This window comes from Papaver somniferum, chromosome 10 (assembly GCF_003573695.1).
Source record: "Papaver somniferum cultivar HN1 chromosome 10, ASM357369v1, whole genome shotgun sequence".
NCBI lineage: Eukaryota > Viridiplantae > Streptophyta > Magnoliopsida > Ranunculales > Papaveraceae > Papaver > Papaver somniferum.
Genome location: NC_039367.1, coordinates 54306121 through 54378209, shown reverse-complemented (window position 1 = coordinate 54378209; position 72089 = coordinate 54306121).

Here is a 72089-nt window from a genome sequence, read left to right as displayed (position 1 = left end):
TTCAGTTTTTTTCACGCCCACTCCATCCCATCTATTAGCATTTCAGTTAACATCCAGATTAGAATTACCATGTAGTGATGCCCTAATGTTGAGTTGAAGGTTTGAGATTGTTTCTGAAGAAGAATAAGGAGAACCTTGAGAACCATATTGGAATCCACTACGTTGGGATTGACTACCATGTTGGGATCCACCGGTCTTGTAAGGGTATTCCTTTGATACAACATATCCATCCAACATATCAGGGTTATATCGGTTTAGCTTTTTGAAGATGTGGAAGCATGCTTCGTGCTTGAAATTCGAACTTATGATTTTTTGCCATTCCTCTCTTGTTTTTCGTTGCTGCAGTTTTAACAATTATATCAATTAGCAATTGCAAAAAATTGTTTAAACATTTTAAAATCAATCAAACATTATGAAAATTCGACTTACCACGTCGAGATCAGTATCTTCGCTTCCTCTTTGTCGGTTCATCTGCATCATCAAAGCTACCCAATTGTTCAGGTCTTTACTGATTTTACCAAAATGTTTTGATAACCCGGAAGCATCACGACTTTTTGGATTCCCAGTTTCCTGACAAAATTGTGTAAATACTACATAAAATTGTAAATACTACAAAATTGACAAAATATTTTCCCAAAGCGTATGATATGGCTGTTGGACACCATTAATTGGATCAAGTGTAAATACTACATAAGCTCTGCAGATAGTTGTATCTTCCTCCAAACTAAACTTTGGACCGCAAACTCTTTATGATGTAGTATTTTGTGTTTCTGGTTGGTTTGTCATTTTCTCTGAGAAGGTATAGAAGGTGGGACTGAAGATAAATTATATGTCTTTGTGGGTGTAGAGGGGGGTGTTTGAAGTGAAATTATATGAATTTTGTGGGTATAGGAGGTGTCATTCTGGAGTTGAAATAAACTGAACGTATAGGGAGGGAATTAATAGTCGTTAGATTAGACTAGTCGTTACCGACTCAGTTAAGACCGTCCGGCTCAATAAGAGACGAGAGTCGTCTGTGCTTGAACCGAGTCTCGCCTCAGCTAAAGCCAGTCGTCTCAGATCGACTCAACCTAAAACGCGATGGACAAACCCTCATTATTGTGGGTTTTGTCGATCCATCTTACTGTCTTGACAATCCCACTATGGGTGCAGAATGGACAAATGTGCTTTTTTTCCCATCCTATTGGAGTTTCTCTTATGTCCTCTAAACTGGTTTGTTAATAAACAAGAAGGCACAATTGGGGGACACCTCCACAAATTAGGGGATACTCGAAGTTAAATGGGGTTGTATTTTGGTTAAGGGGTCCTTTTTTTTAGTATCCCCCCTTCACTTTTCTTCTCCATCAAAAAAATCACACAAAATCATGATGAATGATTTTTGATTTAGGTTACCAAAAAGATCGTTTTGAGTAGCAACGAGAGATGCAAATTATGATAATTAAAATGATTTGAATTAAAACCATCTAGGTTATCAAAAAAAAAAAATCTAAACTGTATTTAAATAAAAAAAAATCGAATTTAAATTTCAGTAGCAGGTTAACTTTCGGTATTGTTTTGTGGGATGAACACAATACTGAAAGTACTTTCGGTATTGTTTTGTCGGATGAATACAATACCGAAAGTACTTTCGGTATTGTTTTTTCAGATGAATACAATATCGAAAGTGGCTCTGTAAATGCAAAATTTGATTGACTTAGTGTTTGAGTTGGGCTTTGGTTTGGGGTTTTTCATAGATGAAAGTTTCATTGTCTAAAAATGGTTGCAATTAGGAGTGATTAAAATCAATTTAAGCACCTTCTCATATCACACAAATCTTCCAAAATCCTTCTTCTTTTTCATCTAACCAAAATATATTATTTGAAGTAACCCCAAACACACTTGGATAAGGGGTACTTCAATTACTCCATAATATTTTATTTTCTATTATTTTTTTGGGTATCCCCGATTTATGGAGGTATCCCCGATTGAGCCTTCATAGACAATCAGAATAGTCGTCGGATTATGTCTCGAATATGCATTCATCTGCTTTGAGAATCTAGAGATTTGATGACTACGTACATGCTCCTCCTATACAGCGTTAAGATGACCCTAATTAAGACTAATTAATGTCTCATCACTTTACCAGCAAGATAAATAAATAAATAAATAACTTAGCCAGCTTGAAAAGCTCAAAACTATCTCGAAGTTTAACATTTATGTACTCCTACACATGTGATTCTAATGGACCGTGTTTTGCTTTTCTATTCAACACTTTCTTTCTGTAGTTCCTTTTTCATTAAACATCAGAACTTATACCTGCGACTGAGGGATAGCCAGGTGAAGCACCGGGTCAGATACTCCATGCCCAATGGTCTAAAGTAAAATAGAACCAAATTAACAATGTCAAATTAGGATCATCTACTAACTCCATGGTCTGCAATCTGCATTACTCAAAACTTCTTTATATATAATAATAATTTAAAACCCATTTCTGCACAGCTCAAGCTGACGTGCTAACCTGTAGCGGTGGCCGGTATATAGTATATTGTGTTTGTTCCGTAGTAGGTGGACTACTACGACCAGAGTCAACCTACGTGATGCGGTATTTCTGTCAACATTTTTGTTTGTTTATCCGTAAAGGACTCTCAGACGGGGACACATTCCACTGCTTACTTTAATTAAGGGCTTTTTCAAACGTAGGCATCACCGACATTTGGGAATCTCAGTTCTGTGCAGGTCCCATATATCCCATTATTGATTAATTAATTAATTTCTCATTACGTTCGTCAATACCTAATCCCATGGCCCTCTCCAACGGACCAACCTCCATATAAATCGCGAGTCCTTTTAAAAAGGAGCAGCAGTGTGCTGTGCCGGATCCACAAATCGACAATGTGGGGAACAATAGAAATTTCTTCCGACCATGCTAGGGTTCATCCTATGGCACCTACTAAGATGAATAGGCGGGGGTACCCGTCCGTGTATTTTCATTTCTCCCGAGTCCCGACTTCCAACTTCAATATATGTAGGGAACTATGAATGAATGCCATTATCCTATACCATGAACACTGACCCCTCTTTCCCCTTTAGAGTTTAATTTTCTTTTGTCACAAATTAGGGTATGTTTGATTAATTGGCTCTGCTCCGCCTAATCTGGATTCTACAAATGATACAAGAAGGTGGTCGGTCACTTAGTTTCTCAGTCAAGTCCTTTTATGGAAAACCAGCCTACCAAGTAGCAACCCTAGGTCGATTCCTTGTTCATAGAAGACTCAGAACTGCAAATATGCTGGCCAGAAAAAGATCTTCCGAGAAAAGTTATGTTTTATGTGGAGATCATATTCTCCTTTATTGTAAAGTGGCTCACAGGGTTTTTAGGTTTGGTCATTTCCTAGAACTGTTTATGACTTAGCTCATAGTTGGCACTTGGCACCCTAATTACTTATCAAGTCTTAGTAAGGAATTCTGTCTTCTCATCCCGGTTGTTCTCACCTGGGTTCTATGGAAGAAAAGAATTGCTCGTTTTTTTCTTTTTTTTTTTCTTTTATGATAAACACTCTTTTGACAAATCTTGACTTAGGGATTGAAGCACAGTGTTGGGATTTTATACGAATCTTGGTTATTATTAACTATCAATGCTATCATGCAAATGAGTACAGTAATCCGAAAATGTTTCAACTGCAATGATAGTTCTCCATAGTAAAAACACAAATATTTTGCGTGCAGAATAACTGTAATAAGGTTTTGGTTCTATCTCATCAAGTATTTCACAAAAATTATGACTAATTAGTGTTAAACAATCTAGTTAGTAAAACACAATAACAATGATCGCATATACCCTTTTGTTCAAATAAGACGAAGTCACAATCACGTCGTATATAAAGCCAATTCAACACTAAACCTTACCAGAACAAGAATAAAGAATTAAGAAAAAAAAAATGCACCTTAATAACGAAAATCAATAAACAAATTATCGTTTGGTTTTATTGAGGCGAGTAATCTCTTTACTTAAGACATGTGATGCCCTATATATAATAATGTATGTCTCTAGCATTGAACAATACATTGATGTTCTTTGCGGCATTTCAAACAGCAAACACAAAATTTAAAGCACAAAACTTTCTTACAGACTCACAAAAACTTTAAGTTTTTTCCTTCATCTTTCTTTGTTGAGGAAGAAAATATCTATATAAATGGGTTTATTTGGTCGCGACAATTTATGCTAACGGTTGCGACTCAATTTGACGGGACACAACTCTTGGACCAAATTTACAATTTTTATTCACCAGGAGAAAATGGATATGGGGGCCCTCCAAATCCTTATTTCTTACAATCTCCCACATGAATGATAAATGTCTTCACAAAAAATTTGAAAAGTGCTTAAGTCTAAATCTATACTATAATGCAGACACTAGAGAGTTGTGCGCGGAACGTCACTACATCATGAGAGATAGCTTTTGGCTTTGAATATTCCTTAGTGAACATCTACAGGATTTACTAGTTGCTCAGTGAACGCGATGTCTTGAACTAGTAAACTTTATAATGTATACCGACGCAATATATATCACATAGTTTATTTCCTTACAAATTTTGATTCTCGATTGTGTTCTTTTCGGCCCTGAACGATACTGGTTTTTCATGAGTGCTCTAGAGTAACTTAGCCTTATAGTTATCATGGAAGCGGCCAAACTTCTCACTCATATATGTGATCTCCTATTGGAAAGCATCTTGACATACTTTTCTTAGTCAAAATAAGCCATAGGAATCATTAAGAGAAATTTCAACCTCTCACTTGACAAAAAACATTGTTTTCATTATAGCAGCGTGAAAGAGAGTAGACTCTTACAGTGTTTTCGACGAGTATAAATTTACAACTTGGTTATCCCTTTTGAACCTAGATAATCATGGGATCTCGAATCGCTAGGTTGGGTTTCCGCTGTAAATATCACTCTATATTTGTAGGCAATAATCCCATTCCCCTTGATGATGCAATTACTATCTCTATACGCAATGTTTTTGTTAACTGATCCGCTAGGTTATCCTTGGACCTTATATACCCCACATACATGATTCCGCGGTAGATCAATCGCTTAATGGATTCATATATTCGATTTACATCTTACTATGTGCCTTTGCAATAGTTGTTCTATCATCACAGTTAATGGTTACTGCATGCACTGGTTTGGGCCAAACTGGTATGCCCTCTATGGATTTTCGAAGCCATGATGCTTTATCTAAAGCGATGAACTCATCCTCAGTAATTGATATCGATAGCAACGTTTGTCTGAATGATTTTCATTATATCGCATCCCACCCATAGTAAATACATTTCCACTTGTTGCTTTAGTATCATCGAGTCCTGAAATCCAGTTAGCATCAACATATCAATCTAAAATCGGATAAGTTTTATAATGCAACCTATAATCCTTTGTATTTCTCAAGTACCTCAAGACTCTGACTATGGCTTGCCAATGAGTTTTATTAGGACTACTTGTTAATCTACTCAATCTACTCAGTGGACATGTTATATATGGTCTAGTACAACTCATTAGATACATTAGACTACCAGTTATTTGTGAGTACTCTAATTGATTAACAATATATCCTTCATTTTTGAAGAGACGGGAAGTCATGTTTAAGGATGTATTAGTTGTAGTTGCAGGAAATCCTACACTACACCCCTCATATGATTTCATTATTAATCAACTCATTTTTAGGTTTACACTCTTAATTTTATTGATCAATCTTTGAATATTCTTACAAGAAAAGATAAAGAAATCAAGAATGATCTCTGCTCTAGACTTTCTCTCTCCTATTTACTTGTTTCTTACTCAAAAAAGATCTCTCCCTTTCTTTACAACTTGAACGACTATTTATAGGGAAATACATAGTGGATGACAACTAATTTGTCCTTTATTTTCGGGTATGATCTGCGACATTCTCGCAACCTTACAAATATTAATTTCGCAAGCTCTCTAATTTTCGCAGGACTATCACATCTTTCTCGTGATCTTAGCTGGCGTCATTTATTATATTCTTCCTGAAATTGTTCTGCGACGCTGTTGTATTGTTTTGTTGATAATTTCGCTGAAATATTGTCGTTGCGAGATTCTGATCCTACATCTTGCCTCTTCTCATAACTTTTTTGCGAAGTAGAGAATGATGTGAGAAATGCCGCAGCTGTTCTCCTCTTCATATTCTGCATTTATCACACGTATTCTTTCTTCCATCTATTTCTCGACACGTCTTTTGTAACCGTTGCTTTTTAACCGCTTATACCTTTCCGTATTAATCGTGTTTATTTTCTCGAGGAGAAATTCCTTCTATATATATTCCTTCTCACTCTATTTTTCTTTCTTTTTATTTTCTCTGCAACTTCATCGTTCTTCTGCAAATTCCATTATTGCAACTTTTCTTCTTTCTTCTTCAATCTTTTTAAGTTCTTCTTCATCTTCATACTATTTCTTCTGCAGATCTTCATAGTTCGTAATTTTCTTCGAAACAATCTCCCTGCTATTGTTTTCCATGGATTCATCAAGGTTAGTTTTCTTTTTTCTTTTTTATGAGTTTTGCTGAAATTGATCTTGTTTATTGCCTTATTTGATGTTGTTTATGTGATTCCCATACTCTTGTTATTTCAGCAAAAGCGCCTCCAACACTAGATTTACAGTTCAGAACCCTAACATTCCCAAATCGCAGCATAAGGTTGTTGCGCACAAAAGAAAGTCTGCGAATGAGAAGGTAGTAAGAAACACTATCCTTTTCTAATAAAAATATTGTTGCCTCTGTTTCTTATCTGGATTGTAATTTGCAGGGTGATAAAGATGTTAATAAACCTCTCAAGAAATCTCGCCACCTTAAAACTGTTCCAACTTCTGTTCCCTTCCACTTACTCATCTCTTCTAAATCTCCTGCGACATCTTCGCAAGATAAACCTTTATCTCCAATTCGCGAAAAAACTGCCTCAGACTTCATTTCTTCAGCTGGCCTTTCAATGATTGAAACCCCCCTTGTTAATCCTTCTGTAAATGAAACCTCTTCTCTTCCCATTGAGAATGTTTCTCAACCTTCTATCTCTACCAGTTCTCTACATAAGTCTCTTCCCCTTTCGAAAGAAACTGTGGAAGGGATAGATATTGCCTTCACAGTTTTATATGAAGTTCTGGATGATGTCAAGAAGTCTTCTATTGATCCTATCAAGTATAATGTTTGCGAAATTCTGAGCAAGCATTTGGGTTCTGACAGAGCTGCTTCGCAGACAACTTTGGAAAAAGAATGTAATGCTCTTCATCTCGAAAATCAGAAGCTTCAGAATGTTTTGCTGGATCGTGACAATCTTCGCAAGAAGAATGATGAATTGAGAGGTATGATTTTCTTATTTGTGTCTTTAATTTGCCTTTTTAATGGTTTTATCCTTCCCATATTTAATTATCCTTGAAATCTCTCTTTCGCATGTTAAGCTTTAAACCAGAAACGAATAATGGAGAGATATCAATTTGAATCTGCTGTTGAAGAAGCCCGTGTTGATAAAGAAATCTTGATGGATCAATATAACCAATTAGATAACCTCTATTCATATTCTCTTGATCATATAAATAATCTTACCAATGAAAATACCCAATTAGTTCAAAGACAAGATTTATTAAGTAATGAAGTATCTCGTCTTTCTTATTCTTTTAACTACAGCTAACTTAGGGAAGGAAACTTTATCAGATGAAAATAAAACCTTATCTCAAGAGAAGCGAACTTATTTAAACAAGATGGCGATATCTTCACAACACCTTAGTATTCTTCAAAAAGTATGTGATGACCAAGAGCAATCTCTTCGCTCTTTGAGAAATGAACTTAAAGAAGTAACAGAGTCATCTATCGCTGAAAGAGATACACTCATTCAAGGTAGAGTAGCTTTAAGTGTAAAGGCGAATCAGCTTAAAGAACAATATTCCAAATTAGAGGAATCTTATTCTTCTCTTGCGAAGAAAAATGCCTTTCTTATTTCTAAAGAGAAAAATCTTCAGTCTCGACTTAAAGGTTTAGTTGGAGATAAATTTGATGACGCAATGGACCGTTGGGTGAATAGTTGTCTGTCCTTGATTCAAGACCTTATTTCGCAAAAGGAAGGTAGTCATAATAGTTTGACTGCCTTAATTATCTTTTCTTTGTCATATCTTTCTGAATTCTTCATTTTAATAAAATTTTGTATTCTATCTTTCGCAGAGTCTGAGAAGAATCTTCACTCTTCCATTTATGTTTTGGAGGCTAAATATGCCAAAATTCGCATAGAAAAAGCATTGCTCGTCTCTGCCCTTACTGGTTCTCGCGACCGAGCAGAAAGAAGACTTGATTATCTTGCTTATTTTAAGGATATTCAAGATAGGAATCATCAGAGAGCACTTCTTCGTCAAGTTCATCTCCGGGATAAAGTCCTTGTAAATGACATTTTATCGTCCAAATCTTTTCCTCCTACATCAATTGATCCTTTAGAAGTAGATGATGATGAAGTTCCTCGTCCTGCTGATAGTGATTATGATTACGAAAGCGGTGCAAAGGATAATTTCTTGGAAGATGAAGAAGAGATTCCTTCTAAAGAAGCATCTGCTGGTGTTAATCAATATGAGAAAGAAATTTCTCCTAAAGAAGTAATTGCTGGCGATAATCAAGATGCTAGTCAAGGCGAAGATCAAAACCGAAATGAAGGAGAGGCTTGCAAGAATATTGGCGAAGAATTTATGTTATCTCCTGCTACTGAAATTAATATTGAAGCTTGAGCTTCTTATCTAGCTTTGTCTTCTTGAACTGTCTTATTTTTATCACTTTTGCGAGTTACATTTTTCAACCAACTTTGGAATCAACTTTTCCTTTTAATATTTTGTTGATGAGAAAGATAATGCTTCTTGTGTATTAATTCCCATACTTGCCTCTCATTATCTTTCTTGCAAAAAATATTCTGTTACGAATACTTATAAATATCTTGTTTTATCATGTGGTCGTATTTTTCCTTCCTAATTAAAGGTCTTATTATGCCACCTCTTGTCATTGCGACAAAATCGCAGGACGTCCTTGCACTTTCATGCAAAAAACCCATTGATCTTGCCTTAACTTTTTCTTTTGTATTATGGCCTCTTCAGGAATGTTGCGACAATATGACAGGCCTAAATATTCTTGCGAAAATAAAGCCCCATGACATTGCCGTCTTGCGACGAAATCGCAGGACGTCTTCGCACTTTCATGCGAAAACCCATTGATCTCGTCTTATCCTTTTCTTTTGTATTATTGCCTCTTCAGGATTGTTGCACAAATATGACAAGCCTTAATATCCTTGCGAATAAAAAGTCTCATGACATTTGCGTCTTAAGACACTTATCATCTCCCTAATGGAGGGTGCCGCCCTTATCTCCCCCTGGTTGCCCCTTCAAGGAGGCGTACTTCTACCATACAAGGTTATCTCCTCTCATCCAGTCTTAACAACAACCAGTTGTTTTCGCAGCCTCTTATCCCTTTTACCTATAGGGATTATGGTTACGAGACTGCACCCTAAGTGGGGTTTTCTTCAGGCCGAGTGCAGTATAAGCCAAGACTGGTCAAGAATGGCAAGGTACGCTTCAAACGTCCCTGGCACTCTTGACTCAACCGTGTACCTCGGCGCCTTGATCAGATCTGCACTCCTTGGGAGAGTCCTTATTACCTTAGTTTCCCAACCCAAGCCATATGCTTAAGCTGAGAATCCAAGGTGCCTCTCCCGGATGGGTTTTATTGACCCCAAATCTCCATGACTCAGGTTCCGGTGGCGGTGTAGCCTTTCCCTGAGCCATGCAACAGGTACCCCCTAATATGACGTACTTTAAGTCATACATTTGCCTCTTGCGAAATTTTATTCGCGTACGCCATAAAGGTTCGTCCCTTTCTTTTATGTCATTGTTCTGTGATTATCTCTGCGAAAATTTCGCACATCATGATCTTGTTTTGATATGAGTAATCTTGCAATTATTATTTCAGAATCCATAACTTCTCAAAGCTTCTTACGGATAATATCTTCTTAAGTACAATCTGTTCCATGGTATGTCTAATCTATGACTGATGGTATTTTTACAATGGTTGTAGAAGTGGTAAGAAAGTGGTTCGTTAAGACTTGTGAAGGTTGTGATTTTAGATGTAAATTTTAAGAATAAAGAAAATAAAGCAAGTAAAAGTTGATGTAAAGATTATATTAGAGAAACCGGGGTTCAGGATTTCACCATTCACCAATATTCATGTGATTCAATGTTAATTTTTATCATCCAATTCTAGACAATATTACTCCAATTTAAAAGAACTTGTGATTCTAATCATTGCCTTAACTAGATTTTCAAAACATTAATTGTTAATCGCAATCATGAAGTATCAAAAGTCCTAAACTAAGCATACTTCATCAAGAGAAAACACAACTAATTAATAAAAATCATTTACTCAATTTTCATTCGATGCAAATAATCATAAAAGAATTGCGTAAATAATTTTATATAAATTTTACCACATAATTATTGGAAGAATGGCTTCCTCCATTGCCCCGAAGGTTGGGTTTAGCTCCTCATATTATTCACTCGCTCAAAATATTGGTTCATAGCTCAAAAGTGTATAAAAATAGGTGAAAAGAGCTAATACAGAGATTCGCAACAGTTATAAGTGTTGCAATTACACTGTTACAGAGAACGATAAAGATGAACTGTCGTTTTTACTGTAGAAAATAAGTCTGCCTACAAAGTGTCTCTGTTATTGTAGCATGAACGACAGTTTTTGGTGGGTCGTTGTTCTTCGTGTTCTTCACAGCACCATCAAAAAACTCGTCTCTGCAACTCTGATTTCACGCATCTGTGATGCTCTAAACTCCGCCCATACTCTCCATAACCCCTCTATGCTACCCCAGAGCCTTATTTATACTCAACATGTCTAAGAATAACTCCTCATTACTCCACGAAATCTCCCATTATACGACAGTGAAGAAAAATGTTCTCGGGAATATTTTCTTCCCTGATTTTTCTTCTCATGCGTCTGTTTTATCTCAGCACACTCCTTACACGCTAAATACAACTCCAGGACGGAGTAAAACTCGTGCACGCATGGAATATTCACGTAATCTTTTTAACAGAACCCCATGAAACTCTCATGCTCTGTTTTCTCCAATCCACGTAACCATCCCACTTTTCTCGTTTCCAACTCATATACCAGCCCTGTTTAGTCGAAACAGGGTATATTCAATCCACATATCCCATTGAATCCGGCCAAAGCTTATTGAAATTTAATGCTGAAAATCTGACCAAATATCCCGTGAATATCACACTCCCTGTCTTGCTTCGAATGGATTATCCAACCAATTTTATTTGTATCCAAAGCCCATACCATGCTTGTTTCACTCATAGGAAAAAACCCAATTAATCTGAGCCATTGAGTCTCACTCTTTCAGGCCCAAAAATCCGATCAAAAATCTGCCCTTGTTGCTGCCATTTTTCCTGCCAAAAATCAGTTTTGAAAGGTAGAAGATGGTTAGCCCTTATCCAAAATATGGGCGCCTTTAACAGCTGGGGCGCCTGGGGGTGTCCTTATCCAAAATGAGGGTGCCTTTAACACTTTTTCTGGTGTGCCTTTAGTAATTTTCTCCGGGGGTCCAAATAGCACTTTTCGAGCAACATTTTCCGCACAAATGTATTTCTCCAAAAACACCTATTCAAACACAAAAACACCATAATTAGTACAAAATCGAGCACTAACAATACAGAACATTGAGGACAATTCAGACACAAAAATGTGTTTATCAAATACCCCAAACTTATTATTTGCTAGTCCTCGAGCAAATCTAGAAAATAAAAAGACCGAGTTGTAAACTCGAGAGGGTTTACCAGAGGTGTACCCACAAAACCATGACTTCTAATTGGTCACAAGTATCTAAAGAGCTATGAGGACATACATATTCTCAACCTATCTCCAAGAAACTAGAATGCCAGAGAAATTAAAGGTGTCATCTCTAAAGTTGACTGAAGAAAAGGGGAGACACATCCGCAACACTGCTAGATAAAGAGATATCCGCTACACAACTAGATAAACATTGTAAGATGCGTCCGCTGCTTTACAGATGGATAAGATTAGGAGAGAGATAAAGATGAGAGGGACATCTGCTACACAGCTGGACTGATTACGTGTGATGAGTTAAACCAGTGCTAGAAAGATCTTGTGCCAAATTGAAAGCGGACTAACAAAGCAACCAAAATGCATCTTTCTTCGACTCTCTCATAGTACGCAGTAAAAACAACGTCTTCTTCGGTCTTCAACTGTTGATGATAAACTCTCGAACCTCGTAGAACCTTGACAATTTAACTTTTCTCCTTAATTTCTTGCTTGAAACTTCCTTATAAAATTCTACTTCCCTATGGCCTTATTGAACAAAACGTAACGATGATTTTTTCATTTTTCATTTTTCATTTTTCATTTTTCAATTTTTCATTTTTCATTTTTTTTTTTGACACAAAAATTACAAGACAAAATTTATATGGCCATGAGAGAAGGACTTTAAAACTTGGGTCTTCGCAACTTATGATGTCTTGGTATCATGAACTTCAACAACTTATATCATTTGCCCTTATAACTTCTTGTAACTAAGTTTTCAACTTTGATTTTTTAATTATTCTTTTCTATTGTTGCTTCTAAACCTTAAACGTCTTCAACTTTCTTCATAGATTTTGATGTCGCTCCATCTGTTGATAAGTTTCTACTGAGAGAGAGTCGTAATCCAGTAACTAAGACTACATGATAGGTTGCTTTGTCTTTCTGGCATTTCCTTATGACCTACTTTCCTTTCCATCATGGATGGTTAGGTCCATCACGGTTACCCTCTAAAAGGAACAAGTTCTCTCCTGAATTTCAAGGATCTCAATGTCTTTTTCTCTAATGTCTCAATGGGTTATTATCCCTAGCATTCTAGTTTCTATCTTTTCAGTGAGAACCTGAATGTAAACTTAGCTAACCGGATACCATGTGACGCTAGAAGTTTCTCCCTTACCCCCAAACTTAAATCTAACATTGTCCTCAATGTTCTAAAGATGAAATTAAAAACATGAACAAGGAGAAACTGTTACCACTTGAGGGAAAAGAAATAAGGAAGGATATTACCGTAAGCATGAGCGTAGGTGCCTCCCAGAAAATGCTAAATTTAAAGTCTTTAGCTAGACATCAAATACCTCAAAATGAATTGTCACCTTCCAAAGTCGTATACCAATAGTCGAAATAATTGTGGGTGCATAAGACTGATAGACACATTTTTGTGTCTACTTTGTCCTCAATGTATGTATTGTTGGAACTCTATTTTTGTACTAATATTGTGTTTTTATGTATTTTTAGGAAATAAACATTTTTGAAAAATTCGGCTCGAAAAGTTGATTTTGGCACCCGGAGGACAAGTGTTATTCGGACTCTCACTTTTGGATAAGGGGTAACCTAATTACTAAGGGGCACTTCCAGGTCACCCCCAAGGAATCTTCTATTCGCACCCCGGTTCAGGATAGGGGGCATATCATCTTCAACCTTTTTGAATTTCGAATTTTGGAGGGAAAAATGAGCTGGTATGGGTGTTGGTTTCGATCAAAATTGGCTGGATAATTACCAGTTGATGAAAACATCAAGAACAGTTTTGGCGGAAAAAATTGTTCTTGAACTGCTGTGATATGGCATGAGGAACACATTATGGGCAGTGGGTTCGATCAGAAGTGGCTGGAAAACGCGTGATGATCCTTGAGCCCAAAACAGAGCACGTGCACTGTAACACGAGCAAAAATGGAGTTCTTGTGTGCATGGAAGAGTCCTACTAGCGTTGGAAGAGTGTTGAGGCGTGGAGAAGACATTTGGGAGCGTGCAGGATCAAAGTTAACGCGTGCATGGGATTAAAAATGGAAATTTTCGTTATTATTGACAGCCGAGAATATTTGGATTAAATGGAGAATATATGCAATCAATGGTCGGATATTTGGCTCCAATTCACTATAAATACAAGGCAAAACAGTTTGGGAAAGGTGAGAAGTGATTGGGAGAGAGTTAGAGCCGAGAGAATTGAAGGAAAGGGTCGACAACAAGAAGAGTTCTGCTGCTGCTCAGCTAAGAACACGAAGAACAAGGACCACCCAGGAAAGTCGTAGAGAAGTGTCGCTTAACTGCGACAATTCCCTATTCCTTTCCCGCGATTTCACAACAGCGTCAACTGCACTTCTCATGTGCCGTTCTTTTCAGACGTTTTCTGTGTGTTGCAAAGGACGGTCATAAATTGATTTTCTTGTTATTTCATCATTTGTAATCAAGTTGTGAGCATCAATAAAGTCTTTTGAGTATTTTTCCAACATGATGAGAGGCTAAATTCTTGGTGATTGAGGAAATGGAGGATCTATTCACTCATGTTTGATTGGTAATATTTTTATTTATAATTTCGTTAATTATTTATTTTATTTAATTCACTTGGATAAAAATATAAAAAAAGGATAAAATGGTTTTCTTAATTATTTGTGAATCAGTTTGATGTTTTATGCTTAGAATATATTCTTTGATAAATCATGCTTAAGGATTACAACTTAATTTTTGGACACCTTTTAAATTAAAAAGTGATTTAATAAGAAAAAGAGCTTAATAATAATTTCTGAAATATTATTTATAACCAATCAACTTGAAGTAATAGTGAATCCTGAGCCTCAATCTTTCTAAAATCTTTACATTACTATTAATTTCCTTCATTTATTTATTTGTTTAAATCTTAAAAAAAAAAAGAGTTACCTTCACAAGTTCGAAAAGAACCTAGTTTTCACCACTATCTACAACAACATTTGAGTTACATCAAATTTTTGGCGTCGCCGACGCGGATTTGTGTTTAGGTAGCATTTTTAGATTTTTTTTTTTATTATTATTTTCATTTGTTCCTTTTTACGTTTCTTTGGGTGTGTCTTTGATTTGCAGGTTTGAAGTTGGATACTAAGGACTTGGAACAAAGCTTAAAGCTAAAAGAAAAGAAAAAAGAAGACAAATAATATATTTTTTTTTTAGGATTTAGTTTTATTATAATTTTTAATTTTTTTTTTTTAGAATTGTATTAGGAAGTTTTTGTAATATTTTTGCACTTTACTTTGGACTTGGACTGTGACGTTCGACATTTTTAAGTTATTTTTACCCTACGGAAGGGTACCTTAAATACAAACTGTGTGCAGGGAAGGACGACGATTACGATACCGTCTCGGCCCCTCGGGTTCGTACATGACATAGGAGTCGTGGCCCGAGTCGACTTCAACGGTTCATCCCCCATCTGGTACGGGAGGTAAGTCCATCGAAACACTCGCGAATCTCCTGTAAGCGAGTTACTGTATTCCTTAAGGTGATTCATTGATTGAGGACGAATTTGGACTGTTTTTAAATTCCTAGTAAAGGGCAAGGCCTGGCCAATACAAGATAAGGGTTCGGATTTCATCACCGTTCCCTTCTTTCCCGCCTTAGGAAAACGAAACCTAACGCGAACCTAAGCCTAAAATTTTGACTAGAACAAGACCTATAGGGTAACGAGCTTAATAGGACAGTCATTCGAAAAATATTGGTTATTCTTTTGAGCATACTTCGAAGATGGTTTCCGTGAGTTGAATGCGTGACTGCGCCGCCTTGAATACCAGTGAGGCCTTGGGTATCAAAGCTCCACTGAGCTTCCCTCGTCTCTATTAAACTCACTTTGACTCGTACTGATTCCAGAGAATTTGCTCAGATTGTAACGAATTCCTTTTCGAAGGATTAGAATCTGGTCTAGAAACAATCTAAGTGGATCCATCATGCTTTTTGTTTGCTAGAAATTTTTAGGTTTGATTTGGTGGAGTCGGCCTGCTGTGTGTTTGCTTAGAACCTCCCTTCCTTAGGATTTTTGTTTGTGTATGCCAAAAGCGCTCGAGTCCTTTACAGAGCGTGCTTGGAAAAGATATAATTTTGGCCGTTTTATTAGTGACGAGCCTAAAAGATCTTCTTGTGGAAGCGGGGAGATCGAAGACTCTTCTTTTGAGAGCCCCATTTTTGGAAACTTCAGTTTTAAGAATTTGTCTCTTCGTGAGGAAAGTACCCCTAGTATTTCTGCTGCGCCACCGATGGCAACTTTGAAAGATTACATGTTCCCAACTAGGTCCAACCGAGCTTCGTGCATTAAATTGCCAGCGACTACGGCTAATTTCGAGATAAAACCTAGTATTCTTCAGATGATCCCTATATTCTTAGGAAAAGATGATGAGAACCCTTATTTCCATATTAGGGACTTTGAGGAAATTTGTGGGACAATTAGAATAAAAGACCTTACTGATGAAGTCTTGAAACTTAAGATGTTTACCTTTTCCTTGAGAGATAAAGCCAAGACCTGACTGAACAACCTACCATCTGAATCCATAGAAACATGGCAGGAACTTATCGCTGCCTTCTATATGAAGTTCTACCCTAAGCATAAAACTGCAGCTGTTAGGCAGAACATTAGTACTAGTGTGCAACAAGAGGGAGAGTCTCTTTATAGGTTTTTAGAGAGATTCAATGATCTCCTATCCCAGTGTCCTCACCATGGATTTGATAAGATGAAACTTGTAGAGATTATTTATAATGGTTTAGACTATTCGACCTAAGCCATGGTCGAGTCTATGTGCGCTGGTGAGTTCACTAGTAAAAATGTTGATGATGCTTTTACCTTCTTAGGAGCTATCACTGAGAAATCCCAACAGTGGGAGTCTTGTGTGGAACCCCCTAAAAGACTCTTGGTCAATAGAAGTAGCACCAATATGGTAGATACAAGTTTTGCGTCAGATGCCAAGTTTGCTGCTTTATATAGAAGGTTAGAAACGTTAGAAATGGGTCAACCTAAAAATAAGTCCCTTGTTGAACCTAATAGAGCCTCTCAAATCTCTAGTTGTGGAATAGAGCCCGATAACTCATTTTGGGAAGGTCAGGTTAGTGAAGAGCAAGCTCATGCTGTCTATAACAATGCTAGATTTGAGAACCGTCAGAAGTTTAACCCCTACTCAGAGACCTACAACCCTGGTTGGAGAAACCATCCTAATTTCTCTTGGTCTAAGGGCCAGAATCAAGGCCAGTCTAGTAATTCTCAACCTCCCCCAGGTTTTGGTTATACTAAGAACCCTTCAGGACAGACCCAGAACCCATTTTAGAATAGAATAACTAGCTTAGAGGAAACCCTTAGTATATTAAGGAAGAGGCAGGAAATGCTATCACAAAGCCAGGAAATGTTAGTAAAAAGCCAGGGTAATTTTCAAGAGGAAACCAAACAGAATTTTAAGAATAGTGCCCAGTCTTTTGCTAAATTAGAACTTCAAGTCGGCCAAATAGCTAAGTATATTAATGAGAGAGAGGAAGGAAGGTTCCCTAGTCATACTGATCGTAACCCTAGAGGAGAGAAATCGTACAGTCATGTTAACTCTGTTACGACCCTTAGGAGTGGAAGGAAAGTTGATAATAAGGTCGACATACCTGAAAGTGAACATGCTTTAGTTCACCCTTATGAGCCAGAAAATGAGGAGACTGATAGTCTCCAAAGAGACCAATGAGGGTCTTGATGAGCCCGGCTTTGTTCCCAGAGCCCCGTTCTCCCAGCTGCTAGTTCCGACTAAGAGGGAGTCCAATTTTAATAATATATTGGAGGTTTTTAAGCAGGTTAATATCAACCTTCCATTATTAGATGCAATTAGGCAGATTCCCTCTTATGCCAAGTTCCTTAAGGACTTGTGTACGCGAAAGCGTAAGCTCAGTGTCCAGAAGAAAGCCTTCATAGCTAGTCATGTGAGTTCTATTATTCAAAATATCACTACTCCTAAGTATAAAGACCCATGGTCCCCTACCATTGCTTGTACAATAGGTAAGTACCGTGTTGAGAAAGCGTTGCTTGACTTAGGAGCCAGTGTGAACTTACTGCCATACCATGTGTACCTTAAGCTAGGACTTGGTGAGATGAAACCTACACAGATGACACTTCAGTTAGCTGATAGGTCCGTTAAAATTCCTCATGGTGTGATCGAGTATGTTCTCATAGAGGTCGACAAGTTTATATATCCGGTGGATTTTGTTATCCTAGATACCCAACCTGTCCCTGACCCAGAGAACCAAATACCAGTGATTTTAGGTCGCCCGTTTTTAGCTACTTCCAATGCGATCATTAACTGTCGAAATGGTATTATGAGTTTGTCTTTTGGTAATATGACTATTGAGCTGAACATTTTTAATATTAGTAAGCTACCCTCTGAACTAGATGACTCGAGCATAGAAGAGGTGAACATGATAGGAATATTAGTCGAGGAGTCATTACCAAACACTTTGTTAGAAGATCCATTAGAGAAATGCCTAGCTCACTTTGGGATTGATTTTGATGATAATAATGTGATTAATGAGGTGAATGCTTTGCTAGATTCAACCCCTTTGTTAGATACTAGTAATGGATGGAAACCTAAGTTCGAACCACTACCAGTTTCTAAGTCTACCCTAGTTCCTTCTTTAGAAGAGCCTCCTAAGTTGGACCTAAAACCATTGCCAGATACCCTGAAGTATGTGTTTTTAGGCCCGTCTGAGACTTTACCTGTGATTGTTTCTTCCGACTTGGATAGAGATCAGGAAAGTAGGCTAGTAACCGTCCTTCAAAACAACAAGGAAGCTTTAGGTGGACCATAACAGACATTAAGGGTATAAGTCCTACTGTTTGTATGCATCAGATCTATTTAGAGGAAGACACCAAACCTTCTAGGGAGATGCAACGTCGACTAAACCCCAATATGAAAGAAGTAGTTCGAACTGAGGTTCTTAAGCTATTAGATGCACACATTATCTACCCTATTTCAGACAGTAAGTGGGTCAGCCCTGTTCAGGTTGTTCCCATGAAATCTGGTATTACTGTAGTCCAGAATGATAACAATGAGTTAATCCCGACCCGAGTGACCACGGGTTGGCGTGTTTGTATTGACCATAGGAAATGAAACAAGGTCACTAGGAAGGACCACTTTCCCCTTCCCTTCATCGACCAGATGCTAAAGAGATTAGCTGGACATAGTCACTACTGCTTTTTAGATGGCTACTCTGGATATAATCAGATCGTTATTGCCCCAGAAGACCAGGAGAAAACCACTTTTACCTGTCCCTTTGGTACCTTTGCGTATAAACGCATGCCTTTCGGGCTATGTAATGCCCCTGCAACTTTTCAGCGTTGCATGATGAGCATATTTTCTGACATGGTAGAAAGGTTCTTAGAGGTCTTTATGGATGATTTTTCAGTGTTTGGTTTGTCTTTCGATGAGTGCTTGCATCATTTGTCATTAGTTTTGACTAGGTGTAAGGAAAAGAATTTAGTGCTTAATTGGGAGAAATGTCACTTTATGGTTCGTTCAGGAATTGTTCTAGGGCATATTGTATCTTCAAAGGGTATAGAGGTAGATATAGCCAAAGTTGACCTTATTAAAACTTTACCGGTCCCAAAAACCGTAAGAGATATTAGGTTATTCTTAGGGCATGCTGGTTTTTATCGTCGTTTCATTAAGGATTTTAGCTTGATGTCTAGACCTCTTTGCAATTTGCTTGCAAAAGATGTTAAGTTTGTCTTTGATGATGCTTGTTTAGAGGCTTTCGAGAAGATTAAGTCATTACTCACTACCGCCCCCATAGTCCAGGCACCCAACTGGAACCTACCCTTTGAGATCATGTGTGATGCTTCAGATTATGCTATTGGTGTTGTGCTAGGTCAGCGAGAAAATAAGTTACTTCATGTGATTTACTATGCTAGCAAAACTCTGAATGATGCCCAGTTGAACTATACCACTACCGAGAAGGAACTATTAGCCATTGTGTTTGCCTTAGACAAGTTTAGACCCTATCTCTTAGGTTCTAAGATCATCATATATACTGATCATGCTGCTTTAAAATATCTTTTGTCTAAGAAGTATACTAAACCTAGATTGATTAGGTGGATTCTGTTGTTGCAAGAGTTTTCTCCAGACATTAGAGACAAAAAGGGTGCCGAAAATGTTGTAGCAGATCACTTGTCTAGGCTAGTTGTTAGTTCCCCAGATGATTCCCTTCCTATAAGGGATAGCTTTCCTGATGAACAATTGTTCTTTGTTACCCAATTACCTTGGTATGCGAATACAGTGAACTATCTTGTTACTGGTCGAATGCCCCAACATTGGGGTAAACAAGATCGTTCTAGATTTTTAGCTGAGGTTAAGCACTTCTTTTGGGATGATCCTTATTTGTTTAAGTATTGTCCAGACCAGATTATTAGGAGATGTATACCTGAGAGTGACCAGTCCAGTATTATTTCCTTTTCTCATGATCATGATTGTGGGGGTCACTTTAGTGCTAAGAAAACTGCTGCTAAGATATTGCAGTGTGGATTCTATTGGCCTTCGTTGTTTAAAGACTCTCACAGTTACTGCGTTACTTGTGAACGATGCCAGAAATTATGAACCATTTCCCGTAGGAACATGATGCCCTTGAACCCTATTTTAATTGTTGAGGTCTTTGATGTGTGGGGTATTTACTTTATGGGTCCGTTTCCTAATTCTTTTGGTAACCTATACATCCTTGTCGCTGTAGACTATGTCTCCAAGTGTATTGAGGCGGTTGCGTGTAAAACCAATGACCATAGGGTTGTGATTGAGTTCTTGAAAAATAATATACTTACACGTTTTGGTACACCGCGAGCTATAATTAGTGATGGAGGGTCGCACTTTTGTAATGGGCCTTTTAGGCTTCTGATGAAGAAATATGGTATTACACATAAGGTAGCTACCCCGTATCATCCACAGACTAGTGGTCAGGTAGAGGTTTCCAATAGGGAGATAAAACGTATATTAGGGAAAACAGTTAATCCTAATCGGAAAGACTGGTCGTCTAGGCTTACTGATGCCTTATGGGCTTACCGTACTGCGTTTAAGACCTCCATTGGAATGTCGCCTTATCGGATTGTTTATGGCAAGGCATGTCACTTACCTGTTGAGTTAGAACATAGAGCTTATTGGGCTGTTAAGCAGCTAAATTTTTCACTTGACGAGGCAGGAGCCCATAAGAAACTTCAGCTCAATGAGTTGGACGAGATTCGTATAGATGCTTACGATAGTGCGAAGGAGTATAAGAACAAAATGAAACTTGTGCATGATATAAACATTTTACGGAAGTCATTTTCTCCAGGTCAAAAAGTTCTTCTGTATGATACCCGCTTGCATCTTTTCCCTGGGAAGTTACGTTCTCGGTGGACGGGTCCTTTTATTGTTCACACTATTTTTTCTCATGGAGCTGTTGAGATCGAGACACCGGATGGTAGTAGTTCTTCGAAGGTTAACGGTTAGAGATTTAAACCCTTTTTAGATCCCTTTCCTATAGGTGATGTTGAGGAGGTCCCTCTGGAGAACCATGTTTACCCTTGATTGACCATCGAGGCAGTTGTATGTTGTATATTAGTTTTTGATTTTCTTCACCCAGGTACTATCTTTCCAACTTCTCCTCGTTTTATTTTACTTTTGGTGCTGCTCTTTAATTAGAAACATTGAGGACAATGTTAGATTTAAGTTTGGGGGTGGGGAAGAAACTTTTTGTTAGCTTTTAGTTGCAATAAATAAACTCCAGAGCCTAGAAATTTATGCGTATTCAGGATGACACTAACTAATCTAAGTGGATGGAAGCATCTTGGTTGTAGGAGTTGAGGAACCAATCTGATTAGATGGAAACATCTATAGAGTCTATTCATAAAAGCACAAAGCTCAGGTGTTAGAAATAACATGATAGTTGCACCATATCTCGTTGAGTCCTTTTCATTTTTTTATTTTTATTTTTATTCATTTTAAACTATATTTCTCTAAGTGATTAGGTGGGGCACACGATTCAAGTTGTTACCACTGCTAGGGTGAATTAGAGTGACTGAGTTACTAAAAAAAATAAAAAAGACCGGACCAGTTAGACCAATCGGAATAAGTATTAACACTTGGATAGCAATATGCGTGTGTTCTCCCTGTTTCCGTCTCCTAAGCAAGCGTGGAATGCAGGACCCGTGGGAACTATCGTGTAATCTGCTGACAAGAAGCATGCGCTTGGATCAAAAAGATTTATTCATGGCGTTAAGTTAAAAAAAAATGGTTATTGTTCTGTGTAGTCAACTGCTGGTTCCCTTGTATTTGCCAGTTTGTTGATCTAGATTTAAGTTATTGACCACTGGTTCCCTTGTATATGCCAGTTGTGTTGATATTAGTCAGACCGGTATCTCAGTCCATTAGGATAGGTTCATTCTGGCAGTGGCCTTCAGACAGATATGTGAAACATCGATCATTTGGTTAACATCAAAACCATCTACATTTTTCTATTTCCATCTCCTTTTTCTATCCATATGATTAGTTTGACTCCGAATATGATGTCCATAGTGCAACTATCTGAGTAGAGCTCTGTCACTTTATATGAATTTTAGTATGCTTGAGTGTAAACTCGTGTACAACAATTGGAATTTCGCATCAGGGTACTTCCTCCTGTAGTCAGTGATTGTAAGCCAACCAAGGAGATTCTTTAGTGCCTTCCAAGGTTCGTTGTAGATAGCTAGGGTCTGGAGTAAGGTTTTGTGGGTACACCTCTGATAAACCCTCCGGAGACAACACTCCGCCACTAGGGCCACCTAGGGGTTTAACGGCTTACTGCACGTGCTAAGTGTAGTCATTTTATTTTAGATTAGATTTGCTCGAGGACTAGCAAATAATAGGTTTGGGGGTATTTGATAGACACATTTTTGTGTCTACTTTGTCCTCAATGTCTGTATTGTTGGAACTCTATTTTTGTACTAATATTGTGTTTTTATATATTTTTAGGAAATAAACATTTTTGGAAAATTCGGCTCGAAAAGTTGATTTTGGCACCCGGAGGACAAGTGTTATTCGGACTCTCACTTTTGGATAAGGGGTAACCTAATTACTAAGGGGCACTTCCAGGTCACCCCCAAGGCATCTGCTATTCGCACCCCAGTTCAGGATAGGGGGCATATCATCTTTAACCTTTTTGAATTTCCATTTTGGAGGGAAAAATGAGCTGGTATGGGTGTTGGTTTCGATCAAAATTGGCTGGATAATCACCAGTTGATGAAAACATCAAGAACAGTTTTGGCGGATTTTTATTTTTTCTTGAACTGCTATGATATGGCATGAGGAACACATTATGGGCAGTGGGTTCGATCAGAAGTGGCTGGAAAACGCGTGATGATCCTTGAGCCCAAAACAGAGCACGTGCACTGTAACACGAGCAAAAATGGAGTTCTTGTGTGCATGGAAGAGTCCTACTAGCGTTGGAAGAGTGTTGAGGCGTGGAGAAGACATTTGGGAGCGTGCAGGATCAAAGTTAACGCGTGCATGGGATTAAAAATGGAAATTTTCGTTATTATTGGCAGCCGAGAATATTTGGATTAAATGGAGAATATATGCAATCAATGGTCGGATATTTGGATCCAATTCACTATAAATACAAGGCAAAACAGTTTGGGAAAGGTGAGAAGTGATTGGGAGAGAGTTAGAGCCGAGAGAATTGAAGGAAAGGGTCGACAACAAGAAGAGTTCTGCTGCTGCTCAGCTAAGAACACGAAGAACAAGGACCACCCAGGAAAGTCGTAGAGAAGTGTCGCTTAACTGCGACAATTCCCTATTCCTTTCCCGCGATTTCACAACAGCGTCAACTGCACTTCTCATGTGCCGTTCTTTTCAGACATTTTCTGTGTGTTGCAAAGGACGGTCATAAATTGATTTTCTTGTTATTTCATCATTTGTAATCAACTTGTGAGCATCAATAAAGTCTTTTGAGTATTTTTCCAACATGATGAGAGGCTAAATTCTTGGTGATTGAGGCAATTGAGGATCTATTCACTCATGTTTGATTGGTAATATTTTTATTTATAATTTCGTTAATTATTTATTTTATTTAATTCACTTGGATAAAAATATAAAAAAAGGATAAAATGGTTTTCTTAATTATTTGTGAATCAGTTTGATGTTTTATGCTTAGAATATATTCTTTGATAAATCATGCTTAAGGATTACAACTTAATTTTTGGACACCTTTTAAATTAAAAAGTGATTTAATAAGAAAAAGAGCTTAATAATAATTTCTGAAATATTATTTATAACCAATCAACTTGAAATAATAGTGAATCCCGAGCCTTAATCTTTCTAAAATCTTGACATTACTATTAATTTCCTTCATTTATTTATTTGTTTAAATCTTAAAAAAAAAGAGTTACCTTCACAAGTTCGAAAAGAACCCAGTTTTCACCACTATCTACAACAACATTTGAGTTACATCAAAGACCAGATAGGGCTAACACAAAAATGAGACAACTGCACTGGTTTAGAAAAATGAATAGAAGTAGCACATCCTCATCTAAGGTTTCTGTTAAGACAAATGGGTTTATCCGGGGGACATAAGAGAGCTTCATATGTGTGTCTCGATAAAGAGATTCATCTGAAATACTGGTATTTAATAATCGGGCCACCTCCTGGATAGTATCAGGAGGATCGGGTTGCGGAGTCTGAATAGACTCAAGTAATATCTCAGACACACAAAGATCGAGTCCCAAGTTAGGGGCTCCAATTAGCGAAACTTGACGATCACAAGAACCATCACTACCCCCAAAATTATGGTTTTCACTACTCACAAACAAACCTCTAACTATTAATTGAATTTCTGGGTCCGTAAAGTCTTTAAAATACTCAAGGGCTTTTTCTAAAGATTGATCGCATATCTGGTCTAAGAGAATGGTTTCCTCAAATTCATCTAAAGAATCTCCCAATAGAGTATCATGCCAATTATCCTGAACTAAATCCTGAACTAAAGTGCTGATCATATTCACTTCTTCTAATTCATCATTCTCAGAAGGTTGTCTAATAACATTAAAGACATTTAGTTCAGTGGTCATATTACCAAAGGATATGTTCATAAGCCCGGTCCTACAGTTGATGACAGCGTTAGCGGTGGCTACAAATGGGCGACCTAAAATCACTGGGATTTGAGCACTTGGGTCCTGAACTGGCTGGGTGTCTAAAACAACAAAATCCACTGGATAAATAAACTTATCAACCTCAATCAGAACATCCTCTATCACACCACGAGGGACTTTGACAGACCTATCAGCTAACTGTAGTGTCATTTTAGTCAGTTTCAACTTACCAAGACCTAGCTGGGTGTATACATGATACAGGAGTAAGTTAACACTAGCTCCTAAGTCAAGTAATGCCTTATTTACCATGTGATTACCAATTGCACAAGATATGGTGGGGCAACCAGGGTCCTTATACTTAGGGGGTGTTTGGTTCAGAAGAATTGAACTTACTTGACCAACTAAAAAGGCTTTCTTATGGACATTCAGCTTACGCTTTCGTGTACAAAGATCTTTAAGGAACTTGGCATAAGCGGGCATCTGCCTAATTGCTTCTAATAATGGAATGTTGATGTTCATCTGCTTAAATGTTTCCATTATCTCGTTGAAAGTCGACTCCTTCTTTGTTGGGTCTAACAAATGTGGATATGGGGCTCTAGGCACATAGGTAGACCTATCAGGAATTTCTTGGGAATCCTTAGAGACTGTTTCAGTTTCCTCAGCTACATGTTCCTCCTCTTGGGAAGTAGAAGGTGGAGCTACAGTATGTTCACTAGTCATGCCTACCTTATTGTCTACTGTCTTACCGCTCCTAAGGGTTTTTATCAATTTCACATGGTTTGATGATTCCTCACCAACTAAAGATATTTGATGGACCCCCCTAGGATTAGGTTGTGGTTGACTAGGAAACTTTCCTTTTTCTCTCAAAGTCTCATTTATTTGACTAACCTGATTTTTTAACTCGGAAATGGCCTGGGAGTTAGCATAACCTATGTTTTTACTTTCTTCTATCCCTTGCGCAACCAGATGGTTGATCTTTTCAGAGCTTTTAATAAACGAGGCGAGAGTTTCTTCTAAACTCGAGATATTTTTATCTGAAGGGTTCTGAGTTTGTGCTAGTTCTGAAGGATTATTATGATAGCCAAAACCTGGGGGAACTTGAGAGTTACTAGACTGACCTTGATTATGGCCCTTGGACCAAGAAAGGTTTGGGTGGTTTCTCCAACCAGGGTTATAGGTTTCTGAATATGGGTCAAACTTTTGCCGGTTTTCAAATCTAGTGTTATTATAAAGAGCATTGGCTTGCTCTTCATCCATCTGGCCCTCCCAAAAAGGCTCCATTTTACCACTACTACCACTAGAATGACCTAATTCTAAGGCTTCTAACCTTTTGGCTATGGAAGCTATTTTAGCATCTGACTCATAATATCCTTTTATCCTATTGACATTTCCTCTACTTAGAAGAACTGTTTTCTTTGGTTCCCTACTATTTTCCCATTGTTGGGTCTTATCGGCGATTTCATTCAAAAATTTCATCGCCTCATCAACAGTTTTATTCTCAAACCCACCAGTGCATAAGGACTCAACCATGGTTGTTGTTGAATAATCTAAACCCTCGTAGAGGATCTGAACTAGCCTAAATTTCTCTAAACCATGATGAGGACATTCAGATAACAAGTCATTGAACCTTTCCAGATACCTATATAGAGATTCTCTCTCTTGTTGAGCAAACGTACAGATTTGTGTCCTAATAGACGATGTTTTGTGCCTTGGGAAAAACTTATGTATAAAGGCAGATGTAAGTTGGTCATAGGTTTCAATTGACTCATAATCCAAACTATACAGCCAAGATTTGGCTTTATCTTTTAAGGAAAAGGGGAATAACCTAAGTTTCAACTCATCATCACTAAGGTTTTTAATTTTCAGAGTACTACAAACTTCCTCAAATTCCCTAACATGAAAATAGGGGTTCTCATTCTCTTTTCCTAAAAAGATTGGGAGCATCTGTAAAGTCCCAGGTTTGAGTTCATAATTTGCCTCGGTTTCGGCTAACTTGATACAAGACGGACGAGAGGTCCTAGTTGGGTTTAATAAAGCTTTCAAAGTTGCCATTTCTGGCACTACCAAAGGACTAGGAGTACTTTCTTCGCTAAATGTCAAGTTTCCAAAGCTGAAATTTCCAAAGACAGGGCCCTCAAAAGAAGAATCTTCGAGCTCCCCGCCTTCACAAGAAGAACTACTAGGTTTGTTACTAATCAAACGACCTAAAGTATTTCTTTTCCAATCCCGTTCTTTAATGACCTCGGGCATACACTAGAAAAAAAAAATTAAAAAAAAGAAAAGCCCTAAAAGGAAGGGAAGTTCTATGCAAACACAAACAAGGATGACTCCACCACAGCAAACCTACTGAATTCTAGCAAACAAAAAGCATGAAGGCTCCACTTAGATTGTTTCTAGACCAGCTTCTAATCCTTCGAAAGGGAATTCGTTACAATTTAAGCAAACCCCTCTGGAATCAATCCGAGTCAAAGTAAGTTGAATTGAGGTGAGGGAAGCTCAGTGGAGCTTTGATACCCAAAGCCTCACCGCTATTACAAGGCGGCGCAGTCACGCATTCAACTCACAGAAACCATCATGAACTTCGAAGTACGCTTAAAAGAGTAACCAATATTTTTCGAACGACTTTCCTACTAAGCTCGTTACCCTATAGGTCTCGTTCTATTCCAAATTTTAAAGCTTAGGTTCGTGTTTGGTTTCGTTTTCCTAAGGCGGGAAAGAAGGGAACGGTGATGAAATCCGAACCCTTATCTTGTATGGCTAGTCCTTGCCCTTTACTAGGAAAATAAAGCATCCATTTTTAGTTCCTCAACAAATATGCAAACGAAAGAATACAGTAACTCGCTAGCAGGGGATTCGCGAGTGTTTCGACAAACTTACCTCCCGTTCCAGACGGGGGATGAACCACTGAAGTCGACTCGGGCCACAACTCCTATGTCATGTACGAACCCGAGGGGCCGAGGCGATATCGTAATCGCCGTCCTTCTCTGCAAACAGTTTAATATTTAATATTACCCTTCCGTAGGGTTTAAAAATAAAAGAAAGTCCAAGTGTCCAAAGTCCAAAAGAGAGTCCAAAAATAAAGTGCAAAAAGAAAAGAAAAAATACAAAATAAAAAATATCCTAATACAATCTAATAAAATAAAATTCTCTCTCTTTTTTATTTTTATTTTTTTCTTCGTTCTTTTCGGTTTGTCTTTTGACTCCAAATCTTCAAGTAATCACCAACAGCTTTGGCAACTTCTTCTTTCGCTCCGAATTCCAAAATCTGTAATGAAAAGACAAAAAGCTAAAAACGTAAAATAGAACAAATAAAATTAATAAAAATAAAAACCTAAAAAATAAATCTAAAAACTCTAGCATAAAGACAAGTCCACGTGGGCGGCACCAAAAATTGATGGTATTTTTACAGTGGTTTTAGAAGTGGTAAGAAAGTGGTTCATTAAGACTTGTGAAGGTTGTGATTTTAGATATAAATTTTAAGAATAAAGAAAATAAAGCAAGTAAAAGTTGATGTAAAGATTAAATTAGAGAAACCGGGGTTCAGGATTTCACCATTCACCAATATTCATGTGATTCAATGTTAATTTTTATCATGCAATTCTAGACAATATTACTCCAATTTAAAAGAACTTGTGATTCTAATCATTGCCTTAACTAGATTTTCAAAACATTAATTGTTAATCGCAAGCATGAAGTATCAAAAGTCCTAAACTAAGCATACTTCATCAAGAGAAAACACAACTAATTAATAAAAATCATTTACTCAATTTTCATTCGGTGCAAATAATCATAAAAGAATTGCGTAAATAATTTTAAATAAATTTTACCATATAATTATTGGAAGAATGGCTTCCTCCATCGCCCCTAAGGTTGGGTTTAGATCCTCATATTATTCACTCGCTCAAAATATTGGTTCATAGCTCAAAAGTGTATAAAAAGAGGTGAAAAGAGCTAATACAGAGATTCGCAACAATTATAAGTGTTGCAATTACACTGTTACAGAAAACGATAAAGATGAACTGTCGTTTTTACTATAGCAAATAAGTCTGCCTACAAAGTGTCGCTGTTATTGTAGCATGAACGACAGTTTTTGGTGGGTCGTTGTTCTTCGTGTTCTTCACAGCACCAGCAAAAAAATTGTCTCTGCAACTCTGATTTCACGCATCTGTGATGCTCTAAACTCCGCCCAAACTCTCCATAACCCCTCTATGCTACCCCAGAGCCTTATTTATACTCAACAGGTCTAAGAATAACTCCTCATTACTCCACGAAATCTCCCATTATACGACAGTGAAGAAAAATGTTCTCGGGAATATTTTCTTCCCTGATTTTTCTTCTCATGCGTCTGTTTTATCTCAGCACACTCCTTACACGCTAAATACAACTCCAAGACGGAGTAAAACTCGTGCACGCATGGAATATTCACGTAATCTTTTTAACAGAACCCCATGAAACTCTCATGCTCTGTTTTTTTCTCGATTCCAACTCATATATCAGCCCTGTTTAGTCGAAACAGGGTATATTCAATCCACATATCCCATTGAATCCGGCCAAAGCTTATTGAAATTTAATGCTGAAAATCTGACCAAATATCCCGTGAATATCACACTCCCTGTCTTGCTTCGAATGGATTATCCAGCCAATTTTATTTGTATCCAAAGCCCATACCACGCCAGTTTCACTCATAGGAACAAACCCAATTAATCTGAGCCATTGAGTCTCACTCTTTCACGCCCAAAAATCCGATCAAAAATCTGCCTTTGTTGCTGCCATTTTTCCCGCCAAAAATCAGTTTTGAAAGGTAGAAGATGGTTAGCCCTTATCCAAAATATGGGCGCCTTTAACAGCTGGGGTGCCTCGGGGTGCCCTTATCCAAAATGAGGGTGCCTTTAACACTTTTTCTGGGGTGCCTTTAGTAATTTTCTTCGGAGGTCCAAATAGCACTTTTCGAGCAACTTTTTCCGCACAAATGTATTTCTCCAAAAAGACCTATTCAAACACAAAAACACCATAATTAGTACAAAATCGAGCACTAACAATACAGAACATTGAGGACAGTTCAGACACAAAAATGTGTTTATCAATGACCAACATCTCTTCCTTCTGGATCCATTAATCTATAAGCTCATGTTCCAACTGTCTCCTTAATGATGTAAGGTCCATCCCATTTTTTCGCTAATTTCCACCATTTTCTCGCTGATATATTGGTGTTTCTCGCAGAACTAAATCTCCTGGTTGAAATTCGCGTATTTTGACACGTTTATTATATTCTCGGGCTAATCTTTGCTGATAATTCTCCATATGTTGTAAAGCTTTTTCTCTTCTTTCTTCTAATTCATCAAGTTTATTTAAAATCAAGCCCGCACTAAAATTTTCACCCAAGCTTCTCTTTTTGCTGTCGGAATAACAACTTCTGTTGGTAACACCGCTTCAACTCCGTATGTTAAACAAAAAGGTGACATTCCAGTAGCTTCTCTTCTAGTTGTATTATAAGCCCATACTGCATTATGTACTTGTTCGCACCATGCTCTGTGATGTCCTTCCAATTTCTTCTTTAATATATCTGCAATTATTTTGTTTGTTGCTTCTACTTGCCCATTAGCTTGTGGATACAAAGGAGTAGACTTTCCACATTTTATCTTGAATGCATTAAGTAGCATTTCTATATTCTGTCCTTCAAATTGTTTCCCATTATCAGATACCAACTGTGCAGGAATTCCGAATCTGCAAATGATATTTTCGAATTATGAATGTAAAGATATCTTTGTCGCGAATATGCTGTACTGCCTTCACTTCTGTCCATTTTGTGAAATAATCTTTTGCGAATATTAAGTATCTTCTTGTCCATATCCTGGTAAAAATGGCCCCACAATATCTAAGCCCCACTTTCCAAAAGGCCACACACTGGTTGAAGATGACAATGGTGCTCCAGGTGCATGTATTTTCTTTCCATGCCGCTGACAATCTTCGCAACGTCTTGATATTTGTTTTGCATCTTCATGCATGTATGGCCAGTAATAACCCTGCATTTTTTCTCTATGTGCCAAAGATCTTCCTCCACTATGATTGCCAGCATCCCCACTATGTAACATTTTTAGCACTTTTTCTCCTTCCTCTCGTGTTAAACATCTGAGTGATGGTCCATTAAAGGAATTTCGGTATAGAAACCCATCTCTTAATTCATAATTCGTTGCACGGCTTTTTAACTTGTGTGTTTCCAATCTATTTCTTGGTGTTTCTCCTTTCGCCAAATATGCATGAAGTTCCATTCTCCAGTCTGCGATATTGTTCGTTTGTTCTTCTTCTTCATTGTCTATTATCATCACATCCACGTCTTCTTCTTCTTTATTGATTGATGGTGACAGAAGTGTTTGTATTTTTATGCATCTCGCAGTTGGATCTGTCATCATGCTTGAGATGAAAGCAAAAGCGTCTGCGAGTCTGTTATCCTTTCTTGAAATGTGCCTCCATTTTATTTTTGGGATTTTCGCTGTCAATTCTTCAACCAGCTTTTTGTATTTCTTCAAGGATGGTTCATTTGTAGTATACCCTCCCTTTATTTGGCCAATAACTAGCTGCGAATCACTAGTGATCCTGGCATTTTCTAGTTTCATTTCTATTGGGAATTTTAAGGCATGTATCACAACTTCATATTCTGTTTCATTATTAGTGGATGCAAATTCCAATCTGAATGAAAAAGCCATCTTTATTCCTTCTGGCGAAATTAAAAAAATTCCAACTCCTTTTCCTTCTCCATTTGATGATCCATCTACCAATATCTCCCATATATTTGGTTCTGTTAATAAATCTTTTGGATCTCCATGCTCTTCTTCTACATCCATCATTTCTTCTACTGCTTCATCTTCTTCTAAAGGAAATTCTGCCAAGAAATCTGCAACAACTTGTGATTTTGGTGAAGACAAAATTTCATATTTAATATCAAAGTGGCCTACTTGTGCATTCTATCTCTCCACTCTTCCTGATCTTTTAGAATTCTTCATCACCAATTCAATTGGTACTTTTGTTAATACCTTTATCTTGTGTGCTTGAAAGTATATGCGGAGCTTAAATGATGCATAAACTAATGCGAAGATTAACTTTTCAATCTTTGAGTAATTCTTCTCGGCATTATTAAAAGTTTTGCTAATGTAATAAATGGGTTTCTCCACTCCTGCGTCTACTCGCAATAACACAACACTTAATGCATGCGACGTCGTCGCAAGATAGATTAATAATTCTTCTCCTGATTCTGCTTTTTGTAAAATAGTTGTATTCATAAGATGTTCTTTGATCCCTCGAAAAGCTTTTTCACATTCATCAATCCATTTAAATTTCGCACCCTTCTTGAGTATATCGAAAAAATATTTGCATTTGTCTGATGATCGCGAAATGAATCTCCCCGACGAAGCTAGAAGCCCATTCAACTTCTGTACATATTTTATTGTTGCTGGTGTTGGCATGTCACGAACTGCTTGCACTTTTTCTGGATCAACCTGTATTCCTTCCTTTGACACAATATAGCCTAAATATTTTCCCGATGAAACTCCAATAGTACACTTCTCAGGATTCAATTTAATGTTATACTGCCGCATTTGTTCAAAAATCTCCCTCAGGTCTTGTACATGGTCTTTAGATTCTTTACTCTTTACTAACATGTCATCCACGTATACTTCTAATGTTTTGTGTATCCATTTTGCGAACACCTTCTCTACCATTCTTTGGTATGTCGCTCCCGCATTTCGCAAACCAAATGGCATTTTAGTGTAACAATATAAACCTCTAGGGGAAACGAAAGCAGTATGTTCTTGATCTTATTCAGCGAGAGGGATTTGGTTATACCCTTTGTACCCATCTAAAGATAATACTCTTTCGTTTCCCGCTGCGGATTCCACCATTTGAGGAATATCTGGTAACGGAAAACTATCTTTGGGGCAAGCTTTGTTTAAATCAGTGAAATCTATGAAAATCCTGATTCCTTTGTTTTTCTTTGGGACAATGACCATATTCGCTATCCATTCTGGGTATTTAGCTTCTCTTATGATTCCCGCATCAAGCATTTTCTGTAGTTCTTCTTCTATTTGGGAATGGTAAGTTGTTGCAATTTTTCTTATTCTCTGTTTAAATGGTCTCACATTTTTGTTAATCTCCAACTTGTGGCATGCAATTGATGGATCTATTCCCGGTATCTCATCAATGCTTCCTGCGAAAACATCTTTATATTCTCGCAACAAGTTAACAGTTCTTTCTTCTTCTTCCATATCCATTTTGGTTCCAATTCTCAATATTAGAGGTTCCTCTTTAGTCCCAACGATTATTTCTTTTATTGGTTCTGCGGCAGTGTAACTGGGTTTAGGTTCTCCCATTGGTGTTGGTTCTTTTATTGTTTTCATAGGTCCTTCTCCTTCTTCCGAAATTTCACTAGGTATTCCTTTGCCTTCTTTTTCCCTTATCATATATACTCTAAATTCTTCTTCTTTCTTTGCTTCCTTTGTCAACTTTCTGCGAAATTGTTTCTTTTTTGCTTGTCCTTCATAATGTTTTACTTCAATTTGATGACATAATTTCGCATTGTCAACATCTCCTCTGATTTCACCTATTCCATTTGGTGTGGGGAATTTAGTACATTGATGCAACGTTGATACCACAGCTTTTATCGCATGTATCCATGGTCTTCTTAATAACATATTATATGGCGATTCCATATCCACCACGCACAACGTTACATGTGTTTCGATTTCTCCAAGTGGAATTCATACCACTATCTCTCCTTTAGGTTTTGTTGTGGATTTTCCAAAGCCGTGAACAAAATATGTTGAACTGGATATTTCTTCATCTTTAAATCCCATTCCCCGGAATGCGTGGTAAAATATTATATCCACTGAACTTCCTGTATCGATTAAAGTTCTGTTCAATATCCATTCTCCTGTGGATTTTGTCGTTGTCTCCTTCTCTTTTCGCGTAATAGGCACTGTGATAACCAATGGAGATGTGTGGTTCAAATTTTATTTTGGTATTTCTGCCGCCATGAATGTAATTTCTTGATTTGAATATTCTCAACAACAATCTTCAACTTTCGATCTTCAAGGTCCCTGTTTCTAGCGCCATTATGTAGTTGCAGAAAATCCTACACTACACCCCTCATATGATTTCACTATTAATCAACTCATTTTTAGGTTTACACTCTTAATTTTATTTATCAATCTTTGAATATTCTTACAAGAAAAGATAAAGAAATCAAGAATGATCTCTGCTCTAGAATTTCTCTCTCCTATTTACTTGTTTCTTACTCAAAAAAGATCTCTCCATTTCTTTACAACTTGACCGACTATTTATAGGGAAATACATAGTGGATGACAGCTAATCTGTCCTTTATTTTCGGGTATGATCTGCGACATTCTCGCAACCTTACAAATATTAATTTCGCAAGCTCTCTAATTTTCGCAGGACTATCACATCTTTCTCGTGATCTTAGCTGACGTCATTTATTATATTCTTCCTGAAATTGTTCTGCGACGCTGTTGTATTGTTTTGTTGATCATTTCGCTGAAATATTGTCGTTGCGAGATTCTGATCCTACATTAGTACTTTTTCACCATTCTTATTAAACTTTTCTAAAAAGTTCTCAATATAATAATCTTACGATAATTTAATCCTTTATAGAGTTCTATAAATTTTAATTCCAATAATGACGCCTGTTTTGCATAAATTATTTGTATCTAAATGTCTAGACAACATCTTCTTTGTAGACTTTATAATTTCTGAATTATTTCCCATAATCAGCATGTCGTTTACATACAGGCATATAATAACAAATCTTGTATGTGTTGTTTTTGAGTAAACACACTTGTCACACTCATTGATTTTAAATCCATTTGATAATAATGTGTTATCAAACTTTATATGCCATTGTTTTGGTGCTTGGTTTAAGCCGTAAAGCGATTTCACCTGCGTACAAACTTTCTTTCCTTTCCGGGTACCACAAACCCTTCAAGTTGTTCCATGTATTTCCTCTTCTAAATCTCCATTTAAGAAAGCAGTTTTAACATCCATTTGATGTATGTCCAGATTATACAATACCGTAATTTCAATAATAAATCTTATGGATATAATCCTTGTAACAGGAGAATATGTGTCGAAGTAATCTAAACCTTCTTTTGTCTTGAGCCCTTGAGAACTAGTCTTGATTTATACTTTTCTATTGTCCATCAGTTTTCAATTTCATTTGAAACCCATTTATTATCTAAAGGTTTATAACCTGGAGTAGATCCACTATCTCCCATGTATGGTTGTGCATGATGGAATCGATTTCATTATCAGTGACTTCTTTTCAGTATGGAGCTTCTGATGTAACCATATCCTGTTTAAATGTTTGAGGTTCATCCTCTAACATACAAGTTGAAAATGCGGGGGTCCAACAACCACACCCAACAATTCGTTTGGCAAGACTTACTCCAATACACTTTCTAGAGAATCAACTATACATTCAGACTCAATCTAGAATAAAGTATATCAAAGAGTTTAATATCTCTAACTCTTAATTCAATTCGCAATCAACAAATAGAAATCTTTCTAGCCCGATTGAATATAAGAGGAAGTACTTGAACGGTACCAAAGACCAATTTTCAAGTTTCAATCAATGTAAATCAACAACCCAAGGTTGGATATTCCAATTGATTGATCTTAACACACAACCTGTGATATTTCAATTATATAACAAAATATAATGCGGACAAGAAATAACACAGACACCCGAATTTTTTTTACGAGGAAAACGCAAATGCAGAAAAACCTCGGGACCTAGTCCAAATTGAACACCACACTGTATTAAGCCGCTACAGATACTAGCCTACTACCAATTAACTTCAGACTGGACTGTAGTTGAACCCTAATCAATCTCACACTGATTCAAGGTACAGTTGCGCTCCTTACGTCTCTGATCCCATTAGGATACTACGCACTTGATTCCCTTAGTTGATTTCACCCACAACCAAGAGTTGCTACAACCCAAAGTCGAAGACTTGATAAACAAATCTATCTCACACAGAAAAGTCTATAGATTGAATAAATTTGTCTCCCACAGAAATACCCAAGAGTTTTTGTTCCGTATTTTGATAAATCAAGGTGAACAGGAACCAATTGATAAGCCGTACTTATATTCCCGAAGAACAACCTAGAATTATCAATCACCTCACAATAAACTTAATCGACTAACGAAACAAGTTATTGTGGAATCACAAACGATGAGACGAAGTGTTTGTGATTAATTTTCTATCTTGCCTATCGGAGATATAAAATCTCGAGCCAATTATTTCATTTGCACTCAACACGATAGAAACAACAAATCAGATCACGCAACTACAAAGATAATAGTTGGGTCTGGTTTCATAATCCCAATGAAGTCTTCAAGTCGTTAACCTACAGGGTCTCGAGAAGAAACCTAAGGTTAAAGGAAAATCAACTCTAGTTATGCAACTAGTAACACACATGAGGTGTTGGGATTAGGTTTCCCAGTTGCTAGAGTTCTCCCTTATATAGTTTTCAAACCAGGGTTTGCAATCCAAGTTACCTTGGTAAGAAAGCATTCATGAATCACCGTTAGATAAAAAACCTGATTCAACCAAGCTAATATCTTTCAACCGTTAGATGGAAATTAGCTTGTTACACACAAATGAAATGTACCCTCATTTAGGATTATGTAACCATACAACTTAGATTGTTACATACAATTGAAATGTGCCCTAATTTAGGTTTATGTAACTATACCTAAACGTGTACACCATGTTGGTTCACAAATAGTTAACCGAGGTTAGCCTTATGATTACTCTCATATCAACCTTATTCATCGTAACCATAACTAGTTCAAATGACTCAAATGAAACTAGTTAAACAATAGTTCAATTGTTATATTCTTATGAATTATACAAGAACACAATTGAAGCAAAATCGGTTTGATTCTGTAGTTGCAGGAAATCCTACACTACACTCTTCATGTGATTTCATTATTAATCAACTCATTTTAGGTTTATATTCTTAATTTTATTGATTAATCTTTGGATGTTCTTACAAGAAAAGATAAAGAACTCAAGAATGATCTCTACTCTAAACTTTCTCTCTCCTATTTACTTGTTTCTTACTCAAAAAAGATCTCTCCCCTCTCTTTACAACTCGAATGACTATTTATAAGGAAATACATAGTGGGTGACAGCTAATCTGTCCTTTATTTTAGGATATGGTCTGCGACATTCTCGCAACCTTACAAACATTAGTTTCGCAAACTCTCTAATTTTCGCAGGACTATCATATCTTTCTCGTGATCTTAGCTGTCGTTATTTATTTTATCATTTCTGGAATTGTTCTGCGACACTTAAGTGTTGTGTCAATAATAATTTCGCTAACATTATCATTGCGAGATTCTGATCTTACATCTTGCCTCTTCTCATATCTTTTCTGCGGAGTAGAGAATGATGTGAGAAATATCGCAGCTGTTCTCCTCTTCATATTCTGCATTTATTACACTATTCTTTGTTCCATTTATTTCTCGACACGTCTTTTGTAACCGTTATTTTTTAACCGCTTATATCTTTCCGTATTAATCGTGTTTATTTTCTCGAGGAAAAATTCCCTCTATATATATTCCTTTTCACTCTCTTCTTCTTTCCTTTTATTTTCTCTGCAACTTCATCGTTTTTCTGTAAATTCCATTATTGCAACTTTTCTTCTTTCTTCTTCAACCTTTTTAAGTTCTTCTTCATCTTCATACTAGTTCTTCTGCAAATCTTCATAGTTCATAATTTTCTTCGAAACAATCTCCCTGCTATTATCTTCCATGGATTCATCAAGGTTAGTTTTCTTTTTTCTTCTTTATGAGTTTTTCTAAAACTGATCTTGTTTATTGCCTTTGCTGAAATTGATCTTGTTTATTGCATTTGCTGAAATTGATCTTGTTTATTGCCTTATTTGATGTTGTTTATGTGATTCCCATACTCTTGTTATTTCAGCAAAAGTGGCTCCAACACTAGATTTACAGTTCAGAACCCTAACATTCCCAAATCGCAGCATAAAGTTGTTGCGCATAAAAGAAAATCTGCAAATGAAAAGGTAGTAAGAAACATTATCCTTTTCTAATAACAATATGGTTGCCTCTGTTTCTTATCTGGATTGTAATTCGCAGGGTGATAAATATGTCAATAAACCTCTCAAGAAATCTCGCCACCTTAAAACTGTTCCAACCTCTGTTCCCTTCCACTTACTCATCTCTTCTAAATCTCCTGCGACATCTTCGCAGGATAAACCTTTATCTCCAATTCGTGAAAAAGCTGCCTCAGACTTCATTTCTTCAGCTGACCTTTTAATGATTGAAACTTCCCCTATTGATCCTGCTGTGAATGAAACTTCTTCTCTTCCCCTTAAGAATATTTCTCAATCTTCTATCTCTATCAGTTCTCTACCTCAGTCTCTTCCTCTTTCAAAAGAAACTGTGGAAGGGATAGATATTTCCTTCAAAGTTTTATCTGAGGTTCTGGATGATTTCAAGAAGTCTCATACTGATCCTATCAAGTCTAATGTTTGCGAAATTTTGAGCAAGCATTTGGATTCTGATAGAGCTGCTTCGCAGACAGCTTTGGAAAAAGAATGAATACTCTTCGTCTCGAAAATCAGAAGCTTCAGAATGTTTTACTGAATCGTGACAATCTTTGCAAGAAGAATGATGAATTGAGAGGTATAATTTTCTTATATATGTCTTGAATTTGCCTTTTTAATGGTTTTATCCTTCACATATTTAATTATCCTTGAAATCCCTCTTTCGTATGTTAAGCTTTAAACCAGAAACGAATAATGGAGAGATACCAATTTGAATCTGTTGTTGAAGAAGCCCGTGTTGATAAAGAAATTTTGATGGATCAATATAACCAATTAGATAACCTCTATTCATATTCTCTTGATCATATAAATAATCTTACCAATGAAAATACCCAATTAATTCAAAGACAAGATTTATTAAGTAATGAAGTATCTCGTCTTTCTTATTCTTTAACTAAAGCTAATTTAGGGATGGAAACTTTATCAGATGAAAATAAGACCTTATCCCAAGAGAAGAGAACTTATTTAAATAAGATGGCGATATCCTCGCAACAGCTTAGTGTTCTTCAAAAAGTATGTGATGATCAAGAGAAATCTCTTCGCTCTTTGAGAAATGAACTTAAAGAAGTAACAGAGTCATCCATCGCTGAAAGAGATACACTCATTCAAGGTAGAATAACTTTAAGTGTAAAAGAAAATCAGCTTAAATAACAATATTCCAAATTAGAAGAATCCTATTCTTCTCTTGCGAAGAAAAATGCCTTTCTTATTTCTAAAGAGAAAAATCTTCAGTCTCGACTTAAAGGTTTAGTTGGAGATAAATTTGATGACGCAATGGACCGTTGGGAGAATAGTTGTCTGTCCTTGATTCAACACCTTATTTCGCAAAAGGAAGGTAGTCATAATAGTTTGACTGCCTTAATTATCTTTTCTTTCTCATATCTCTCTGAACTCTTTATATTAATGAAATTTTGTATTCTATCTTTCGCAGAGTCTGAGAAGAATCTCCATTCTTCTGTTTCTGTTTTGGAGGCTAAATATGCCAAAATTCGCAAGGAAAATGCATTGCTTGTCTCTATTCTTTTCGAACTTGTGAAGGAGATAAATTTTTTTTTATATTTAAATAAATTTTATAAGTGAAGCAAAATAGCAAAGTGATTGGAATATTTTTGGAGAAACTGGGGCTAAGGATTCCACTTTTTCTACCAATTTAAAATGATATTTCTAATATTATTATGCAAATTTTTTCCTTTTAAATAGTTTTAATTATTGCAAAAATGGATTTTTTAAAAGAATAAATGTAAGTTAAAAGCATGGAATATCAAAAACTCTAAGTCAAGCATATACCATCAATTAAAATGACAACTATTTAATAAAAATCCTTGGAAAAACTCTTTGTTCAAGGCAAATAATTAAATATAATAAATTGCATAAATAATTAAAATAGAAATTACCTCTTTTTCATTGGCCGAATAGTTTCCTCCGTTGCCCCAGAGGATGGGTTTAGCTCATCATTGTGTAAACTTGCTCAAAATTGATATTCATTGCTCAAAAGATGTTTACAAGGATGAAATGGAGAAAAATGATAAAATCGGGTGTTTGCAACGTTTATAATGTTGCAAACACCATTACAAAGAACGATATCCCTAAAGTGCAGTAGTATTTAGAATACTACGGCCCACAGTCGACAGTCGTTGTCACTTTGATAAACGATTGTCTTGGTCAGTGTGTTCTTCATGTTCTTCCCTTCCAGCAGCAGCAGAAACTTTCTTCTCTAGAAGTTTTTCTATCGATTCCCTCGAACTCAGTGTTGCTCTATTCTATCCCCTCTCACTTGCCAACCTTTCTAGTAGACCCAAGGAGCATATTTATACTCAAAAACACGCTGAAATCCATCGCTATAACTCCAAATAATCCTTCATTACTCGGGCAGTGAAGAGAATATTTTCTTACCATTTTTGGAATTTCACACGTAAACTTCATTATAGCACGCTCCAATTCAGTTTATACACGCCTCAGAATTCGTCTAACGCTAGCAGAACTTCTCCATGCACAACAGAAACATATTTTTTCTCGTGTTACAGTCCACGTACTCTGTTTTGGGCTTGTGAATCACACCGAGAATTCCATCCAAAGTTAATAGATCCTGTCACTCATACTGTGTTTCTTAACCTATATCACATCTCTCTACCAAATTTCAGCCATTGAATCGACCCATAACCCCTTCATTTTCTCAATCGAAATTCTTGCAGAACTGTTTAAGTATTTCCCGCCAAAATTCAGAATTTGAATTCTTGAAGATGACTGCCCCCTAACCGTCTGTGGAGTGTAACTAGCAGGTGTCCAACTCAGGTCCCCTTATAAATTGAGGTGCCCCTTATCCAAAACAGAGAGTCCGAATAACAAATGTCCTCCGGGATGCTCCGCATAATTCTTCGAGCCGATTTTTCCAAAATTATTTATTTCCAAAAAAATACCTACAAACACATAAAACACCATAATAAGGACGAAACGAGTACTATCAATAGAGATATTGAGGACAATTCATACACAAAAATGTGTCTACCAAATACCCCCAAACTTATTATTTGCTAGTCCTCGAGAAAATTTATTTTAGAAAGGAAAATCATTTGAACCTCTAGGTGGCCCTAGTGGCGGAGTATTGTCTCCGGAGGGTTTACCAGAGGTGCACCCACAAAACCTTTACTCCAGACCCTAACTAATTATGCAGAACCTTGGAAGGCACTAAAGAATCTCCTTGGTTGGCATACTTATTGACTACAGGAGGAAGTACCCTGACGCGAAATTCCAATTGTTGTACACGAGTTTGCACTCAAGCATACTAAAATTCATATAAAGTGACAGAGCTCTACTAAGATAGTTTCACAATGGACATCATACTCGGAGTCAAACTAATCACATGAAAAGATCAAGAAGATGGAAAAATAAAAATGTAGATGGTTGAAAAGTGAACGGTGTTTCCCATATCTGTCTGAAGGACTCTGCCAAGATGAACCTAACCTAAATGACTGAGATACCGGTCTGACTAATATCAACACGACTGGCAAATACAAGGGAACCAGTGGTCGATAATCCTAACTCTAGGTCAACATAACTGGCATATACAAGGGTACCAGTGGTCGACTTTATTGAACACACATTTATTTAAGAACTAACAACATGATTAGATCTTGTGGATCCAAGTGCATGCTTCTTATCAGCAGATTACATGGTAATTCCCGTGGATCCTGCATTCCACGCTTGTTTAGGCGACGGAGACAGGGAGAACACACACATATTGCTATCCAAGTGTTAGTATTTATTCCGATTGGTCTATTGGTCTGGTCTAAAATAATAATAATAATATTATTTATTTTTTTTTTGTAAAAGGTACTCAGTCACTCTATTTCACCCTAGCAATGGTAACAACTTGAATCGTGTGCCCCACCGAATCACCTAGAGAAACATAGTTTAAAACAAAAATAGAAACAAAAATGAAAATGACTCAACGAGATATGGCGAAACTATCATGTTATTTCTAACACCCGAGCTCTGTGCTTTTATGAATAGACTCTTTAGATGTTTCCATCTAGTCAGATTGGTCCCTCAACTCCTAAAACCAAAATGCTTCCATCCACTTAGATTGGTTAGTGCCATCCTAAATAAGCATAAATTTCTAGGCTCTGGAGTTTATTTATTATGCAACTAAAAAGTTTCTCCCATACCCCCAAACTTAAACCTAACATTGTCCTCAATGTTCTAAAGATAAAATTAAAAACATGAACAAGGAGAAACTGTTACCAATGAAGCAAAAGACATAAGGAAAGATATTACCGTGCCGCATGAATATTGGGTTACCTCCCAAGAAGTGCTAAGTTTAAAGTTTTCAGCCAGACTTAGGAAAGGTTTAGTCAACTCGAATCGTATAACAGTAATCGGAATAACTGTGGGTCTTCAAAACCAAAAAGAGCTGACAAAAGGAGACTGCCACAAGCCAGAGAGTGATAGTCTTCCTTAAAAAAATGTGTCGACCCTAATCTCCTAAAATAATTAGGTTTAGTCTCAAAACTTAAAAATTGACACATTTTAAACTCATATGTTCCCACAATTGGTAGAAAAGTTTTTGGTGGGAAAACAAAATCGATCTTGGAATCATAGCCTGGGTAAACCACATCAACCAGAGGATGGGTTTCTAACGACTGAATTTCCTTATGGACATCATTAGATTCAGGAAAACGTGTATGAAGAAAATCTTTTAGAATGGTCGAGGCATTGATGTCAAGTCCCAAGTGAGGGACCTTTTTAAGAGTTAAAGCACACGGAGAACGATAATCACCCCCAAACTTAGAGTTTTCGGCGTCTCTAGATAGACTGGTCACAATCTTCCTAATTTCTAGGTCATCAGATTCCTGAAAATGGGCAATTGATTCTTCTAAGTCAGGTTCATCCTCACTAATCTCTACGAGTTCATCTAAGATTACTGTTTCCAAATCGTTCGACTCGAAAACAGAATTCTCAAGATAAACCGGTTCCTCTAAACCATAATCATATAAAGGATTATAAGAGAAAGTTTCTAATAAAAGCTCATTAACTAAGGTGTTAATCAAATTTACTTCCTCCGATCCATTAATAAGTTCATCAAATAATGGATTGTCCAATACTCTGTAGGCTAAAGGATCATGAACTACATCGTCTAAAACGGTGGTATCTCTCGTCAGATCCACATCCTTTTGAATAGGTGAATAATCATTAAAATTATTGGGATCTGAACCAGAAATAATATTATCATTATGAAGCTCAAATGGAGTAACTAGTTCCGGATCACTATGCCTACAAATGTATGATTCTTCATCAATATAATCTTCATCATAATCATCATGAACCTCATCTAAAGTAGTGTCTTTTATTCTAACCTCGTCCTCTATATTGGGCAAATATTCACTATTGATATCAAGGGTAGAATTGGAAACACTATTTTGGAAATTTAGATTATTTCGAGAAGCATTAGGTAACTGTTCATTTTCTGCCTCTAAACGTGCTTGAATTTCACTGAGCGTAACACTTATACGTTCACAAGTCTCATTGTATTCTCTTCTCTTGATGTCAAAAAGAAAATAAAATAAAATAAAATAAAATTACAGTTTTCCTCACACACTCTAAAAAAAAATTAAAAACTAAATCCTAAAATTGTCCTCTTTTCTTCTCTTTTCGCTTTTCGCTTTTTCCTCTCCAAGTCCTTAGTATTCACTTTGAACCTGCAAAATAAAGATAAAAAGAAACGTAAAAAGGAACAAACAATTTAAAAAAAAAATAAAAAAAAAAATAAAAAAAAAGATAATAAACCTAAAAAAAATTCTACCTAAGCACAGGTCCGCGTCGGCGCCGCCAAAAATTTGATGTATTTTCAAAAGTTGTTGTGAATAGTGGTAAGAATTGGGGTTCTTTTCGAACTTGTGAAGGAGATAATTTTTTTTTAGATTTAAATAAATTTTATAAGTGAAGCAAAATAGCAAAGTGATTGGAATATTTTTGGAGAAACTGGGGCTAAGGATTCCACTTTTTCTACCAATTTAAAATGATATTTCTAATATTATTATGCAAATTTTTTCCTTTTAAATAGTTTTAATTATTGCAAAAATGGATTTTATAAAAGAATAAATGTAAGTTAAAAGCATGGAATATCAAAAACTCTAAGTCAAGCATATACCATCAATTAAAATGACAACTATTTAATAAAAATCCTTGGAAAAACTCTTTGTTCAAGGCAAATAATTAAATATAATAAATTGCATAAATAATTAAAATAGAAATTACCCCTTTTCATTGGCCGAATAGTTTCCTCCGTTGCCCCAGAGGATGGGTTTATCTCATCATTGTGTAAACTTGCTCAAAATTGATATTCATTGCTCAAAAGATGTTTACAAGGATGAAATGGAGAAAAATGATAAAATCGGGTGTTTGCAACGTTTATAACTGTTGCAAACACCGTTACAAAGAACGATATCCTTAAAGTGCAGTAGTATTTAGAATACTACGACCCACAGTCGACAGTCGTTGTCACTGTTGATAAACGATTGTCTTGGTCAGTGTGTTCTTCATGTTCTTCCCTTCCAGCAGCAGCAGAAACTTTCTTCTCTGGAAGTTTTTCTATCGATTCCCTCGAACTCTGTGTTGCTCTATTTTATCCCCTCTCACTTGCCAACCTTTCTAGTAGACCCAAGGAGCATATTTATACTCAAAAACACGCTGAAATCCATCGCTATAACTCCAAATAATCCTTCATTACTCGGGCAGTGAAGAGAATATTTTCTTACCATTTTTGGAATTTCACACGTAAACTTCATTGTAGCACGCTCCAATTCAGCTTATACACGCCTCAGAATTCGTCTAACGCTAGCAGAACTTCTCCATGCACAACAAAAACATATTTTTTCTCGTGTTACAGTCCACGTACTCTGTTTTGGGCTTGTGAATCACACCGAGAATTCCATCCAAAGTTAATCGATCCTGTCACTCATACTGTGTTTCTTAACCTATATCGCATCTCTCTACCGAATTTCAGCCATTGAATCGACCCATAACCCCTTCATTTTCTCAATTGAAATTCTTGCAGAACTGTTTAAGTATTTCCCGCCAAAATTCAGAATTTGAATTCTTGAAGATGACTGCCCCCTAACCGTCTGTGGAGTGTAACTAGCAGGTGTCCAACTCAGGTGCCCCTTATAAATTGAGGTGCCCCTTATCCAAAACAGAGAGTCCGAATAACAAATGTCCTCCGGGATGCTCCGCATAATTTTTCGAGCCGATTTTTCCAAAATTATTTATTTCCAAAAAAATACCTACAAACACATAAAACACCATAATAAGGACGAAAACGAGTACTATCAATAGAGATATTGAGGACAATTCAGACACAAAAATGTGTCTACCACTCATCAAGTTTATTTAAAATCAAGCCCGCACTAAGATTTTTCTCCCAAGCTTCTCTTTTAGTTGTCGGAATAACAACTTCTGTTGGTAACACCGCTTCAACTCCATATGTTAAACAAAAAGGTGACATTCCAGTAGCTTCTCTTCTAGTTGTATTATAAGCCCACACAGCATTATGTACTTGTTCGCACCATGCTCTGTGATGTCCTTCCAATTTCTTCTTTAATATATCTGCAATTGTTTTGTTTGTTGCTTCTACTTGACCATTAGCTTGTGGATACAAACGAGTAGATTTTCCACATTTTATCTTGAATGCATTAAGTAACATTTCTATATTCTGTCCTTCAAATTGTTTCCCATTATCAGATACCAACTGTGCAGGAATTCCGAATCTGCAAATGATATTTTCGAATATGAATGTAAATATATCTTTGTCGCGAATATGTTGTACTGCCTTCACTTCTGTCCATTTTGTGAAATAATCTGTTGCGACTACTAAGTATCTTTTTTGTCCAGATCCTGGTAAAAATGGCCCCACAATATCTAAGCCCCACTTTCCAAAAGGCCATACACTAGTTGAAGATGACAATGGTGCTCCAGGTGCATGTATTTTCTTTCCATGCCGCTGACAATCTTCGCATCGTCTTGATATTTGTTTTGCATCTTCATGCATGTATGGCCAGTAATAACCCTGCATTTTTGCTCTATGTTCCAAAGATCTTCCTCCACTATGATTGCCAGCATCCCCACTATGTAACATTTTTAGCACCTTTTCTCCTTCCTCTCGTGTTAAACATCTGAGTGATGGTCCATTAAAGGACTTTCGGTATAGCAACCCATCTCTTAATTCATAATTCGTTGCACGGCTTTTTAACTTGTGTGTTTCCAATCTATTTCTTGGTGTTTCTCCTTTCGCCAAATATGCATGAAGTTCCATTCTCCAGTCTGCGATATTGTTCATTTGTTCTTCTTTTTCATTGTCTATTATCATCACGTCCATGTCTTCTTCTGCGAGATGAAAGCAAAAGCGTCCGTGAGTCTGTTATCCTTTCTTGAAATGTGCCTCCATCTTATTTTTGGGATTTCGCTGACAATTCTTCAACCAGCTTCTTGTACTTCTTCAAGGATGGTTCATTTGTAGTATACTCTCCTTTTATTTGGCGAATAACTAGCTGCGAATCACTAGTGATCCTGACATTTTCTAGTTTCATTTCCATTGCGAATCTTAAGGCATGTACCACAGCTTCATATTCTGTTTCATTATTAGTGGATTCAAATTCCAATCTGAATGAAAAATCCATCTTGATTCCTTCTGGCGAAATTAAAACAATTCCTACTCCATTTCCTTATACATTTGATGATCCATCTACCAATATCTCCCATCTATTTGGTTCTGTTAACAAATCTTTTGGATCTCCATGTTCTTCTTCTACCTCCATCATTTCTTCTACTGCTTCATCTTCTTCTAAAGGAAATTCTGCTAAAAAATCTGCAACGACTTGTGAGTTTGGTGAAGACAAAATTTCATATTTAATATCAAAGTGGCCTACTTGTGCATTCCATCTCTCCACCCTTCCTGACCTTTTAGAATTCTTCATCACTGATTCAATTGGTACCTTTGTTAATACCTTTATCTTGTGTGCTTGAAAGTATATGCGGAGTTTAAATGATGCATAAACTAATGCTAAAATTAACTTTTCAATCTTTGATTAATTATTCTCGGCACTATTAAAAGTTTTGCTAATGTAATAAATGGGTTTCTCCACTCCTGTGTCTACTCGCAATAACACAACACTTAATGCATGCGACGTCGTCGCAAGATAGATCAATAATTCTTCTCCTGATTATGCTTTTTGTAAAATAGTTGTATTCATAAGATGTTCTTTGATTCCTTGAAAAGCTTTTTCACATTCATCAGTCCATTTAAATTTCACACCCTTCTTGAGTATATCGAAAAAATATTTGCATTTGTCTGATGATCGCGAAATGAATCTTCCCAGCGAAGCTAGAAGCCTATTCAACTTCTGTACATCTTTTATTGTTGCTAGTGTTGGCATGTCACGAACTGCTTGCACTTTTTATGGATCAACCTGTATTCCTTCCTTTGATATAATGTAGCCTAAATTTTTTCCCGAAGCAACTCCAATAGTACACTTCTCAGGATTCAATTTAATGTTATATTGCGCATTTTTTCAAAGATCTCCCTTAGGTCTTGTACATGGTCTTTAGCTTCTTTACTCTTTACTAACATGTTGTCCACGTATACTTCTAATTTTTTGTGTATCCATTTTGCGAACACTTTCTTTACCATTCTTTGATATGTCTCTCTCGCGTTTCGCAAACCAAATGGCATTTTCGTGTAACAATATAAACCTCTAGGGGAAAAGAAAGCAGTATGTTCTTGATCTTCTTCAGCGAGAGGGATTTGGTTATACCCTTTGTATCCATCTAAAGATGATACCCTATCATTTCCCGCTGCGGATTCCACCATTTGAGGAATAATTGGTAACGAAAAACTATCTTTGGCGCAGGCTTTGTTTAAATCAGTGAAATCTATGCAAATCCTGATTCTTTTGTTTTTCTTTGGGACAATGACCATATTCGCTATCCATTCTGGGTATTTAGCTTCTCTTATAATTCCTGCCTCAAGCATTTTCTGTAGTTCTTCTTCTATTTGGGAATGGTAAGTTGTTGCAATTTTTCTTATTCTCTGTTTAAACGGTCTCATATTTTTGTTAATCTCCAATTTGTGGCATGCAATTGATGGATCGATTCCTGGTATCTCATCCATGCTTCCTGCGAAAATATCTTTATATTCTCGCAACAAGTTAACAGTTCTTTCTTCTTCTTCTATATCCATTTTGGTTCCAATTCTCAACATTAGAGGCTCCTCTATAGTCCCAACGTTTATTTCTTTTGTTGGTTCCGCGTCAGTGTAACTGGGCTTAGGTTCTCCCGTTGGTGTTGGTTCTTTTATTGTTTTTATGGGTCCTTCTCCTTCTTCCGAAATTTCGCTGGGTATTCCTTTGCCTTCTTTTGCCCTTATCATATATACTCTAAATTCTTCTTCCTTCTTTGCTTCCTTTGCTAATTTTCTGCGAAATTGTTTCCTTTTTGCTTGTCATTCATAATGTTTTACTTCAATTTGATGACATAATTTCGCATTGTCAACATCTCCTCTGATTTCACCTATTCCATTTGGAGTGGGGAATTCAATACATTGATGCAACGTTGATACCACAACTTTTATCGCATGTATCCATGATCTTCCTAATAACATATTATATGGCGATTCCATATCCACCACGCACAATGTTACCTGTGTTTCAATTTCTCCAAGTGGAATTCGTACCACTATCTCTCCTTTAGGTTTTGTTGTGGATTTTCCAAAGTCGTGAACAAAATATGTTGAACTGGACATTTCTTCATCTTTAATTCCCATTCCCCGGAATGCGTGATAAAATATTATATCAACTGAACTTCCTCTATCGATTAAAGTTCTGTTCAACATCCATTCTCCTGTGGATTTTATTGTTGTCTCCTTCTCTTTTCGTGTAATAGGTACTGTGATGACCAATGGAGATGTGTGGTTCAAATTTTCTTTTGGTATTTCTTCCCCCATGAATGCAATTTTTTTCTTTTCCCAATCTTTCAAGGGTGATGTTTTTTCTACCGCCATAACTTTCCTTCCTTTAAAATTTCGTTTATGTATTCTTCCTTTGATGTTTTCATGGAATTCATTAATCATCGTTTTTGTTATCATGTTACATTCCAATCTTTTGCCATTTTCACTAATTGTATTCATCTTTCTTCTAACTGATTCACTGATTTATTTAACCACTTTCTTGACTTGAATATTCTCAATCAACAATCTTCAACTTTCGATCTTCAATTTCCTGTTTCTAGCGCCATTATGTAGTTGTAGGAAATCCTACACTACACTCTCATGTGATTTCATTATTAATCAACTCATTTTAGGTTTATATTCTTAATTTTATTGATTAATCTTTAGATGTTCTTACAAGAAAAGATAAAGAACTCAAGAATGATCTCTACTCTAAACTTTCTCTCTCCTATTTACTTGTTTCTTACTCAAAAAAGATCTCTCCCCTCTCTTTACAACTCGAATGATTATTTATAAGGAAATACATAGTGGGTGACAGCTAATCTGTCCTTTATTTTCGGATATGGTCTGCGACATTCTCGCAACCTTACAAACATTAATTTCGCAAACTCTCTAATTTTCGCAGGACTATCATATCTTTCTCGTGATCTTATTTGTCGTTATTTATTTTATCATTTCTGGAATTGTTCTGCGACACTTAAGTGTTGTGTCAATAATAATTTCGCTAACATTATCATTGCGAGATTCTGATCCTACAGATTCACTTGAATCAATCATGAACATTATAGCCACGGTTTGCAAAGATTGCATTCCTTATGATTTAAATGTTTAAGTTCATGAACAGACAGATTTGATAAAATAACCAGCTTAAGTATGCGTACGGGTATGCATACTTAAGCAACCGGATTTTGAGTTTGTTAAGTTTCCAAACTCAGCAGAAATTCTTGGTTCGAAAACTTCCGCCAGTATACGTACGGGTACGCATACTTAAGGTGACTAGTTTAGGAGTTTGTAATTCCCAAACCCAGCAGATATTTTCGGTTCGAAAACTTCTGTCAGTATGCGTACGGGTATGTATACTTATCTTGTCTCCTTCACCAATTTCTTATACACACATATGCATACACTTGGCTCCCGGTTTATGGATTTATACACTAATGTGCGAACACACTATATATGATTATATCCAAAGATGGTTTATATTATACATTTCAATCATTGAAACATTCTTCTATAATGACAATAGTCGTTTTTACACACTATTAACATCAAAGCAATTTTCAAGATATTGAAATGTCAACATGACTTTCGCATGAGTAAAGATGAACATGGCTAAAGCAAAAGCTTGCCAACACATATTTCGAGAAATATGTAAGCGAGATATACTCAGCTCGAAATCTAAAATGTGTATAGAGAAAACTATATCGTAAGACGATTTATGTCTCAATATAGGAGATAGTAGAAATAGACTTTCCAAGTGATAGATGAGTTCAAGACTCCACATACCTTTTGTCGAAGAAGTTCCACAAGCTCCCCTTAGTAGTTCTTCGTCTTCAAATGATGAACGCCGAGAAATCTAAGCTCAACTACACTATTTATGTCCTAGTCCGAGACATCTATAAATAGGCTAGAAATCAAGACTTATAGTTTTGATCACTAACATTGACAAACATGCTTGAGATAGCAACCATGCGAGTTCGACCGAGCAATGGTCTAACACAAGTTACAAAACCTTCACCATAAGATTTAGTTATTCTACCCCTTTTGCTTATTAAAGGTTCTTCAACAATTTCTTGTTCTTGTTGCTCGGGTGATTGCGAAGTACTTATATTTTCATCTTCACCAAATTTATTCCTTTTAAGAGGGTTGTTAGTTTCTGGTTTCCATGGAAACACATTCTCGAAAAATTTTGCATCCCTTGATCTAGGATGGTGTCTACATGTATGTCTTCAATTTCTGATTTATGAACCATGTCCACCGTTTCTGGTCTTATCTTGACCCTTTTAAGAAGTGGTACTGCTACCTTTGACAGGCCCCACACTTAGATGAACTTATATGAAGGTTGCCTACCTTTCCATGATTCCTATTTAGTTTTAGACTTTTTCTTGTAAGTTACCTTATTCAAAAGGTAGTTTGTTGTAAGTACAGCCTCCCACCACAAGTTATCCGGTGCTCCATAATTTATTTAAAGTACAATCATTGCTTTCAACAATACCATTTGGTTGTGGCGAATAAGGAGGCGTTACTTGATGAATGATACCATTTTGTGCACAAATCTCATCTAATATTTATTTATACTCAGTGCCTCTATCACTTTTCAGAATTTTAATTTTTCTGTTTAGTTGATTCTCAACTTCATTCTTATAAAGTGAAATTTATCAACAAATTCATCTTTACTTCTTAATAAATAAACACGACAATACCTTGTACTCTCATCTATAAAAGTGACAAAGTACTTTTTGCCACCCCGGATTTGTACCATCTTTAAATCACATAGGTCGATATGAATTAAATCCAATGATTTGGTATTCCTTTCACCTGCATGCAAAGGAGATTTTGCGAACTCAGACTCAATGCAGACTTCACACCTTTCAGTTGAATTTATGTCGAATTTGGGCAAATACTCCATGTTCATTAATTTCTTTAACGAACCATTATTAACATGACCCAATCTCTCATGGAAAATCGAGCTCGACTCAACAGTATAAGATAAAATGGTAACCTTTTTTATTTTAGGCATAACATCCCTTACAGAGTTGTTTTCAGTTTCACACGACATTTTCCCAAAACAAGTGACACAATTGGTAATTTAATTCTTGTAGTTCTGCAATTATATGACACCATTCCCACTAAAGTATATTAAACAATATCAAAATTGTAGATTCTCAATTTCCTAAACAAAAGAGTGTCTATTCAGTAACCAACTAAAATTCTCATACACGAATTGTATAGAGACCGAACAACAATCCTAATCAATCAAGACTACATAGGACTGCTACTTATAAGTTCTGTTTCGTGTAGTATATAACTACTTCAGGATTTTTTTTTTAAAAGTTGCTACAATATCACGTGAACAGTAATGCTAACAACTAAAGCACCAAACACTAATCGAATGCAAACATAATATTAAACTGCTACTTTGTACTATGTGTCCAAGAAGTTAATTTTACGAATTCCACATCACCATTGTGTAGTAAATCAATAAAAATTATATAAAAGAAGTAATGAAATATCTTAAGTTTGTTGGAATCTTATATGAATCTTGGTTATTATTAACTATCAATGCTATCATGCAAATGAGTAACCCAAAAATGTTTCAATTGCAATAATAGTTCTCCGTAGCAAATACACGAATACTTTGTGTGCAGAATAACTGTAATGAGGCTTTGGTTCTATCTCATCAAGTATTTCACAAAAATTATGACTACTTAGTGTTAAACAGTCTAGTTGGTAAACCACGGTAACAATGATCACAATATACCCTTTTGTTCAAATAAGACAAAATCATAATCACGTCGGACAAATTCAACATTAAACCTTATCAAAACAAGCATAAAATAATTAAGAAAGAAAGAGATGCACCTTACTAACGAAAATCAGTAAACAAAAGATCGATTCATTGTATTGAGGCGAGTAATCTCTTTACTTAAGACATTTGATGTCATGTATATAATGTTATTATAAGAAATAACATATGTCTATAACATTCATCAATACCTTGATGTTCTTTGCAGCACTTCGAATTACACCAAACAACGAACATAAAATTGCAGCACAAAACTCTCCTACAGACTCACAAAAGGCATCCAATGAAATTGGAAAACTAAACTTCAAGTTTTTCTGTATCTTTCTATGTTGAGGAAGATAAGATTTATATGAATCGTTTTATTTGGTCGTGACGATTTATACTTACAGTTATGACTCAAATTGACGGGACACAATTCTTCGACTAAATTTATAATTTCTATTCACCAGAAGAAAATGGATTTGGAGGCCCTCCAAATACTTATTTCCCACACCAAGTCTTTGGTTTTGGCTTAGGATGCTGCTTTTGTCCACATACCCGACTTAAACTTTGATAGCGCAACCTGTAAATGAGATTTAATTTTTGCCCGACTATAATTTTTCTTTTTACTTTTATTGCTACTTCTGATAGATTTTTGTGCACGTATCTTTTACTTGTACATTCTTCTTTCTAATAAGTTCTCTCTTTAAATAAATACAAAAAGTATATTTGATGAAAGGGAGTTAATTTTGTGAAATATGAGTTATTTCCACAATGAAAATTCCATTGGAAAAGGCAAAAAAACAAATTTCATAAAAATCCATGGAATAGAATTAAACAATATTTTCTGCCATATTTTTTTTTCTAATAGAACACTAGTTTCTTGGAACTAGATGTATTATCAAACCATATAATATAGTTTTTTTTTTTAATTAAATTTGACTATCATATCCCGTCTAATGTTTTCATGGGTCTTATCGAGGCATGTTGGTAAATGTGATAGATGAAAACGTAGGGGTACCAAATATACCCAATTTTCTCGTTCGGCAACATGTATAGATAAAACTTAATACAATAGCAAGTAGACCAACTGAATGATGCTTGACAATATGTATACAAAGTTTATATCTCAACTTATACTCAATCATTATGTATATAGACACAAGATCCGTAAACCTAATTGTTAAGCAGAGTCCTTGGACGATCTCAAAAATCAATATCCAAGATCAATCTATTCGTATCCAAATAATTCAATCAGAATTCTGCCAAGTGATTGAACTTGTTATCTATCTTTCAAGATACAAATTCTAAAAGAAACTAGTCTTGATCGATCACAATTAAGCAGATATATCCACTTATATTGAATACGTACAAGCCTGTGTAAATCCAATTATAAAGATAAACAATATAATGTGGAAAATGAAAAACACAAGACATCAAATTTTTTGTTAACGAGGAAACCGCAATAGTAGGAAAATCCCGGGACCTCGTCCAGATTGAACACCACACTGTATTAAGTCGCTACAGATACTAGCATACTATCAGACTTCGGATTAGAATTTCGTTGAGACCGAATCCACCCTCCATGCAATTCAGTTATAGTCGCGTTCCGCACGTCTCTTGAACCTCGCAAGGTTCTACGCACTTGATTCCCTTAGCCGACATCCTTTACATCCTAAGAGTTGCTTCGGCCTAAGTGAAGACTTTTGATACTAATCTTCCTCTAATAGATAAGCCTATTTGATTTCCATTTAGATCAAAGATCAAGGTGTAGAAATCTGTTTGCAATAGACAACGCTAGCAAACCTCACAAATCGGAACTTATGACTCCCGAAGAGCATCCTAGATTCTTAACCACCTCTTGGGAACAATCTTCGAAAGATCACCTAAGATCAGTCTTTAGATATCTATCTTGAGGAATCACAATGTCTGAGACGAATAGAACTTTACGATAACTGTATATCTTGCCTGAAAGTGATTACGAACCTCGATAACAGAAAAACAAGACCAGGATTCACGAATTATCAAGGTTAAGGTAGTCGGACCCTGGCTTCACGAATACCCAAAGTGAAGTATTTTAGTCATAGACCTAATAATGTTCCACATAGGAAACCTAGGTGAATAGAGGATGATTTAGAATCAGTTAGGACACAAAGTGTCAGGGATTGAATTTCCGAGTTGACAGAGATGCTCTATTTATAGTTTTCAAAGACCAGGGTTATCTTGGAGTTCAAGATAAGATAACTTGAGAATCAAGCAAACACTTTAGGTATTCAAGATACAATAGAAGAGTATACACATAGGTTCGGTTACAGAACCGTGCATAATGACTTTTCGGTTTGGAAAGTTAGCTAAAGAACTGAAATTTATTTGATGTTCATTTAAACACCTAAGAGTTTAATCATGATACATACACATAAGTGTTTAAGTAATCAATGAAGTCTTAAAAGTGTTTAAGAGAGTTCTAGTAACGAAATTAAGTCTTTAAGCATATACTAAAATAAACTGGACAGTTGGTGCAACGGTTCGTGAACCGCATGGCTTTTTCATGAGTCAGGATGCAACGGTTCGTAAACCGAGTTCACCAACCCTAGTAGACTACCGAACTTAGTTGACCACAGTTCGTGAACCGGTTTCTTCAACTGCTAGCCTATTATCCAACTTATAAAATTCAGTTCACCACGGCTCGCCAACCGTGTTTATGAACTGTTCCCAACTGACTTGCGGTTTGCGAACTGCTTCACCAAACTTCCTGTATTTTTTATATCTCATATATCTATGGTTTGCGAAGTGATTCGCCAATCTACCTTGAGTAGAAATATCAATAAGTTCATACTTATCTGTTATGATGTCTTAACATTCCCAAGTGATATGATCATTTTCATGTGTAATTTTCAATTGATCCACAAATTAATTGATAAAACTAATATTGTGAAGGATCGTTTAATATCTAATCGCTAAATTATATTTCGAGATTTTTCACAAGACAAGCTTGGCTCAAAACTTTTTTTTTTTGTAATTCTATTATAAGTCATGCGACATAGTCTCAATAGATAAAATGATGGTATAGTGAGTAAAATAGAGATGGAAAATCCCAAATATTGCCGTTACCATAGGTTTGTCCATCACCCTACCAAGGATTGCAACAAATTGAAGCACATTTTCAGTAAAAAGGTAGAGGAAGGAGAACTTCAGTTAGGAAACGAAGGCGTTCATAGAGATCCTCTTCCTATTAGGAGTTGCATGATTTCTGGGGATTCTGTTCACAAGACTGTACAGTCTATGATGGAGCATTTATGTGAAATCTTGTACTTCTCCAAGGCACAACGTCAAGATATATTTGCAGCTCTCAATCGCATTGTGCCAGGCAGGCGTTTGTATCCAGAAAAGGAAATAATTTCGAAACCTCAGTCTTTCCTGGAAGATGCAACTAGCAAGGGGAACTGGGGACTCTTGACCGTCACACGTTTGAAGGATGTCGAGTTCGACAACACATTGATTGATGCGGCCTCCGAATTCAACATCATTACTGTCAAGACTTTGAAAGACGCAAATATTTAGAAACAAAAGCTATTCGCAGCTCAACCGTAATCAGGAATTCAGAGGGATAATTTAGTGATGCCTATGGATGCATTGATCTTGAAGTTAAAGTGGGTGATGCCCTGACGCATGTAAAATTCTACATAGTCAAAGAATATCTGAATTATGATATGGTCCTGGGACGCTCATGGGTACACGAAAATAAGGCAACGCTGGGAATACGTATTTTTACGATTTCGATACCTGAAAGGATCTCCAACAAGTCATCCAATCCCGAAGACTATTTGCTTCCGTATCAATCACTCACAAATGTGACGCAATTACCTGGAGAGATACCGCCAACATATGTTAGGAGATTCCGGACCCAAGTAAGTCTCATCGAACAACCTTTTTTTGCAACCAGTCACTCCTCCGTCTGATAAGTCTCGGTGACTCGATCCAATTAACAACCCAACCGCCACTAGGAGATGTGAATGGGATACTGGTCCTTTCAAACGCTTTGTCAAAAGTTTAGAAGCTGTCTCGATTAAAGATGACGAGTCCAAGGACCAAGTAGGTGTGCAACACCCAAACCCATTTCAAATTGGAGATTTGGTAACAAAGGCGACCGCGTTTCAAGTTGGAGGTGTGACGGTGAAAACGACCGCTCAGTCTGATTCACCTACAGAAAGGGAAGATGAGCCATACCTGGTGGCAGATGTTATCTTAGGCGGTTAATGTAAGCTCATCAATGCCGACAAACTGGAAGGCGTGACGATTCACTCACGATGTCTCGAACCCTACAATACCTAAGACGCTGTGCTACCACTTCCTCCAGCGTTCTCCATACCTAAAACGCTGTGCTATCTTTTCCTCCAGCGTTCTCTTTCGTATTTCTTCCAGCAATTTCCTCTTTCATGCAATATTTGTAATTCCTCCAAAATGATTGCACTGCTTGCATTCATAGTTAGGGTTTCAATTTCCAAATTAATCAAAGTATTATTTCCTTTTAGGGATTTCTTTACCCCTTAAACATGACACAAAATTCCGAGTCAGCCTAAATTATCTTACCCACCAGATTAAACCAGAAAGAAAACCCTAAAAGAAACATTTCATATCCTTTGGAAAATGTTGGAGTAATAGAATATGTGCAGAGGAAAAGAGGGAAAAATGCTTCGAGCAGTCTACTCCAAAAGAATCAGGAAGACCTCAGGAAGACCTCGCGACAGGAGCACAAACAGGTTCGTGATGTTTCATTATGGCATTACTTTTTCATCAAAAGAATAACATGCGATCACATGAAGGCGCATCACTTCCTGAGAGGATTCTGATATAGCTATATTGGAAGATTTATCTCAAAGCAATATGAAACCATTGTTCAAACAAGCAAGCAAAAAAGAAGAAGACCTTAAACTAGGCTGCCACTGAGTACAAGGATAAAGTGTTCACGAATTACGAGAAAATACTCGTCCAAAAAAAAGAGAGAAAAAAGGGAACATGGAGATTTAGTCATCAAGGAGATCAACCGTGCCTTCACCAGGCATAGGCCGCCGCTGCTTCTTCCTTTGGGTCTACCTCGACTTCCCTTTCGGATATTTCTGCAACGTCAACAACGTTCTCCGCTTCAACATCCTCAGTAGGAACAACTTCAGTATCTTCCTCAAGGGCCACTGCAGCATTGGAGATTGTGCTGACTACCTTTGGGCGCTCGGTTTCATCCGTATCAGAGTCGAGGATTATCACGCCATCTTGGATCATATAATCACGCTTATCTTCACTCGGATGTCGTTCATGATCAATCCTTTGCCTCTTTAGCCGTGCTGCAAATCTCTCGGCTCTCACGCTCACCGGTGATTGCGACGCTTCATCACGCCTCTGTTTTTCATCCCTGCCGATTGAAGCCAAAAGAGTTTGAGCGCGTTTTCGAGCGATGCGCAGATGCAGAATGGACATGCCCTATACATCATGATCAGCCTCTCGAAGCGGAAGATCAATTTTAGCCATCACCTCCTCGAACGCATCAGCCTCAGGTTTGTTGACTTCAAAGCTTCTTTCCAGAGAGGTACCAGAGTAGTCATCACCAGCAGCCTCCATAAGATTCTGCAGGTTGAGGTTATGATTATATAAAAAAAAAAATCATTATCGAACTAAAGATCAAGTCGTGTGACAAGCCTGGAACAATACCTGGAATAGAGATGGAAATAATTCTGCGTTGGGAAGAAAAGTCTCAGAGTCTTCTTTATATTCAACAATCCAACAGGATCCCGGGGAGAAAATGAGTCTCTACTTGCCGTGTATAAAGGATACAGATGCGGGATAGCAATCGGCGGATGCTTATCAAAACTGAGTATTTGAGGGAAGCTATCGTGCGATCAGAAGAAATGCATCTAGTCCAAGAAACGGGCCAGACTACATCCGGGTAACACGCACTGAAACCCTTCATGTGAATTTATTTTACTGTCACCATCTAATGCCTACCCCACAATAGTGCAACCATTACTTGCTAGGCAGGGGACTTAATGTTGATGGTGGATTTTATTTCAGGGCTAAAATTGTAAAACCAGTATTTAATGCGCTGACATCCTGCAAAGGGTAAAGCCGCTTAACAAGTGAGGAGTACTTCTTTACTTTATTTATTCGAAGCAATTCAATAGATACACAAAATTCACCCAGAATGGCGCATGTAGCAACAATCCCAAATATTCTGTGAATTTTTAGCATTATTAATTAATGCATGATTTGCCTAGTATTTCATGTGCCGTTCCTAGAAGAACTCTCATCATTGGCATGGCATGACGACTGAGTGTTTACTCTCAGCAGAGTAACATGAATCTCCAAGTGCCAGTGTTGAGATGTGCAAGAAATACCCGTACATGCTACACTATCCTCTAACAAAGAGAATCTCGTATCGGCGCTTTTGTTAGCCTGATCGAGCATGTTTAAATTCCCTAAGGGAAATCTGGACTGTCCGTATCAGTCTCAGAAAAAATCACGGCCGCGCAAGTTGGCCACATGATTTAACCAGCCTAGCCAAACCCTAGCGGGAGCAGGCGTTCACCGTAATGACCGCCGGCGGGCCAACTTATGCCCCAGCCGGTCGAACACCACGCCATACTTCCCAGCGCACCAAACGCCAGCCCTAAAATAAGGTGGCCGCGCTGCTGTGGAAGAAAGCTCGATCGAGCATGGACTGTCCAAAACAATCTTAAAATAATCACGACCGTCCAACTTCGCCAGCCTAGTTGGACGGATTAGATCATCCCATGAATGATCAGAGAAGCGGTAACGCACAGGTTAGAGGTCCCACTTTTTCCTCACCCGATCGGCTTTCTCACGACAAGGCTATGGAGCAATGAAACGATTGCTCGAACCATGGCAGGTGTGATGCTTCTAAGGGTCGCGGGATTTCACTAATGTCTTAAATCAATCACAACCATCCAACTTAGCCAACCTATTTGGATGGCTTAGATCGCACTTATGACCGTTAAGAAGGTACACGCAAGTTCACCGTCGACCCAACATGCGTCCCACGTGATCGATCTCCCAAAGGAGGTCGCGATTTTCCCAAACCGTTTGGCCAAAGTCACGTGTATGTGACTGATTCAAAACCTAATTAGGGGTTGCGGCGATGCATACATGTCGTAGTTCGATCATGACCATCCATCTTCGCCAGCCTAAACGAAGGGTGTAGATATAGACTCAAGAGGTCCCAAGGATGTCAACGTGATCACCATGGGCCCACCTTCGCGTGTGACCGACCGGCCTATGCAGACTAGGGATCGACACCTCGAAACGCACACCCAAAGGTAGCATGCCACACGACTTTTAAACTCTTTGCGGCAATGTATTTCTGCCGCAAATCGATCACAACCACTTATCTTTGCCGGTAAAGTTGAGTGGCCTAGATCGAATATTTGTGGGACCGAGAGGTGTAAACATGCACGTCAGAAGGCCGCCTTCATGCATGCCTGATCGGCCCACTCAAAAATAGCTCCCATGCTAGGATTCGATCAAGCCAAAGAGGGATGTTAGTGCACCTCTAGAAACCCTAAAATTCATCCACGACATCAAATATGTGCCGTAAATCATCTTGTCCGTCCAACTTTGCCAGCTTGGTCGGACGGCTTGGATTAAAAGTTAGGCGATCAATGAAACGCCTCAATGATTACCGTCCGCCACTCTGTCACAGGGAGTGATCGACCATATGGTGACCCGCCATGCCGTCTCCAAATGATCACTCGAAGATGGTTAGACGTGCTGGCGTTTTAAAACGCTTAATCCGCGACTTGTTCAATCAAGCTTTAAAACAATGATGCTTCATACATATCGATTGTTTTGAGCTGCGATGCATTACATGCATCGAGCATACACGAGTGAATATAAATAACTTAGTTATTTAACCTGATAGCACCGTATGCTATTTCTTGCGGGTCCCACGACTCGACTCACTCATTCGAGACATCAAACATGTCACAAACTGGGTGATATTTACTGGGGTATTGGTCTGGCGGTTTACAGCGTGCAGCGTGCAACGCGCCATTACGAGAACGTGTCAGGAAAAAGTGGACGGTTAACAGTGATGAGGGAAGTGGGAAAAGATGTGATCGTGTGACAATCATTATCCATACACGACCCCACTACTCCATCACTTCACCTCCTCCACTTCCTACGAGATGATAGTTGCGCTCAATGACTTGAATAAATAGGTCCTTCACCTATTTCCAAACAACACAGAAAAACCAAGTGTTGTCACAGTATCCAGAAAACACCCAGAACTGATAGCTTTCATTGTGCAAGCCAGTTCATCATTCTGATACAAGTCATAAACAACCAACACCTTCACAATCCCAACACCTTCTTCGCTTCCCTCCCTAAGATCAACCCCATCTCCTTCACTTTGTGACCGAAGCAAGTTTGGAACGGCCATTTCTTGGTTTAGGCCAGAATTGTATAGATTGATCTCTCGAATCAAAAGCACTCCCGTGCAGTGCATTTGTTTAGGGTTTAGATTCATTTTTCATCCACACAACCCAAAATTACCAAGACCAGCAAAAATAGTTTTCACCCATAAACAACAAGAATATTAGCAAATAGTGAGAAAAGTGAAATTATCATCCCACGAGAGTCACCCCCACACTTAGTCTTTTTTACACTCGGAAGTGTATAGAAAACATAAGTGGAAGGCACTTCGATTCGTTCATCTTGGAAAACCTGTATGGTGTTAGACTCAAACACATATGGTGGGTACGTAGAAGCAAGAAATTCGGATAATATTTTTGAAGCACATAATTCCAGCCCCAAATGAGGTACTTTCCTAAAAGATGGATTAACAACTCTTTGAGAAACTACTAATAGTTTAAGAGGATCATCATTAGATAGACATTCGTGTAAAGGGTTAGACAAACCTTGCAAAACCTCATGTATTATGGGATCCTTGGTACTGCTGGATAATTCCGTTCCCACATCATAAGTATCATTATTCTCATTCAATAGTTCTTCATCAGTTTCTTCTATATCCATAACTTGCAAATCTTCATCATTAGAATCGAGATCTGGTCCAAGTAAGTCATCGTAATCCTTATGGTCTTCATCACAAGTTGACTTCTCATTCAAAGTATTCACAATCTCTGAACTAGGGGCGTTATTCACAAAGAAGTCATAATCATCATCGCTCTCATACACAACATAAATCTTACCATTAATAACTTTAGTGTTTCTAGACTCAACTTCTTCCTTTTGAATAGGTGAAGGATCACTATTACGATCAAGAGTTGAGCTAGTTACACCATCATTATCAACATTTAAGTATTCGTCTTCTTCGGAATCATCATACTCTATATTGGCATCCATGGGAATGTTAGAATGAATTTGAACCTCTTCCTTGTTCCGCTCTTCTTGAATTTGATTCATGCCATTTCTGATGTTGTCTATATTCCGTTGAAGTTCTTGGAGTGATTCATTGTAACTCAGCTGAAATTCACAAAACTGTTGTGTTGCTTGAAGCATCTATTGCATCACGGGAATAATAGCTTCAACAAAACTATCAAATTTTTGATTTGAAGATTGCTCCGCCAAACTTGTTTCATAGTTTCCAGCCTAAGTCTCATCCCTTTGAATGGGTGAATGATCATAAATACGATCTGGAGTTGGGATAGACTCATTATAACAAGGTCCGGCTGGTTGTCTACCAAGTTGTTCTACTGCCTTTAGCTCATAAAGAATGTGATCGAGCATCTGCATATGTCTAGAATTAAACTGATTAAAAGTACAACTATCCTCCATCCTTGTGATTGTCCATCATAGCCAAAAGATTGGATTTGATTATATCCCAAGTATGGTTGGAAGTCATAAGAATGAGAATTAAATTGATCACCATAGTATGTACGGTCTTGTGAACCATATGCACTCCCAAAAAGATTCATCTTGATAAATACTTATGCACACAACCAGTTTAGAGACTTACCTCTTGTTCCCAATTGTGCACACACAACAAGAATGATCGTTGGTACCTGAAAATAAGATTCTCAAAAGATAAATCTGTAAAAGTAAAATATGAAAAATAAAATCAAAATCAGAAAATTAAATAACAACTAGAACTACCGATTGTTCCCCGGCAGCGGCGCCAATTTTGATGAGGTGTCGAACTCGCAAAAATAAATTCCTTACTTCTCTTACACTAACTAGTAGTATACGGACAAACAGGTTCGTTTCTAAGGGAGAGTTGAGCTAAAGTTGTCGATTTAAATTCTGAAAATATGAATAATGCAAAAACTACAAAATAAATATGAATGTGAACAATGAGGATGAGAATGATTAGGAGTTCTTTCTCCACTAGTGAACATGAATCTTCTTCAAAATACGTTTACTAACAATCCTAGACAAGTTATAAGTTCAACAAGTCCATTAAACTCCAAAGTCGCTTCGTAGAATAAGTTCTCTCCTCGTGTCTAGTCAATCAAGCCACTTTGAATAAGCTCTCTAGTGTAACTTAACTAATCGATATGCTCTATGAGTCGAATTGATCCTACCACATGCTCGTAAGTTCGACATGTTAACTTAGGGTTGTCAAATACACATCAAAATCCACAACATCCCATTGCGACGTTGATGTTTCACTACTTATGATTAAATCACCACAACAATTACAGATTACGGTTCAATAATCTAACATTAGAATTGCAAACAAGTTATCTAATTGGCCACTCAAACAACTTGAACACAATCCATGGTCATAAGAACGGTATAAGACAAACAATAAAACGATATTCAAAAGAAAGATCAAATTTGGATAAAATATCAAAGACAAGTCACGTAGCTTCAAAATAACCCTAACCAAACAAGAATTTAGCTACTGGAGTTCATGGTGAAACAAGAGAAACAAAACTAAAATAAGCAAACCAAACAGCAGGTGAAGTGGTGGTGGAGTGATGTGAACCGGTAGTGGTGAACTCCGTGGTCTGGTAATAATGGAGTGGTGGTGGCGTATGCGAACTGCTGCTGATATAGTTGCATGTAGTCTGCTGCCTCGTTGTTGCGGCGTGGTGAGATGCACGTGACGGATGGAAGGTGCTGTTGTGAATGAAAGATGGATCTGAACTCCAGCTGCTACAGCTGATGGTGGTATGAATGGATCTGGTGGGTTATGCAGGTAGTCTTGGAATGGAATGGTATAAAGTGCTGGTGATGAATGTTAATGGAGATGATATGAGATGGAATGCAGATGGGTAGATGCTGGTGGTGGTGAACTGGAGATGAACTGGTGGAGATGCAGGTGGTGATGGTTGGAGAGGAGCAGAGAGCTCCTCTCTGGTGGTGCACGGCAGTTGTGAAGGGGGTTTATGCGATGATAATTGACTGGAAGTAGGGTTCTCCTTTTATATAAACTCAATTCTCTTGCGTCGACTTGAATCCCACGCAAACCATCTTTCCTAATCGTCAGCAAATTCTGGGTATTCTTTAATCTTCTCCGTTCATCTCCAATCGACGGCAGCAACAGACTTGCTCTTATCTGAATTTTAGCTCAAACAACTTTCCCAAGACCGACTAACTTGAACCCCTGATTTATTTCCTTTTTCTTTCAAAATTCTCTCTTGACCCATTGGACACAACCCTCGAGAGCACGGTTAGCTGCGGCTAGACTTGGCAAAGAGAAAAGACTTAAACTGCTGCCGCAAGACAGGACTTGTGGTTCAGGCATTTCTACAAACACCTGACATGCGACTTGCAAGCTGATGGTGGTTACGTACTGCTTGCAAGTTCAAGACCACACATCAACTCCTTCCCTGCACATTTGAGATAGAGACAAACACCCATTCTCTGTAATCATTCATAGATAATAGCTCTGAATCCTCTTCGTTATCTCTTTAACTTCTCCTCCATTCATCTTCTATTTTAATGGCAGAAACATCAACTTATCACCCTCATTTCTTTCTCAAACTCTGTCTAACACTCACAGACTCAAATTCGAGCAAAACCCATTTATCTTAATACTTCGCAGACAGTTATCCCTTCTTTGATCTCTCCATTCATCACAATTATGGACGTCAGCAACGGAACCTTGTTCACTGGTTTTCCAGCTCAAACCAAAACCCGAATACGTACAGCACAAACTCGAGTACTTGTTGCTTTTTCATCTCGGGTTCAATAGCTGACCTAACCCTTTAACACGCCACACGAACCATGGCTAGCAGTGAGAACTTGGTGCAACAACATGAAGGTGGGAACGGGAACTGAAAAGAGAATGGCCGAGACCTAGTTCTCTGTTGGTTTAAATTATAGGAGGTGGTGGCCCTTAGCAGAAATCACTAGGTGCCCCAGTAATTCTTTATTTTTGACACATTAGAGTGTTGTGTCTTTACATGATTCAAATCCGTCAATTCCAAGTTCGCCAACGCATAAGGTTCCGAAAGAGAAAATTGAGATCCTTTTTCTCTTCTTTCTTATCACATGACTCCAAAATACCTACAAAATGCAAAACAAGCATAATATCCGAAAATATAAGAGAAAATAGCTAAGAAAAGCATAAAAAAGTGATACTCAAATGATATATTTTAGGCACTTATCAATTACGCAGTACGAGTGACATCAGAGAGTTCAAACATACCGAGCGTAGCGCTGGAAACGAAATTTTCCGGTATATCATACTAATCAGTTTAATTATTTTTATTAATTTGGCTTTGCACAAATTGTTAGAGAAGAACTCGGTTGAACTCACCAAGCATTGGTACGTTAAGTTTGGTTGTCATATTTTAGTACCAAAACTTATCTAGAGTCGCTTGATTAAATATTAGAGTAAACGTAGAAAGTCTGGGAATGTTGAGACATACAAGTATTACTCCGAAGACCTAAAGAATGTGAAGAAGTAACGACTGCGACGACGACATCATCCTTCCACTTGAGGCTAGCAATATTGGCTAACATATCTTTCAAGTCGTGCTATATTGAAAAAATAACATGTGAAGTTGTGTATATTGTATATAATACTCTAGTGATGTGACTTGGTCATAATAGTATGATCAAAGTGTCAAGGAAAACATATTACAAAGTATGAATGCTTATCCTTTGGAACTTCGTAAGTACGACATAATCTATTGTATATAGTTAGTTGATTACGTGTGAATTATATAGGAATGATTTCACCCCTGGAAACAATTTTTATAACATTTGTTTAATGAAGTACATTTTTATGAACTTGTTTCATAATCGAAAGGAAATCATGATTGTTCTTGTTATTGGATGACCAATGGAAGATGACATTGGTAGAACCTATTTTAACTTGTTGAGATTTATGGTATATCCAGTCATAGCTTATATAATGTAGTTTGTTGCAATCGGTCATGAGCTTCATTGTAAATCTAGTTGTAACCGATCACAATCTATATTGGAATGCAAGTTGTAACCGGCCATAAGTTACTTTGGGAACCAAGGTATAACCGGTCACTAGATGAATTGGAAGTTAGTTGTAATCGATCACAAGCTACCTTTGGGAAGCAAGGTGTAACTGATCACAAGATAACTCAGGAAGTAAGGTGTGTTAGAGCATTGCTCGGTCGAACTCGCATGCGTTGCTATCTCAAGCATGTTTTTCAATGTTAGTGATCAAAACTATAAGTCTTGATTTCTAGTCTACTATAGCTCAGGTCTCGGACGATGATATAAAGTGTAGTTGAGCTCAAGAACTCCATGACAATCATCATACAAGACGAAGGACTACTCAAGGAACCGATGGATCTTCATCGACTAAAAGGTATGTGGAGACTTGAACTTACCCATCACTCAAAAGTCTATTTATCTCCTATCTAGAGACAAAAGTCGTTTTGCTATATAGACTTAGATTATACACATTTGCTATTTCGAGCCAAGTTTATCTCGTCTATCTATTTCTCGAAATATGTGTTGGTAATCTTTTGTTTTAGCCAAGTTCATATTTACCTAGTGACGAAAGTCATGACAAGTTTCAATCACTTTGAAAATTGCTTACTTTGACGAAAAATAGTTTGTGAATAACAACTATAGAATATCAACGTCCTTTAAGAATGTTTTAGATTATATAACCATTGGAGGATATAAGCATTATTGTGGAAACACACATATGTATAAGTCCTTATTCCTTGAACCGAAGTTTGCAAACTTTGTTGATCAAGAGAACAAAAATGGTGGCGTGAGCCAAGTCCGCAAACTGGCGGAAGTTCTCGTCCCGAGAAATTTTGTTGGAGTTTGTGAACTCCTTCCGGGAACTTAAGTCCGCGAACCCAGTCCGTGAACTTGAGTAGGTTATATCTAAAAACGATGTTTGTGAAATTATTCTTATATAAACTAAGGAATGCAAATTGCAAACCGTGGCTATATTGTTCATGAACCGATTCGAGTGAATCAAATTGTTTTTGCTTCAATTGTGTCTTGTGTAGTTACATAAGATTTCCTTGCAATTGAACAACTCTCTTACTAGTTCATTTGAGTCACTTGAACTAGTTATGGTGAAGAAGAATGTGGTTGATATGAAAGTGATAATATGGCTAACCATTTGGTTGACTATTTTTGAACCAACAAATGTACAAGTTTGGGTACGGTTACACAAGCCTAGAAACGTGCATTTCATTTGTGTGTAACAAGCTAGTTTTCGATCTAACGGTTGAAATATATTAGCTTGAATCTAATCAGGTTTTCATCTAACGGTGAATATTGAATGCTTTGTTACCAAGCTAACATTGATTGCAAACCCTGATTTGAAAGACTATATAAGAGAGAACTCTAGCAACTGGGAAACCTAATCCCCACACCTTCTGTGTGATACTAGTTGTGCTAAGCTAGAGTCGCTTCTCCTTTAACCTTTGGTTTCTTCTTCTAAACCAGGTTAACGACTTAAAGACTTCATTGGGATTGTGAAGCCAGACCGATACTACTTTCTTGTAGTTGTGTGATCTGATCTTGCTATTTCTATCGTACGAGTACAATTGTAACAATTGACTTGAGATTGATATCTCCGATAGGAAAGATATAAAAGAAATCAAAAACACTTCGTCTCATCGTTTGTGATTCCGCAATATCTTTTTTCACTGCGTCGATTAAGATTATTGTGAGGTGATTGACAATACTAGGTTGTTCTTCGAGAATATAAGTCCGGTTTATCAATTGGTTCATGTTCACCTCGATTTATCAAAAGACGGAACAAAACTCGTAAGTATATTCGTGGGAGACGGATTTATCTATTACCGTAGACTTTTCTGTGTGATACAAATTTGTTTGTTAAAGTCTTCGACTTTGGGTCGTAGCAACTCTTAGTTGTGGGTGAGATCATCTAAGGGAATCAAGTACGTAGCATCTTGTTGGGATCAGAGACGTAGGAGCATAAATGTACCTTGGATCAGCGTGATATTGAATGGGGTTCAACTACAGTCCAGACCGAAGTTAATTTGGAGTAGGCTAGTGTCTGTAGCGGCTTAATATAGTGTGTGTTCAATCAGGACTAGGTCCCGGGGGTTTTCTGCATTTGCGGTTTCCTCTTTAACAAAATTTTGGTGTCTGTGTTATTTCTCTTCTGCATTATATTTTGTTATATAATTGAAATATCACAGGTTGTGCGTTGTTCAATCAATTAGAATATCCGACCTTTTGGTTGTTGATTTAAATTGATTGACACTTGGATATTGGTCTTTGGTACCATCCAAGTTATCTCTCTAGTATTTGATAAAGACTCGCAGATTTCTATTTGCTTGAGTATATATCAAATCGAGAGATTGAGATATTAACTTTTTTTATATACTTTTTTATCTAGATTGAGTCTGACTGTCTAGTTGATTCTCTAGAAAGTATATTGGAGTTTGTCCATACAGATTGCTAAGCGAATATTGGGTGTGGTTGTCGTACCCCCACTTTTTCAATTGGTATCAGAGCAGGCAAACACGTTTAAGACCTTACAAGTCTGTGTTTGTAGCGATCTGAGGATGGACGATAGTATCTCTGATAAAAGCGTCACCAGAAATAAAAATTTTGTCTCTTCTATTTCTATTAAAGAGAAAAATTCTTCAATCTCAAAGATAGATGAACCTTGTGTTCAAACGAGACAGACTAATTCCGACATTTGTTCTTCCGATTACCCTTCAAAAGAGTTTATCTCTCTAAATGAACGGGAAACAACTGAAGAGAGTGAGTTGATTCTAAATCTTTCTAGAATCCAAGCTGATAGATTTAATCGGTTAAAACATCATGTTGAAATTCTCCTTGGTGTAGTAAGAAGTTGTGGCTTCAAAGAAAATACTGAAGATCATTCTTCATGTATGTCTCTTGAGGTTATCCTCAAAAAGGATGCCTTGGAAATAGAACATCGCTTGAGTAAACTCTCTATTCAAGGATGCTCTAAGCAGTCTATTATACCAAGCACTTCTGCTACAACTGAAAATGTTACAGCTCCAGAAGTAAAATTGAATTCTTGTCCACTCAGAAAAGATGTGTCTGAAATCCCCATTGATCAAGGATGTTCCACATCACATGAAAGGAAGAAATCTCCTAACGAGGTTGTTAAGAATACTTTATCTAATCACTCTTGTGATCATAAAGTACGCCTCTTTTGCGATGCAAAAGGCTCTGCTAAACAAAAGAGAAACTCTAAGTTGAATAAAATTTCCTTGGTTCAACCTCAACACACCTTAGACTTAATTCTCAAAGGTGTAACTGACATTCGTATGTCTAAACCAGTTGGTTTTCGTACTTACCCTGTGTATGTTACCAGGAAGGTCAGTTCAATGAGTTCCTCAAATACTCTGAAGCAGAACAGAAGTCTTAACAAGAATCGCCTAAGGAAAGATCAAGTCATTTCCTCTGGAAATAAAAATAACCATGATGTGAATGAAATTCCAGGAGAAAGAAGAAAAAATGATGATATGAGAAATAATATGATAGAGATAATTGAAGGGTATAAAGAAATTGTCGACAAGTTGTCATCCTCCTCATGTCAAAATTCTTCTGGTAAGAACTCAAACTATGTCTCGTATTTTGATGACAATAAGTTTTATGATAAATTCTCACATCAAAAGGGATCCCTCTCTAGATTCAGAAGAAAAAAGAGACTCGATCATAAACACAATTCTTTTAATGAGCTCAAAGCTCATACTTGTGCTAATTAATCACAAGCGTCAAGAACTTTCTCATAAAAATCCTGTTGAGCAAGATGTGTAAAAATCAGGTATACTGTGGCTTTTTGGTGTTCTGCTTAGTTGAGCTATCCTCTTATCGTTTATAGCTAAACTAGTGTCTGCATACAGTAATGCCTAAATAGTATTTGTTTGTCTAATATCGTCTCTCTCTTTTAACTTTGTGGCCTGCTACACTTGTGCTCTAAATTACTCCTGATTGGATAAAATTTATTGAGCCTTTTTTAAATTTTCATGTAGCAAAAGTTTTGTTTTTTGGGCATGTTGTATTCGTATGTGTACACGGGTTCCCATCACGAGTCAACAGTTTGTAAACCCTAAAAACCTTCTTCCCTAAGAAACCATAAATACCAAACCCCTTAGTCACATTTGCGTACTCCAGGTTATTTTGGGTTGTCAAGAATGTCTTTCTCTTCACGAGCTTGTGGTTTTTCTAGAGGATTTCTTGACAAAGGTATAGGTATCTAGTCTAAAGGGAGGAAGAAAAGAACCTTAGTAGAAGAAGATCATCCTAATGCCTCATGTTACTATGCTTATACTCATGAGGATGTTGAGAAGGAGGATATGATTTCTGCATTTGCGGTTTCCTCTTTAACAAAATTTTGGTGTCTGTGTTATTTCTTTTCCTCATTATATTTTGTTATATAATTGAAATATCACAGGTTGTGCGTTGTTCAATCAATTAGAATATCCTACCTTTTGGTTGTTGATTTAAATTGATTGACACTTGGATATTGGTCTTTGGTACCATCCAAGTTATCTCTCTCGTATTTGATAAAGACTCGCAGATTTCTAGTTGCTTGAGTATATATCAAATCGAGAGATTGAGATATAAACTCTTTGATATACTTTTTATCTAGATTGAGTCTGACTGTCTAGTTGATTCTCTATAAAGTATATTGGAGTTTTTCCATACAGATTGCTAAAATAAATATTGGGTGTGGTTGTTGTACCCCCACTTTTCAAGGTGTAACCGATCACAAGCTACCTCTGGGAAGCAAGGTGTAATCAGTCACAACCAGGTTTGTGAAACATGGTATAACCGATCACAACTTACATTGTGAGGTTGGTACAACCGATCCCAAAAAGCAAAACCGAGTTTCCAATATTCACATATCTCTGTAAGTTTTGTGTGAAGCTTGGAATTAGGGTTTGCTAAGAAACTTCTACATGTCGACATATTTGAACATGTACATAACTCCTATCATTTATTGTTCAAATATATTCCTTGATACTCAGGGTGATCCCTGGTCCGAAAAAATGAAAAAAATTTAATTATGATTTTCATCATATATGTTTAATTACCAGCATTTAAAACATATCCTCTGGAAAATATTATTAGTTAATGTGCGAGACTAATAATAAAAGGTTTTTCCATGAGAGTTTTCAGAAATATTGGTTAACATTTATTAGGAATAGGAAAACCGAGTTTAGGTACTTTAATGCATATCTTGAGAATATTTTCGGTTTTGGAATTTCCTTGTTGTCCAAACAACCTTGGTCTATAAATACTTCAGTTTGCATTTCTTGCAAACTATCCCAAGAGTCAGGAAAACAACATTTCTTGTTGTTTCTAGTGGAGCTGTCTATTTGGAGAGGACAATATCCTAATTAGGTGAAATCTCTTATGACCACTCGTTTAAAGACTTCTGTGGGATCAAGAAGATCTACGAGTACCGTTGGTGGGAAACTAGATATTTGCATTGTTATTATTTTTTGATTATTGATTTGATTGACTAACGATTGTTGAAACTTTGATTGCACCTAGTTTGTTTATTCTTAAGAATCTTCTATTTTGATATAAGATTCACTTAGACTAGATCAAAGTATCGACGGGCTCTTTAGAACCATCTTCAGATCTAAAGAAATCTTGTGATAATCCATTGTTAACATACTCCGTTCTGTGTGTGATTGATCACAAGAGGATTCAAGTGTTGTTGTGCAGGTATTTGATGGTAATAGAAGATTTGAAGACGAAAAAGAATTCTTATTAGTTTTCGTATCTTGTGGATTTAATGTACAAACCTTGATCGGCTGGGATTTAACTAGAATCGGTTTATCTTTGATAGACTTGATTCATCAGTTGCATGAGATCGACAACTATTTATAGTTTCTCTTTGAGATCTATATCGATTGAGTGCGAATCTAGAACTTGATTATTTCGGTAATCAATATTTAGATTGATCTAACCAGACAAAGGAGTTTATTAGATTAAACCTTTGTCAACGACTCATCAAATATCTTTGGAAAGATTGATTAGAATGGTTACCAAACAAATAAGTAGCTAGGCGTAGTATGCTTGGTCTCAACTATACGAAGTTGGTATTAGAT